General features: G+C 38.7%; 4 protein-coding genes across 4 annotated transcripts; 3 read left to right on the plus strand and 1 right to left on the minus strand.

Moving 5' to 3' along the window:
- Nucleotides 1-965: 965 nt before the first annotated feature.
- On the plus strand, nt 966-2969 carry LOC104444419 (cyclin-U4-1). Its single transcript, XM_010058080.3, has 2 exons — nt 966-1503; nt 2434-2969. The coding sequence occupies exons 1-2, from the start codon at nt 1163-1165 to the stop codon at nt 2699-2701; spliced, it is 609 nt and encodes a 202-aa protein (XP_010056382.1). The 5' UTR covers nt 966-1162; the 3' UTR covers nt 2702-2969.
- Nucleotides 2970-9654: 6685 nt separating this feature from the next.
- On the minus strand, nt 9655-23356 carry LOC104444417. Its single transcript, XM_010058079.3, has 2 exons — nt 23327-23356; nt 9655-10330 (listed from the first exon to the last, which is right to left on the minus strand). The coding sequence occupies exon 2, from the start codon at nt 10307-10309 to the stop codon at nt 9824-9826; it is 486 nt and encodes a 161-aa protein (XP_010056381.1). The 5' UTR covers nt 10310-10330; nt 23327-23356; the 3' UTR covers nt 9655-9823.
- Nucleotides 23357-35096: 11740 nt separating this feature from the next.
- On the plus strand, nt 35097-35736 carry LOC120293708 (ankyrin repeat-containing protein BDA1-like). The gene has a single exon (XM_039313427.1). It carries the CDS (start codon nt 35134-35136, stop codon nt 35734-35736), a length of 603 nt encoding a protein of 200 aa, XP_039169361.1. The 5' UTR covers nt 35097-35133.
- Nucleotides 35737-35919: 183 nt separating this feature from the next.
- On the plus strand, nt 35920-36946 carry LOC120293709 (the record flags this gene model as incomplete). The annotated part of the gene is made up of 1 exon (XM_039313428.1): nt 35920-36946. A coding segment is annotated over one exon (885 nt), but the record flags the coding sequence as incomplete, so codon positions are not given.
- Between the last annotated feature and the right edge of the window lie 35143 nt (nt 36947-72089).

Consider the following 72089-nt stretch of genomic DNA (forward strand, 5'->3'; position numbering starts at 1 on the left):
CCCCTTTATTGGGGGTCATGACACATGCAAAGATCTCCCAGCTTTTGTCATTTCACCCCAAAACAAATGAAAAATGAAAAATAAGAGAAAAATAAAAATAAAAAATTGAAAATTTCATGAGGGTCGTAAGGCAGGAAAAGCAGCCTCTTTACACCAGTGGGTCCCAACATTACGATCGACACCCAACACTCACATGTCGTCACATGATGGGTATTGTGTTTATGCCGCTCTCGTGGCCTAATTTCTCTCAAAGATTAAAAATGTTGGATAAAAATAAATAAATAAATAAATAAATAAATAAGTACATAAATGCTCGCGCTTTATTTTCATCCCATGTTCAGACAATCCTTACAACCCAAAAAAAATAAAAAAAATCGAGCGTATTATCTCGTGTGAGGTCCACCCTTGATTCAAGATAAATTCTTAGCCTAATTTTTAATTTTAGACACCACTAACAAGATATTTTAATTTTAATCAGGTCAAGATCCGTAAGAGATGCGAGATCGATTTGGGATGCAAAATGCGCGAGCCATTATTAAAACTTGAGTGCTGTGAATGGTAAATAATATACTCTTTTTTTTTTTTTTTAATCTCAATCCAGATATTTGTGAGCATAAGATTAAATTTTCTAAGATAGTAAGTCATCTCACGATCTTGTCGTTTTCGCCCCCTCACTCTCTAGTCATTACCCTCTTTTCCAATTTAAAAGTTTGAAAACCCAAAATAAAAAAACAAAAGCAAAAATAAAAAATAAAGAAAACGGCGTGAAAAGCCAGCCATGATTATAAAATATAATTCCAACTCAGACCCCACAAGCGCCCGAGAGTCCAAGTAAACGGCAGCTCAAAACCAAGGGACACGATCGCCATAACGCGCACTTTTCAGGGGTATTTTCGCCAATCCGGCAGATCGCCCCCATTAACTACCGCCTTACCACTTCTGTAAAACCTTATATATAATCTCAATCTCTATCTCTTTCTGTGTCTTTCAAACTAAAAAAAATCAGTTCAAAACAAGAAAAACACGGCACGACACGAGCTTCATGAACACCGCCGGCGAGACGCATCACTAGCGGAAGAACTTCCGGCGGCGGCGGCGGCGGAGACACGGCACGGCACGGCACGGCACGGAAGAGGAGGAGGAGGAGGACGAATTGTTCCCGATGACGGATCTCGAGAGCCCGCACGCGATGCCCCGGCTCATCGCCTTCCTCTCCTCGCTGCTGCAGAAGGCGGCGGAGTCCAACGACCTGGACCGCCAGATCCACCAGCAGCCCCAGAGGATCTCGGTCTTCCACGGCCTGACGCGGCCCGCCATCTCGATCCGGAGCTACCTGGAGCGGATCTTCAAGTACGCCAACTGCAGCCCCTCGTGCTTCGTGGTCGCCTACGTCTACCTCGAGCGGTTCGCGCAGCGGCAGCCGACGCTCCCGCTCAACTCCCTCAACGTCCACCGCCTCCTCATCACCAGCGTCATGGTCGCCGCCAAGTTCTTGGACGACATGTGAGTTGCTTTTGCCGCTGGAATTGGAGTACTGGTGTGAATTCTTGATTTCCAAACGTTTGAAAACCGGTCTGAATTCAGCTCGCATTGCCATTTTCTTTAAATTGAATAGAGTTTTTTTTTCTTTTCCTTTGTTGGAGGGAGTGTGATTTTGCGGATGCTTTGCTGGTTCCGGTTAGCTGTTCAGCTTTCTGTGCAACACCTTTTGAGATAATTCTGTCCATTTAGGAAAGAATAAAAAAGATTCCAAAAGAAAAGAAAAAGAGAGAACTGGAAATAGAAGAAAACCTGGGAGAATCTACTGAATTTTGGAAAACTAATGAATGTTTCATTGATTCTTAGTAGACGATATTAAAAGGGCGTTGCTTTAAGTTGCATTTTCTCTCGAAGTTGTCAAAAAAAAGGGGATGGAAGGAGCAATGTATTTCCTTCTATTGGTACAATGTATCTCATAATTCTTATGTTTTTGAATTTACTAAAAATTACACTTAATTCTTTAGATTATGTAAAATAAATTTTCCATTGACTTTTCAAGCATTGACTTATTGGGATTCTGATTAGGGTAATCGGTTTGGATTTTTTTTTTCTTTTGAAACGATAATTAATTTGAAGCAAATGTATCGTGGATATCCAATTCAAATTTTTTTGGAAAAAAACTGTCATGGAGTACTGATTAAAACCCTATTTGAAATCTAATTATACCATTTCAAGATTTAATGACAAACATGTCAATTTCATGACACCATTGTTGAAAACTACTTATATATTTGGTGACGCGTACCAAAAAAGAAAAGGGAAAACCTCATCCCTTTCATGTTACGCATACACAATTATCATTGCCTAACTAAGAATGACCCTTGATGATTCAGTTACCCCTGACTGACTTCTTTTCCTTCCTTCCTATTTTTTCCATTTTTTTTTTCTTAACAGTTACTACAATAATGCCTACTACGCAAAAGTGGGTGGGATCAGCACGATGGAGATGAACTTCCTGGAAGTGGACTTCCTATTCGGCCTGGGGTTCAACCTCAACGTGACGCCCAGCGCATTCCAAACCTACTGCTCCTATCTGCAGCGCGAGATGATGTTGCAGCAGTGCCCTCTCGGCGCGGTGGAAGACGGCAGGTCGCAGAAGCTCCACCTCATCTGCTTTAACGAAGATGAAGCTTCCCATCAAAAGCAAGAATTAGCTGTCTAGTTCTTTCTCTTTTTTTTCTTTTTTAATTTCTTTTTTTTTTGGGGTGTCAGCAATTAACGTGTTAATTAGACTGTGAGGAGGAAACGCTCTCTGTTTCTTTCTTATTTGGGTTATTTTTTTAGGCCTTTTTTTTCTTTTTTGAGGTTTTCTTTGTTGGTTTTTCGGATATTTCAAAGGACAAATGATTTTGTACAGATCGAAGACTCCTCTTCTTCTTCTTTACAGCCTGGCTAATGAAGTCTTCTTCTTCCATTTCTAAACCCCAGAACTGATGATGTTCATTTTTTTTTTTTGGGTGGAATTTGTTGTTTATTGACTTATTAGACATGCTGATGTTCCTAACTTGCATACGATTTATGTGAGTACCGCATGAGAACCATCGATCCCAAAGATTATGATGCACTAAATTATATGTAATGAATTTTAAAATTATGGAACACAATATATTGCAAATGGGTTTTCAAAGGACGACCATATTTAACATCTAATACAAAATATCACATATTATGTAATGTACTCATTCATCGTCACACTTGATATATCTAGCATTATTCATAATTTTTCCTAGCTTTGGAGGTACTCCACAAAAAAGTGCATATAGATGGCCCCCGATTTGCTGTCTCCTAATAAGAACCCATCTATTATCTGCGCTCGTGAGATGACAGCGCATGGCAATCCATTTTAGCCTAATCCTCGAGTTTCCAAACCTAGAGCAACGTCTCTAGATCCGTCAATTGTGGCTTGTCCATAAACGTGGAATTCAATCGCAAGGCCGAGATCCTGACGGCCATGGAAGAGCCGTGGAGAAGGAAAAATGGCTTCAAGGGCAAAAAAGAAAATCAAAAGGAAAAGACATGGGAGGGCCATAACGGACAAGAGGGAAAGAAGATGGATAGAGATGATTGAGGGAGGTGGAGGAGGGAATAGGTGGTAACTAGGGGTTGGAGGGATTTGAATTAGTTGCAATAAGAAACAAAATTAAAAAACATATATCGCGATGCCACAATGAAGACAATAAATAAGTCCACAATAGGGGACATCAAATCTACATCCATGTTAAGAGTGAATACTTTACTTTGTGATGTTCATAACGATCCGAAAGGAACGGATGTTTGATTTCTCCATGATCATTGCATAAAAAAGGAGGAGTAAATATAAAGTTTTGGAGTTTTTAACTTTTTATATGTTATGATATTTTGTATAGGATTTAAAAAAAAATGATAAAAGAAATACAAAGGATTATTTCCATCCAAAGGATGCGTCTAGGATAAATCATGTAACTGTCACAGAGCTGTCACATGCTTGGAAAGAAATCGGTGAAAAGCCAGACTTGAGTGGCTTATTGGCAAAGTCCTACTCGGTGGTGACAGTTGACAGTGGGGTGTCTGCTTGCCCAAAAAAAAAAAAATTAAAAAGAAAATATTTTTAAAAAACAAATTAGAAAGGGACAAAAGAAGAATATGGTAATTACATTTTGGAGGTATGTTGGGTCGTGGCTATTTGTGGCACTTATTGCGGTTCTTGTTACAACTTGACAGTTGTACTGAATCTCTTGCAGCAGACATGGAACATGTGCAATCATGGGCAACTGAGAGAGAGAGAGAGAGAGAGAGACTGACGTTTTGTCTCTTACAGTGGAGCTAGGTAGTTTCATTTTCTTTATGTTTCAATTTTCTACTGTCCCTTCTTCTCTAATCTGTCGTTAAAAAGATGTTTGCTGACGTACTTACAGCATAATTATCTAATCATGTTTAGCAAAACAACGTAACGACGAAGACTCTATGGGAGTGGTTAGGGATTGAATTAAGACGACAAAACCTTGTATCATCTCTTGGATTTTGGACCACATTCACAAGTAAAACGCGTAGGATATTTTGCCCGCAAATCGATTTATTCTTAATATGTTTGATGGACCTCATTTATTTTCATAACTTATCTAATTAAGGGTATTTGATATTATATTCAACTGACGCAACCATCGAACCTTGCTAAAGTATAATGTGGATAAAGTTTAGTTAATGTGGACAACTTATAGGGACACCTCCATCGAAAATTCAACCCGTGTGAATGTCAAAGTATGAAAAATTAATGTGGGCACCCACATGGTTGTCCATGTTGAAAAGATTATTTATGTTACCCCCAAAAGCCATGTTAACTAGATTTTAGTTTTAGTAGGATTTGAGATCGAAAGAATTATATTAGAAAATTTATGAAAGTGGAAGGACTTGATTAGATAAATTAAAAGAAGAAAAATTTGATTAGACACATCATGAAAGTATGAGGAACCAAAAAAGAAAAAGAAAAAAGCAGCCTAAGTGTTACCACGTAATAGATTGGTATTATCCTTGGAAATCTTTTTAACAGTACTACTTTGATTGAGGCATTTATCTATATGAGAGACAAAGTGTGCTATGGATCTTTGTAAACATTTAGTGGCGTGGCTTATAATTTCGGGACGGTCTCCACTGAGCTATGTGTACAAAATGTGAGAACAACTACTGGGGGGATCTAATAGTTAGTCTATAGCGGGATTTCTATAGAAGGCGTAGCAACAGTTCTACACTTGTAATAGGGCGATATATGTACTCTTAGTGTAACTCGTAGAATTAAGCCTATTTAGAAGATAGTGGATTTGGGTGCATTTAAACCGAACCTCTATAAATCCCATTGGTAACTAATCTTTCCTTAAATATGTAAATTTCCGCAGTTTGTTATTGCTCGTTTACTTTTGCATTGGGGTTGGTTCTACAAAAATAGTTTGTGCTTCCTTGAAAAATCAATTCATTTGCTCACGATTGCTTATTTGGACCTAACAACTAAGATCGGATCAAGTTTTCTTTTTGCATGAAGTTGCTATACTTTTGCGATGAAGATTGAAGGCAGCCATTGTCGGAACAAAGATCCACGGCAATCGTTGTGGGAACTTAGCTTGAACGAAAGCAACTCGATCCCCCCCTTCCCCCTCCGTTGTTTGGTGGTGCTAATTATACATGCTGGAAATGTACGATGGCCATGTTATTTGATTGCTGGAATGCGAACTCTGCAGTCGATTTTGCAATTGGACCCTTTTGTGACAATAAAGGAAGGTGGGTCCTCTGTTTGATTGCTGAAAGTTTCATTAAACGCAAAAGCAAGGCGCGTTCAAAGCTGTGCGCTTGCTCCGCCCGAATTCATCAGGATTTCCGTGTGTAACAACAAAAGAAATATGGGATCGATTGGAGGTCACTAGACCTGTCAAAAAGGGTCTTTGACTCATTTTTTAAACTAGGGATGTTAAATGGATTATAAATGAGTTTAAACATGTTATGAGTATTAAATGAGTTATAAAAGGATTTACAATTTATTTAAGGGATAAGTGCTACGAAAGTTCTAAAACTTGTCAAATTGTTTCAATCAAGTTTTAAAGTTAACGCCGTCGACTTTTTTAATAGAAAATGCTGATGTGTTACTTAAAATTATTATTTTTATTTTCCATGTGGCTTTTTTAATTTTTTAATTTAAATTAGATTTAAAAATTTTAAAAAAGAAAAGTGAAAATTATTTAATAATGGCAGCCTCGCCGAGGGGCCGATGACGGTCGTTGGCCCCTCCAACGATCGCGGCAACGGCGGCGGCGGTGGCGACATCAAGGGAGGATTTGCTTTATCTTCTTCTTCTTCTTTTTTTTTAACAATTTTAAAAAATAAAATTTGTTTTCTTTTTATTTTTTAAATATATTTTAAAAAAAATTGAATGAAAAATAATTAAAAAGCCATCTGAAAAAAGAAAAATTATTTAAAAGGTAACATCAGCATCACGTCAGCATTTTCCATTAAAATAGCTAATTGTGTTAACTTTAGGACTTGATTAAAACAATTTGACAAGTTTTAAAACTTGATTGCATCTTCATGATAAGTTTTAGGATTTCTGCAGCACTTATCCATTTATTTAAATACAACTCATCTCTATCTCTTTATTCATCATTTTTTTCGCTTTCACTCAATCTCACGTTCACTCACGTCGCACTCTTATTTCAGTTTGGATATAATTGTTCATAGATTGAGTTTAATATAGAAGTGTTTTAGTAATATAGGCCTGGTCGGATTAAGTATGGATTGGTATGGGTCAGGTCGATTATGGAGCATTACATTTATATTGCATGAAAATGAGTCAAAATAGGTTAAATGAGTTTACCAATTAGAATCCGACCAGATGCATTTGCTTGACGGGTCTAGAGGTCACTTATCATCTTTTATCATTTTCTTAATTATTGGTTAGTTTGGACAAGAGTTTTTTAGGCTTTATTGGGGTGGACTCTTTTGGATCCGAATGTCGGGATTATTTTCCTCAGCAGACCGGGCTCGAAATAGATGGTGATCGGATTTCGTTGTTAAAGCTCTTTGGATAGCCCAAATGTTTTCGGCTCAAATTAGATGAGCCCACTTGCTGAATCCAAAAATTTAAAACTAAAAGGTAAGAAAAATAGATTTTGAGTCAATAATGCATTGGCTCGTAACTTCATATGGGTCCGCCAGAACAACCAGCTCAAGCAGGAGACCGCTCTAATGGAATGTTTGTTGGCACACATTTATCGGCCAACATAGACGGATTTTCATCTAATCTTTTTGAAAAGTCAATATCATTATCCAATTTGCATATTAATTCATTCATCATACTGTTCCACCTCCTTGTAATTTTTCCAAGATGAACAGCAAAAAAAAGGGGGAAAAAAAGACGAGAAACTAAAGAAGTTTATCACTAGCTAGAAAAATAACATGGTAAATTGCCTAGAGAAGCAAGATATGCTTCAAATTTCCCCTGTTTGTTATTGCTCGTTTACTTTACATTGGGGTCGGTTCTAGAAAAATAGTTTGTGCTTCCTTAAAAAATCGATTCATCTGTTCTTGACTGTTCATTTGGGCCTAACAATTAAAGATCGAAGCAAGTTCTCTTTTCCCATGAAATGGCTATACTCTTGTGATGAAGATCGAAGGTGACCTTTGTTGGAACAAAAATCGATGGCAATCATTGTTGGAACTAGCTTGAACGAAAGCAACTCGATTACCCGTCATCCTCCGTTGTTTGGTGGTGCTTACACATATTGGAAATGTAGGATGCCCATGTCATTTGATTGCAGGAACACGAACTTTTGTTGATTTTGCAAATGTACCCTTTTGTGGCAATAAAGGTGGCTCCTCTAGTACACCCGAAAGTGAAGAGAGTATATGAGGGATGGCAAGAGGAAAAGTTTCATTAAATGCAAAAGCAAGGGGCCATATACACCATGCGCTTGCTTCGCCCAAATTTATGAGAATTTCCTCGTGCGCAACAGCAAAAGAAACATGGGATCGATTGGAGGTCACCCATTAGAATTTTCTCGGTCTGAATGTCGAGATTACTTTCCTCAGCAGACCCAGCCCGAAATAGCCAGTGGATCGGGCCTCGTTTTTAAAGCTCTTTCGATAGCCCAAATTGGACGAGCCCACTTGCTGAATCCAAAAGTTAAAAATTAAAGAGAAAGAAATAGAATTTGAGTCAATAATGCATTGGCTCCCAAATTCATATGGGTACGCCAAAACAACCAACCCAAGCAGGAGATCGCTCAAATGGTATGTTTGTTGGCACACATTTAGCGCTTTAATCCCAATAAGCTGACAGAATGCGTTTTATTTTTATTTTTTATTTTAACATGTTAGTACTTGTATGCCTTAACTCCCAAGTGGAGAGATATATATTATTCCCTCTCCCCTAGGGAATACCTCAGAATTTTTTGTCCCAGAGTTTAGACAGAGCAGCTTATGATTATACTTAGGATTATAATATATTGAGAGGCCCCCAGTCACTATATTTATCATGGCGTGAGAGCTACCTCTACCCCTTATTATTTTATCGTCATCGGGGTATGGGGACACGAGCCTTGGTTGGCTCTCAACCCCTCCTTTCTACGAGCTCAACCACACGGGCTTGTGACTAAAGTGGGGACATGGGCTCAAATCCTTTGGGCTGGGCCTATAGCCAATTCTTTCCCCTCATTTTTTTTTGTCAGTCCTACTCTATGCCTACTCTACACTCACTCTGAGACTTTTGCCTTGTCTCTTGCAGGGCGTGGGAGTCGAAACCCACTTCTGAAACTTACTCATCCCCACCCCATCCTCCCTTGAGAAGGTAAGAGGTAAAACTGCCCTTGAGCCAATGATAGGGCTCTCTGCTCTTGGAAAGGAGGAGTAGTCTAGACTTGAGATCAAATACTCTGAGGATGTTAAAAAATAGGGGGTAGAGGCAACTCCTAGGCTTCAATAAATATAATCGCGAGGGACTTCCTTGTAAGACTCAATGATCTACTATTATATCTGAACTTTGGGACATAAAATTTGGGAGTATTTCCTAGAGGAGGGGCGACCGGTATGTTAAAATGAGGAATACAATCCTGTAAATCCACTAGGGTTACCTCGTAAGTAGGATGGCCCTTGGCAGAGTCTTCAGGCTCTTAGGTTGTGGTGAGGTACAACCTTAACCACTACCAAAGATCCAAAACACACCCTCAAATAGTCCACGGATCAGGCCTCATTGTTAAAGCTCTGAGGATAGCCCAAATGTTTTCGGCCCAAATTAGACGAGCCCACTTACTGAATCCAAACATTAAAGGTTTAAAAGAAAAGGAACTAGAATTTGAGTCAATAATGCAATGGCTCTTAAATTCATATGGACCCGCGGAAACAACCAGCCCAAGCAGGAGATCGCTCAAGTGGAATGTTTGTTGGCACCCATACGTCGGTTGACGGATTTTCATTTAATCTATTTGAAAAGTCAATATCATTATCCGCCTTCCATATTAACTCATTCATACTGTTCCCCTTCCTTCTTGTAATTTTTCCAAGACGAGCAGCGAAAAGAAGAAAAGAAAAACGAGAAATTAAAGAACTTTATCACTAGCAAGCAAAATAACATGTAAAATTGCCCAGAGAAGGAAGACATGCTCCAAATGGATGAATTATATTCCGACAAAATTAAGTTATTCCCTCAAAATCATCGCACTTTGTGCAAGACCCTCAGCGCAAGATGAGGCTGAACATTAAATTACACGAACTAATCCAAAGTAATTAATTAATTGAGACTAATGCACACCTTCTAGTCCATTGATTCCTACTTGGACATTACAAACAGGTAATACTTGCCCATCTGGATCAGCAGCCTCAGCAAGAACGGCACGCAGCCGGTGAAGAGCAGCCACCGGAACTGTTCGTCTGACTTGGGAGTGACGGCAAAAATAGCAGAGCCGTACGTGACGGCCATCGACACGGTGGCCACCACGACCTCGAGGAAGAACGGGAAGCCCCAGGTGAGGGAGATGATGAGGTTGATGGACGATGCGAGCGCGAGCGTGTTGCACACCAGGAACACGTAGAACGGCCCCGTCTGGGAGGCGTAGATGGCCTGGCCCGGGACGCGGCCACTGGAGCTGTCCTGCCAGACGCCGCCGGGGGGGCTGACCCCAGCTTGGAAGGTGACAGCCGCGATGAGGGTGGCAACAACGAGGAGGACGTTGCGGACCTCGGTTGGGGAGTCACGGCCCTCGTGGTTGAACAGCACCGTGAGCAATTTGAGAGGGTTTTCTGGAGGGTTTGCCATTGGAGAGAGAGAGAGAGAGAGGAATTAAAACTACTAATCAAATAAGAAGGTGAATGGTAATGACGTTTTCTTTGGATATTTATAGTGATGCAATGGAGGACCAGTTCATGTATGTACTTTTCTGGTCGTTTTGGTCAGTGGTGGCTGTGACCATAGGAAGAGTCTGGGAAATGCCGGGTCGTGATCCGCACATCCATGCTTCATTGTGATTGGAGGGTTTGTGTGCTCTCAACCTTGTTGAATAATTCCAGTTCCTGGTTCTGGCCTGGTCCCTCTTCTTCCTCCTTTATTACTTTTGTTTATTTGATTTTTTTTTTTTTTTTTGGGGGGGCGGGCTGGAGCCAATCCCAATTGAGGGTTTTATTTTTATCTTTTATTTTTTCCTTCTGGCATCCTATTCTTCAAATATAAACGGGAGCCTTCTTTTGATACAATTCTGGTTGCGTTATAATTATGTTTCGAATTGCTAAAATTTTTGTGCCTGTTGATACATACTTTAATTGTAAAATCTAATAGTTAGATAAGACAGATGCGAATGCTCAGTTACCTATCATACACGTACTCTCTATCAGCATCAAATTTTCGACATAAATTGCTAGTTGTGGTCGTGTTATGATTATGCTACAAATTGCTAAAAATTATGTGCTTTGGTGATACATACTTTAAAACTTTAGAATCTCAAAGTTAAATAAGAATGGATGAGGATCCTTAGCTGCCTATCATAGGGCTGTGCAATTAGTCCCGTTCTACCTTGGAACCGGACTAGACTGTTCATAAAACAGGTCTGGTTTTCGGTTGCAGCAGAAATAGGTTTAATTCCTAGTTCAAATTTTTTTAAATCAGTACTTTGCGGGCAGGTTTTAGATTTTGGGCGTTGAATCTATCCACCAACCCAACCATTCAAGAACCGGCTATAACCTGTTTGGATTATATACTTAAATGAGCTTAACTTTCCTATTGCTTTATATTTCTATTTGTTTTGTATTGATGTGTTAATTTGAGCCATTTTGTTACCCACACTATTTTGCTATAATTACTATTTCTCTTGGTTTTTTTCTTTAAATGAAAAGAAAAAGAAAAAGAAAAAGAAATCGGTTCTCAGGTAGATTATATAATCGAATTAGACAAACAAAGTAGGTTCCAGGTTAATTTAAATACATATAGGATAGGTTTCAAGTTTCGAAAATTGGAAATTGATTTTAATAGGAGATTTACCCATCCTCTTCCCGGTCCTTATTTTGTTTTTCCTTTTTGGTCTCCTCCCTCCCTCCCTCCCCATCACCGCCACCATAGTGCCAACATCACAATTGGCTACCACCAGAGATCGGTGAGGCCTTGTCACTTCTATCGAGACCTGGCATCACCTTTCCAGATGACGCGAGACCCGATGAAAATGGCAAGATTTGGAGGAGGGGCTTCCACAGTTTCATCTGAATACGACGCTCCATTGTGGCTGACGAGCTCGACGCCAGTGCGAGTTCAAGGCAAGGGAGATAGAGCAAAAGCAATGGGGTTAGAGAGATAAAGGTGACAATGTGGGGTTACAAAAGCAATGGGGGTTAGATGACGAAGGGAACGCGGTGGATATGATGGCGGCGGCGGCACTAAGGGGGTGGTCTTTCCCAACGGCGGCGACCAAGTTTGGATTTATTGTATGGGCAAAGGATCTGAGTCCGGCCAAGATAACTTCCTAAAAATTGTCGTGAGTTCCTGTAGTCGCGAGGAGTTCCGTGGCATTCGTCTTCATGACTGTGATTGTTACTGGTAAGTTGTAGCAATGGGTTTGAACCTACTTCAATGAGCATAGAGTTAGGATCCTACTTACATATTTTCTATGTGACATGAATCTTCTGGTTTTGCTGCAGAGTATAACTACACCATCGATATCATCATTGTTCAAAATATATTAAGCCTACCATAGATATCCTATACTACACTTAAACAAATTATATACCATATATTTCTAGCATTCATTGAAAAGTTGACCATATCCATGAAACTGGAAGGAATGAGTGCACTTCAGACAGATATATTCGCTGGTCTTATAACTATTTGAAATATACCACACTATCTATATTGATATGTTATTGAAGAGCAATCATGATAGAACACAAAACGAATTTATTCATGGATTAGCATATACTTTATCCGCGAAATTGGTTGTAAGGTATATGACAATTTCTATAATCTATGCTTGGAAGCTGATCTAAAGCGATGTATTAATATAATACAACATATAAAGAACATCTAATAAGGATTACAAAATTTTGTAGTAATGTGTGAATTCCTACGGAGACCCATGCATAGCACGAGTTGCTGCGCTAGTTAATAGAAGCAACGTGCATGATGAGACTCCTTGATTGCGGGAATGGGAGAGCCTGTGGATCCAATAAAAAGGAAACTCTTTGCGTCAAAACATCGTTGTTTTAGCTCATTCTATCTATCAAGATTGCAAGATAAAAGGGACGAATCTTTTCCTGCTTTCGAATCACAGATGTGAAATTTGTACAAGAAGTAGAAACTTGTAAGAAAGTAAACATAATATTACTGTGATTATTGATATTATGAAAATGAGGTAAAAATATGTTACCCAAGAAATCTATATGATAAACAATATGGTCGTTTGCCAAGAATAAAAAAAATTATCGGTGTTAAAGTATTTCACATCACTTGTTTACGAGTTTATATACTCTTTATATATATATATATATATATATATATATATATATATATATATATATGTATATGTATGTATGTATGTATGTATGTATATATGTATGTATGTATGTATGTATGTATGGCTTCCCTTAACTTATTGGCTTAAGATTTTGAGTTGGAAATTATAACATGATATTAATGCCCCGATTTATTTCACACGTGCAAATTTTCATTAGTCAAAGTTCTACGCGTTGTTTCTAATCCAGCTTGCATGTGAGAGATGTGTTAAATTATATTTGTTTATGGGTTTTATATGCTCCTTATACATATGTGGTCTCTCTCAATTTAGTCAATACGGTCATTTTTTTGAATATAAATTTTTTAAACATATTTCCTCATATAAAAATTACATATGAAAATTTTCCTATTTCCGCCACAAATAAGTAGAGTTAGGTGAAAAACCATTGTCCTTTTTCTTTCTATTTCCAGTGTTTGACTTTCAGGTAGTGAGCTGACCGTACGCATCAGCAAGGTGCTTAGCCTTTGGATTATTATTGTAGGCACTCGTGAAGAGTTGATGAACAGGAAAGCTTGGGCAAAATTATAAAAAGAGTGTTAAATTTATTGTAATAGTGCCAATTCAATAATACTTTTTTTTTAATTCAATCCTAAACTTATTGCATTTATGTTAATTCAGTCCATCTAGCCAATTTTAACCGACTTATGCTGACATGACTTTTTTTAATAGTATTATAATCATTTTTTATTTTTTAATATTTTTTCCTTTTTCCTTTTCTTTCCTTTAATATTTTCCCTTCCACTTAGGGCTGGCGAGGGTCGGGACTCCCTCATTGGCATTGGCATTGGGCAAGGGCATCACGGCCCCTTGCCTAGATTTGGCGAGGGTGGGCAAGGGCCCGCATGCCCTCACTAGATCTTGCTAGGCAGGTGAGGGGCCTTGGCCCTCACTTGTGACTGGCGAGAGTTCGGTTGGTGAGAGTCGTTGGTCCTAAGTGGAGGGAAAAAAAAAATAAAATAAAAGAAAATAAAGCAAAATGTTAGTGCCTTTCGGATATGCTATATTAGCACTATTGCAATTTTTTTTTTTTTGGTTAGTACTATTGCCGGATTTCGTAGATCTTAACAAGTTCTGTCACTATTGCAAAAGGTTTATCATTGAAATAGCCAAAAAAAAAAGGGGTTTATGATTGAATTAGAACATTTATAATAGGTTTATGACTTTTTTAGTAATTCTCTTTGAAAGCTAGTAGTCCAAATCCCGTAGTCGAAAGAAGAAAATTATGATTTTTCAATAACTATTTGGGTTATTTAACTCATAGATGAAACTTCAATATTAAGGATTGGTTTCTTTTATGAAAAATGAATAATTTGGAAAATATTATCTTAAAAATGTCTCCTGGTATTGCTTGAAATAATTAGTCAATAAAAAAAATATTTTCATTATCGACAATAATATTTGTCTAAACATTTTTGTGAACAATGAAAATATTTTTCATTCATCATTCTTATAAGCGATACAAGTAATTGCTCTAGGGAAACGTTTTCCAAATCATTTACGCAAAATAAACAAAAAGAGTGAATCTGAAATTAAATGGCATCCCAACCATCTCACGGTTTGTATTGAATTGCAATTTTAAGAGAAAATGAAGTAAAATACAATAGAAAGATAGTATCTAAAATGACTTTTAATGTTTTTACTTCTTTTCTTAAAATCTTGTAAAACGTCTACTATGACTTTCTCGCTGCGAAGCGCTTGAGATTTTTCAAAATATGTAAATGTTGGCATGTAGGTGATATTATTCTTTTCATAATTTTTTAAAATTTGCAAGATGTATTAAATTTTATTGAGAAAGCAAAAAAGTTATTCTTATTTTTTTCTTAAACAAAAAGGAGTAAACTCTAAAACCACATCAATTGCTGTCAAAACAAGAAAGAATTTAAAAAAAAAAAATTCCGGTCAGATCACTTGAGTGACTTGAATTAATTTTTTTTTGAGTCTCAAGTGCAGTAATAGTTACATTTTTTATGTGCAAAATCATCTGATTAAAAATAATATCAGTGCCATTATCACCATGGCATTATGATGATGTTTTGAGTTTCTAAAAGGAGGCCAAGGGCTAGTCCACTTACCCGCTCTTCCCCTTTCGCTTGGATGGAAAGATTTTAGTGAACATAGAACTTTATTCGCCTTAAAATAAAGTGAAACAGTCTTGAACTAACACTAGTTAAGTAAATCAAACAGCTAATCTGACAGTATTAAGATGACCAAAATCTCGAGAGAGAAATTTTTACCTCAAATATGGAAACTCTTAGCTAGTTTCACTTGTGCTAATGTTGTGATGATGTTTTCTTGGAGATTTATGGTGATACAAAGGAGGACTAGTTCAAATATATACTTTTCTGGTCGTTTTGGTCAGTGATGGCTGTGACCATAGGAAGATTCTGCGAAAGGTTTCGTCGTGGTCCCTCCATGCATGCTTCGTTGTGACTGGGGAGGTCTTGTGTGCTCTCAACCATGTTGACAAATTCCACTTCCTGTTCTGGCCTGGCCCTTTTCTTCCTCTTTTATCTTTTTGTTTATTTGATGGGAGGGACCTTCTGGAGGTAGCGAGTCCAATTATTTGTTGCTCCCAAAACTACATGGTTGAGAGATGAGTCGGCTGCTGAACCTAGAGCCAATTAGATCCTTTGAAATAGAAACGGGAGCGTTCTTTTAATATAGTTATGATTGTGTTATAATTATGTTACAAATTGCTAAAATTTATGTGCTTGGTGATACATAAAACTCCAGGATGTCAAAGTTAAATAAGACTAGATGTGGATCCTCAGCTGCCTATGATAGGGCTATGCAACCGATCCCGTTCTATCTTGAACTGAACCAGACCACCCATATAAATAGGTCTAGTTCCCGATGTTAGTGGAAACAAGTTTGATTCCTGGTTTCAAATTTTTGAAATCGGTGCGGTGCAAGTATTAAACCGACCCACCTACCCACCCATCCAATCACTCAAAAATTGGTTAGAACCTCTTTTCTAAAATTGGAAGAAGATAATTTATTATTTCTAAATTTTAACTTGTCTATTATTATTATATATATTTTTTGTATTAATGTTTTACTTGGAGCCATTTTGTTGCCCATACTATTTTGTCATAATTGCAATTTATCTTAAAGTAAGAAAGAAATTGATTTTTAGGTAAATCCTAAAATCAGACAAGATAAATATGATAGGTTTCAAAGTCGATTCCAAAAATTGGAACCGATTCTTATCCATCCTTTTCCAAGTCTTTTTGTTTCCCTTTTTGGCCCCCACCGCCACCACAACACCAACACCATGATTGGCTACCACTAGATCTCAGCGAGGCCTTGTCGCTTCTATCGAGGTGCCGTCGAGAACTGGCATCACCTTTTGAGATCTCGCAAGACCCGATGAAAATGGCCATATTTGGAGGTGGGGCTTTCGCAAATCTCATCTGAATATGACTCTCCATCGTGGCCAACGAGCTCGCGCCAGCACAAGCTCGAGGCAAGGGAGATAGAGTAAAAGCAAGGGGATTAGAGAGATAAATGTGATTGTGCGGGTTTACAAAAGCACCGGGGGATTACATGAGGAAGGGAACACGATGGAGACGACGGTGGCGGCGGCACTGAGGAGGTGGTCTTTCCCTACGGCGGCGACCAAGTTGGGATTAATTGTATGGGCAAAGGATCCGAGTCGAGCTAAGACAATTTCCTATAAATCATTGTAAGTTCCTCTAGTAGTTGAGAAGTTTTCGTCTTCGTAATTATGATTGTTACATGTTAGAAGCAGTGGGTTCAAACTCATTCCAATGAGGGTATAAGTTTGTATACTACTTATGTATTATCTAAGTGACATTGATCCTCTAGTAATGCCGCAAAGTATAACTATACTGTCGATATCATCATTGTTTGAAATATATTGAGCCTACCATAGTTGTCCTAAACTATAATTAAATCTAATTACATACCATATAGTTGTACCATTCATCGAAAAGTTGACAATATCCATGAAAATGGAAGGAATGAGTACATTTCGCATAGATACATTCGCTGGTCTTATCATTATTTGAAAAATACCACATGATCTAAATTGATATGTTCTAGAATAAAAACCAAATTAAATCTATTAATGGATTCACATATCCTTTATCCACGAACTTATTTGTGAAGTAAATGACTATTTAGAAGAGGTTCGAGATCCTCCAAACTTAGGGATGAATTTTACCAGCTAAAGTTACCGAGTTGGTAGTTTGTTTTACAACAAACTAAAAGATGCATTGTCCCACATCGAAAAGGTGTGAGTATGCATGTAGATGAGATTTATCACTAATCAAGGATCATTATTTTTTATTTAATGAAAAATTCAGGTTTATTTTTATAAAAAAAAATTAACTATAGCGTCTCGTTAAAACAGTGCATTATCAATAAAGGAGTAATAGTTATTTATTATTTATTATTTATTTAATTCCGGTCAACAATGTTATTATTTATTTAATTCCGACTGGCACGTGCCACGCATGTGCGTGGCACGCGTGAGGCACCCCGCACGTGCGTTGCACACGCTTGGGGCCGAAACGGCGCGTGCATCAACAAATTGCTAAAATTTATGTGCTTGGTGATACATATTTCAAAACTCCAAAACGTCAAAGTTGAATAAGAGGAGATGCGGATCCTCGGTTGCATTTAGGATATTTTGCCCACAAATTGATTTATTCTTAATATGTCTTATCAAACCTCATTTACTTTCATAACTTATCTAATCAAGGGTATTTGATATTATATTCAACTGACGTGATCATCAGACCTTGCTAAAGTATAATGTGGATAAAGTTTAGTTAATGTGGACAACTTATATGGACACCTCCGTCGGAAATTCAACCCGTGTGAATGTCAAAGTATGAAAAAATAATGTGGGCACCCACATAGTTGTCCATGTTGAAAAAATTATTTATGTTACCCGCAAAAGCCACGTTAACTAGATTTTAGATTTAGTAGGATTTGAGATCGAAAGAACTAGATTAGAAAATTTATGAAAGTAGAAGGACTTGATTAGATAAATTAAAAGAATTGATTAGACATATCGTGAAAGTATGAGGACAAAAAAAAAAAATGCAACCTAAGTCTTTCCATGTAATACATTGGCATTATCCTTGGAAATCCTTTTAATACTACTACTTTGATTGAGGCATTTATCTATATGGGAGACAAAGTGTGCGATGGATCTTTGTAAACATTTAGTGGCGTGGCTTATAACTTCGGGACGGTCTCCCCTGAGCTATGTGTACAAAATGTGAGAATAACTACCGGTGAATCTAATAGTTAGTCTTTGGCAGAATTTCTATGGAAGGAGTAGCAATGGTTTCTACACTTGTAATCGGGCGATATATGTACTACTAGTGTAACTTGTAGAATTAAGCCTATTTGGGCTATTAGTGGGCTATTAGAGTTAGAAGATAGAGGACTGGGTGCATTTAAATCGAACCTCTATAAATCTCGTTTGTAACTAATCTTTCCTTAAATATGTAAATTTCCGCTGTTTGTTATTGCTCATTTACTTTGCATTGTGGTCGGTTCTACAAAAATAGTTTGTGCTTCCTTGAAAAATCGATTCATCTGCTCATGATTGCTTATTTGGACCTAACAACTTAGATCGGATCAAATTTTCTTTTTCCATGAAGTTGCTATACTTTTGCGATGAAGATCGAAGGCGACCATTGTCGGAACAAAGATCCACGGCAATCATTGTGGGAACTTAGCTTGAACGAAAGCAACTCGATCCCCCCCTCCGTTGTTTGGTGGTGCTAATTATACATGCTGAAAATGTACGATGGCCATGTTATTTGATTGCTGGAATACGAACTTTGCAGTCGATTTTGCAATTGGACCCTTTTGTGACAATAAAGGAAGGTGGGTCCTCTGTTTGATTGCTGAAAGTTTCATTAAACGCAAAAGCAAGGCGCGTTCAAAGCTGTGCGCTTGCTCCGCCCGAATTCATCAGGATTTCCGTGTGTGTTATGGGATCGATTGGAGGTCACTAGACCCGTCAAAAAGGACCTTGACTCATTTTTTATATTATGGATGTTAAATGGGTTATAAATGAGTTTAAACATATTATGCGTATTAAATGAGTTATAAACGGTTTTACAATTTATCTAAATACAACTCATCCTATCTCTTTATTCATTTTTTTTTCGCTTTCACTCGATCTCACGTTCACTCACTTCGCACTCTTATTTCAGTTTGGATATGATTGTTCATAGATTGAGTTAAATACATAAATGTTTTAATAATATAAGCCAGGTCAGATCAAGTACGGATTGACATGGGTCAGGTCGGTTATGAGGCATTACATTTGTATTGCATGAAAATGAGTCAATACAAGTTAAAAGAGTTTACCAACTCAAATCCAACCAGATACATTTGCTTGACAGGTCTAGAGGTCACTTATCATCTTTTATCATGTTTTAATTATTGGTGAGTTTGGACAAGAGTTTTTAGGCTTTATTGGGGTGGACTCTTTTGGATCCGAATGTTGGGATTATTTTCCTCGGCAGACCGGGCTCAAAATAGATGGTGATCGGGTTTCGTTGTTAAAGCTCTTTGGATAGCCCAAATGTTTTCGGCTCAAATTAGATGAGCCAACCTGCTGAATCCAAAAAAAAGAAAGAAAAATAGATTTTGAGTCAATAATGCATTGGCTCCTAAATTCATATGGGTCCGCCAGAACAACCAGCCCAAGCAGGAGACCGCTCTAATGGAATGTTTGTTGGCACACATTTATCGGCCAACATGTACGGATTTTCATCTAATCTTTTTGAAAAGTCAAAATTATTATCCAATTTGCATATTAATTCATTCATCATACTGTTCCACCTCCTTGTAATTTTCCCAAGATGAACAGAAAAAAAAAGGGAAAAAAAAAGACGAGAAATTAAAGAAGTTTATCACTAGCTAGCAAAATAACATGGTAAATTGCCTAGAGAAGCAAGATATGCTTCACATTTCCCCTGTTTGTTATTGTTCGTTTACTTTAAATTGTTAAATTATGTATCGAGTTTAAGCGTATGCGAAAAACGATCTGCTTGGATGAAATTTTCTTTTTATTTGATTGTGAAGATATTTTTATGAAGATAATATTCAAGATTACGCACAAGAAAAGAAATTCAAAATTCTTTTATTGGGTCTTGGATGTCTTCAGTTAATAGAAGGACATTCGTTAGACTCCATGAAGGTTTACAAAAGAGGAAATAAAATAGAAAAAAAAAGGAGCAAAGTTTCTTCTTTATTTACAAAATAAGGTTATCTACATGGGGCCCAAAGTCAAAGTCTTGACTGTGGGCACGCAATATAAAAGGTAAAAGGAAGGTGAAGCCCTTTGCACGTCCACGATCCACTTGAGAGAGGAGCCGCAAATTTTTGAAGCCACGTGAAGCCTTGAAAAGGAACGTGAAAACTTACGTACGTGGACCAAAGACGAATGTTGGAGTTCCTAATTTTGGCATACGTAGAGCATTTCTATTTTAAGCTTGAACGCATGGTGGTTTGTGCAATGAGTTTATGTTCAAGTGAGTTATTTATTTATGAACATTTTGGGTTTGAGATTAAATCTAGATGTGAGAAACACTCGAGCGTGTGAGCGATTGTAAATTTTGATTTTTCGATTATAGTTGATTATTTTGCTGCTGGCTTTTCTCGTGGATATATATCGATATTCGAACCAAACCACGTAAAATTTTTGATGTCCTTATTATTTTTCGTTTATCTCTCTGGAGTTTGTGAGTTGACATAAATTGCAAGATCCTGTTGGTCCCGTGTATATTCGGTTGGTTCTACAAAAATAGTTTGTGCTTCCTTAAAAAATCAATTCATCCGTTCTTGACTGCTCATTTGGGCTTAACAATTAAGATTGAAGCAAGTTCTCTTTTCCCATGAAATGGCTATACTCTTGTGATGAAGATCAAAGGTGACCTTTGTTGGAACATAGATCGATGGCAATCATTGTTGGAACTAGCTTGAACGAAAGCAACTCGATTACCCGTCATCCTCCGTTGTTTGGCGGTGCTTACACATGTTGGAAATGTAGGACGTCCATGTCATTTGATTGCTGGAACACGAATTTTTATTGACTTTGCAAATGTACCCTTTTGTGACAATAAAGGTGGCTCCTCTAGTACACCCGAAAGTGAAGATAGTACATGAGGGATGGCAAGAGGAAAAGTTTCATCAAATGCAAAAGCAAGGGACGATATACACCATGCGCTTGCTCCGCCCGAATTTATGAGAATTTCCTCGTGCGCAACAGCAAAAGGAAAATGGGATCGATCGGAGGTCACCCATTAGAATTTTCTCGGTCTGAATGTCGAGATTACTTTCCTCAGCAGACCCAGCCCCAAATAGCTAGTGGATCGGGCCTTGTTGTTAAAGCTCTTTCGATAGCCCAAATTGGACTAGCCCACTTTGCTGAATCCAAAAGTTAAAAATTAAAGAGGAAGAAATCGAATTTGAGTCAATAATGCATTGGCTCCTAAATTCATATGGGTCCGCCAAAACAACCATCCGAAGCAAGAGATCGCTCAAATGGCATGTTTGTTGGCACACATTTAGTGCTTTAATCCCAATGAGTTGACAGAATGCGTTTTTTTTATATTCTAATGTGTCAGTACCTACATTCCTCAATCTCCAAGTGGAGAGATATATATTCTTTCCCCTTTCATAGGATATATTTTCAAATATTTTGTCCCAAAGTTTAGGCGGAGCAGTTTATGGTTATACTTAGGATTGCGTTATATCAGGAGGCCCCAGTCACTATATTTATCATGGCGTGAGAGCAACCTCTACCCCTTGTTATTTTATCGTCCTTGGAGTATGGGGACACGAATCTTGATTGGCTCTTGACCAATCCTTTCTACTAGCTCAACCACACGGGCTTGTGACTCAAGTGGGGACATGGGCTAGGCCTATAGCCAATTCTTTCCCTCCTGGGTAAGAGGTAAAATTGCCCTCGAGCCAATGACGGGGCTTGGAAAGGAGGAGCCAGGAGTTAGCTAAGACTTGAGTCCCAATACTCCGAGGATGTTAAAAAATGGGGGTAGAGGCAACTCCCAAGCTTCGATAAATATAATCGCTAGGGATTTCCCTATAAGACTCAATGGTCTATTATATATGAACTTTGGGACATAAAATTTGGGAGTATTTCCTAGAAGAGGTGGCAACCAGTATGTTAAAATGAGGTGCAATCTTGGTCAGTCCACTAGGGCTACCTCGCAGGTAGGATGGCCCTTGGTGGAGTCTTCAGGCTCTTAGGTCATGGTGAAGTACAACCTTAACCACTACCAAAGATCCAAGACACACCTTGAAATAGCCCACGGATCAGGCCTCATTGTTAAAGCTCCCTGGATAGCCCAAATGTTTTTGGCCCAAATTAGACGAGCCCACTTGCTGAATCCAAACATTAAAGGTTTAAAAGAAAAGGAACTAGAATTTGAGTCAATAATGCAATGGCTCGTAAATTCATATGGACCCGCGGAAACAACCAGCCCAAGCAGGAGATCGCTCAAGTAGAATGTTTGTTGGCACACATATGTCGGTCAACATTGACGGATTTTCATTTAATCTATTTGAAAAGTCAATATCATTATCCACTTTCCATATTAACAATATATTAACACTTGGAGTGTCAAAACTTGGCACGGAAGGATACTTAAGTGCCAAAATTATAGCAAAATGGATCACTTAAGTGTCACTCCGCCAAAATCCGGCAAAATGTTGACGTGGTGATTGCGATGTGGCTAAACAATACAAAAATGACATCGTTTTGGTGTTGATGTCGTAAAAAATTAATATAAAAATTAATTAAATTTAATTTAAAACTAAACTTACTTAAATTTTTTAAAATAAAATAAAAATATTAAAAAAACTAAAAATTTTAAAAATTTAAAAACTAAACTTATTTAAAACATTTAAAATTAAAATTAAAATATTAAAAAACTAATTTAAAAAAACTAAAAAAATTTTTAATTTTTTTTTTAAAAAAAAGTTGGGGGCCGGGCCCTTCCGACGGTGGCGAGGAGGCGGTGGTGGCAAGGGCTTGGCCCTTAGCCGCCTGCCCCTTTTTTTTAATATTGTTATTTTATTTTAAAATATTTTAAATAAGTTTGGAAGGTGACCAGGGGGTGACCCCATCTTGGAAGGTGACGGCCGCGATGAGGGCGACGACAATGAGGATGACGTTGCGAACCTCAGTTGGGGAGTCACGCCCTCATGGTTCAACAGCATCTTGAGCAATTTGAGAGGGTTTTCTGGAGGGTTTGCCATTGGAGAGAGAGAGAGAGGAATTAAAACTACTAATCTAATAAGAAGGTGAATGGTAATGACGTTTTCTTTGGATATTTATAGTGATGCAATGGTGGACTAGTTCATGTATGTACTTTTCTGGTCGTTTTGGTCAGTCGTGGCTGTGACCATAGGAGGATTCTGGGAAATGTCGGGTCGTGATCCGCACATGCTACTAATCCAATAAGAAGGTGAATGGTAATGACGTTTTCTTTGGAAATTTATAGTGATGCAATGGAGGACTAGTTCATGTATGACTTTCTGATCGTTTTGGTCAGTGTTGGCTGTGACCATAGGAAGATTCTGGGAAATGTCGGGTCGTGATCCGCACATGCATGCTTCATTGTGATTGGAGGGTTTGTGTGCTCTCAACCTCATTGAATATTTCCAGTTCCTGTTCTGGCCTGGCCCCCTCTTCTTCCTCCTTTATTTCTTTTGTTTATTTGATTGTTTTGGGGGGCGGTTATGGTTGCGTTATAATTATGTTTCGAATTGCTAAAATTTTCGAATCTAATAGTTAGATAAGACAGATGCGAATGCTCACTTACCTATTATACGCGTACTCTCTATCACCATCAAATTTTCGACATAAGTTGCTAGTCATGGTTGTGTTATAATTATGCTACAAATTGCTAAAATTTATGTGCTTTGGTGATACATACTTTAAAACTTTGGAATCTCAAAGTTAAATAAGAATGGATGAGAATCCTTAGCTGCCTATCATAGGGTTGTGCAATTAGTCTCGTTCTATCTTGGAATTGGACTAGACTGTCCACAAAACAAGTCCGATTCTCGGTTGCAGCAGAAATAGGTTCATTCCTAGTTCGAAATTTTTTAAATCGGTACTTTGGCTAGTAGATTTTAGATTTTGGGTGTTGAATTTATCTACCAACCCAACCAATCAAGAATCGGCTATAACCTGTTTGGATTATTATACTTAAATGAGCTTAATTTTCCTATTGCTTTATATTTCTGTTTGTTTTGTATTGATGTGTTACTTTGAGCCATTTTTTCTTTTTTGTTTGGTAAGGTTAAAACTTAACTTTGAGCCATTTTGTTGCTCTCACTATTTTGCTATAATTGCTATTTCTCTTGGTTTTTTTTTTTTTTAATGAAAGAAAAAGAAAAAAAAAATAAACCGGTTCCCGGGTAGACTATGGAATTGGACTAGACAAACATGGTAGGTTCCAGGATTAATTTCAACATAGATAGGATAGGTTTTAAGTTCCAAAAATTGAAAATTGATTTTTATAGGAGATTTACCCACCCTCTTCCCCGTCCTTATTTTGTTTTTCCTTTTGGCCTCCTCCCTCCCTCCCTCCCTCCCTCCCCATCACCGCCACCATAGTGCCAACATCACGATTGGCTACCACCAGATATCAGTGAGGCCTTGTTGCTTCTATCGAGACCTGGCATCACCTTTCTAGATGACGCGAGACCCGATGAAATTGGCCAGATTTGGAGGAGAGGCTTCCACAATTTCATCTGAATACGACGCTCCATTGACAGCAGTGCGAGCTCAAGGCAAGGGAGATAGAGTAAAAGCAATGGGGTTAGAGAGATAAAGGTGACAATGTGGGGTTACAAAAGCAATGAGGGTTAGATGACGAAGGGAACACGGTGGAAATGATGGCGACGGCGGCACTAAGGGGGTGGTCTTTCACAACGGCGGCGACCGAGTTGGGATTGATTGTATGGGCAAAGGATCTGAGTCCGGCCATGACAACTTCCTAAAAATTGTCGTGAGTTCCTGTAGTAGCGAGGAGTTCCGTGGCATTCGTCTTCATGACTGTGATTGTTACTGGTAAGTTGTGGCAATGTGTTTGAACTTATTTCAATGAGCATATAGTTAGGATACTACTTACATATTATCTATGTGACATGAATCTTCTGGTTTTTCTGCGGAGTATAACTACACCATCGATATCATCATGTTCGAAATATATTGAGCCTAGCATAGATATCCTATGCTACACTTAAACAAATTATATACCATATATTTCTAGCATTCATTGAAAAGTTGACCATATGCATGAAACTGGAAGGGATGAGTGCACTTCACACAGATATATTCGCTGGTCTTATGACTATTTGAAATATACCACACGATCTATATTGATACGTTATTGAAGAACAATCATGATAGAACACAAAACGAATTTATTCATGGATTAGCGTATACTTTTTCCGTGAAATTGGTTGTAAGGTATATGACTATTTCTATAATCTATGCTTGGAAGCTCATCTAAAGCAATGTATCAATATAATACAACATATAAAGAACATCTAATAAGAATTACAAAATTTTATAGTAATGTGTGAATTCCTACGGAGACCCATGCATAGCACGAGTTGCGGTGCTAGTTAATAGAAGCAACGTGCATAATGAGACTCCTTGATGCGGGAATGGGAGAGCCTGTGGATCCAATAAAAAGGAAACTCTTTGCGTCAAAACATTGTTGTTTTAACTCATTCTATCTATCAAGATTGCAAGATAAAAGGGACGAATGTTTTCCTGCTTTCCAATCACAGATGTGAAATTTGTACAAGAAGTAGAAACTTGTAAGAAAGTAAACATAATATTACTGTGATTATTGTTAATTACACTTCTAATTATGAAAATAAGCTAAAAAATATGTTACCCAAGAAGTCTATATGATAAACAATATGGTCGTTTGCCAAGAATAAAAGAACATTATTGGTGTTAAAGTATTTCACATCACTTGTTTACAAGTTTATATACTCTTTATATATATATGGCTTCCCTTAACTTATTGGCTTAAGATTTCGAGTTGGAAATTATAACATGATATTAATGCCAAGTTTTTGCTTGATTTATTTCACGGGTGCAAATTTTCATTAATCAAGTTCTACGCATTGTTTCTAATCTAGCTTGCATGTGAGAGATGTGCTAAATTATATTTGTTTATGGGTTTTATATGCTCCTTATACATATGTGGTCTCTCTCAATTTAGTCAATATGGTCGTTTTTTGAATTTAACTTTTTTGAACATATTTCCTCATATAAAAATTACATATGGAAATTTTCCTATTTCCGCCACAAATAAGTAGAGTTAGGTGAAAAACCGTCGTCCTTTTTCTTTCTATTTCCAGTGTTTGACTTTCAGGTAGTAAGCTGACCGTTCGCATCAGCAACGTGCTTACCCTTTGGATTATTAATGTAGGCACTCGTGAAGAGTTGATCTTCCCTGATGGTGCAGCTTGTGTTTCCAACTTGGTGTCCCTCCTGCTCTTTTTCTTTTTGTATCTTTTCCTTGTGCGGGCCACATCGTTGTGTGCTTTTCTCCCTTGTCTCCTTTGTTGGCCGCTGTTTTGGCCTTCTTTTGCTACTGTTTTTATTTGCATTGTATCTCTCTCGCAGCTCTTCCCTCGCCTTTTCTCCCCCCGGTCCCCTTCCACTTGTTTGGATTTCCTGTTTTTTTGAGTGTAAGCTGGTCCCGAGGCCCCCTTGCTGTACAGTTGTATAGCTTTTTGTGCAAAAGTCTATATACTTTTTACCTTTTACCAAAAACAAAAAAAAGAGTTGATGAGCAGAAAAGCTTGGGCAAAATTATAAAAAAGTGTTAAATTTATTGTAATGGTGTCAATTCAATAATAAACTTTTTTTTTCCAATTCAGTTCTAAATTTTTTGTATTTATGTCAATTCAGTTCATTAAGTCAATTTTGATCAGTTGATATTGACATGACTTTTTTTAATAGTATTATAATATTTTTAAAATAATTTTCTCCATTTTCCTTTTCTTTTGTTTAATATTTTCCCGTGCACTTAAGGCTAGAGGGTTGGGACACCCTCGCTGTCATCGGCATTGGGCAAGGGCATCATGGCCCCATGCCTATCTGGTGAGGGTGGGTAAGGGGCCGCATGCCTTTGCTAGATCTTGCTAGGCAGGGGAGGGTGCCTCGGCCCTGATCTGTGACCGGCGAGAGTTTGGTTGGCAAGAGTTATAGGTCCTAAGTGGAGGGAAAAAGAAAAGAAAAGAAAATTAAAAAAATGTTAGCACTGGTTGGATGTGCTATATTAGCACTATTGCAAAAAGTTTAGGACTTAAATAGCCAAAAAAGGGGTTTATGATTGGATTAGAACATTTATAATAGGTTTATGACTTTTTTAGTAATTCTCTTGGAAAGCTGGTAGTCCAAATCCCGTAGTCGAAAGAAGAAAATTATGATTTTTCAATAACTATTTGGGTTATTTAACTCATACATGAAACTTCAATATTAAGGATCGTTTCTTTTATGAAAAATGAATAATTTGGAAAATATTTTCTTAAAATTGTCTCATGGTATTGCTTGAAATAATTTGTCAATAAAAAAATATTTTCATTATTGACAATAATTTATATCTAAATATTTTTGTGAACAATGAAAATAATTTTCATTCATTTATTCTTGTAAACAATACAAGTAATTGTTCTAGGAAAACGCTTTTCAAATCATTCACGCAAAATAAACAAAGAGAGTGAATATGAAATTAAATGGCATCTCAACCATCTGACGGTTTGTATTGAATTGCGATTTTTAGAGAAAATGAAGTAAAATACAATAGAAAGATAGTATCTGCGTAATAAGATGACGTTTAATGTTTTTACTTCTTTTCTTAAAATCTTGTAAAACGTCTACTATGACTTTCTCGCTGCGAAGCCTTTGAAATTTTTCAAAATATGTAAATGTTGGCATGTAGGTGATATAACTCTTTTCATATTTTTTTTTTTTTAAATTTGGACGATGTATTAGTTTTTATTGAGAAAGCAAAAAAGTTATTCTTATTTTTTTTCTTAAACAAAAAGGAATAAACTCTAAAACCACATCAATTGCTGTCAAAACAAGAAGGATTTTTTTTTAAAAAAAAAAATTCGGTCAGATCACTTGAGTGACTTGAATTATTATTATTATTTTTTCTTTGAGTCTCAAGTGCAGTAATAGTTACATTTTCTATGTGCAAAATCATCTGATTAAAAAATAATATCAGTGCCATTATCACCATGGCATTATGATGATGTTTTGAGTTTCTAAAAGGAGGCCAAGGGCTAGTCCACTTACCTAAAAATTTTTAGTGAACATAGAACTTTATTCGCCTAAAAAACAAGTGAAACAGTCTCGAACTAACACTAGTTAAGTAAATCAAACACCTAATCTAACAGTATTAAGATGACCGAAATCTCAAGAAAGAAATTTTTACCTCAAATATGGAAACTCTTAGCTAGTTTCACTTGTGCTAATGTTGTGATGATGTTTTCTTGGAGATTTATGGTGATACAAAGGAGGACTTTTTCAAATTCATACTTTTCTGGTCGTTTTGGTCAGTGATGGCCGTGACCATACGAAGATTCTGCGAAATGTTTCGTCGTGGTCCCTCCATGCATGCTTCGTTGTGATTGGGGAGGTCTTGTGTGCTCTCAACCATGTTGACAAATTCCACTTCCTGTTCTGGCCTGGCCCTTTTCTTCCTCTTTTATCTTTTTGTTTATTTGATGGGAGGGACCTTCTGGAGGTAGCGAGTCCAATTATTTGTAGCTCCCAAAACTACCTGGTTGAGAGATGAGTCGGCTGCTGAACCTAGAGCCAATACGATCCTTCGAAATAGAAACGGGAGCGTTCTTTTAATATAGTTATGATTGTGTCATAATTATGTTACAAATTGCTAAAATTTATGTGCTGGGTGATACATATTTTTAAAACTCCGAAATGTCAAAGTTAAATAAGACTAGATGCGAATTCTCAGCTGCCTATGATAGGGCTATGCAATCGGTCCCGTCCTATCTTGGAACTGAACCAGACCACCCATATAAATAGGTCTAGTTCCTGATTTTAGTGGAAACGAGTTCGATTCCTAGTTTCAAAATTTTGAAATTGGTACTATGCAAATAGGTTTCGGGTTCTAGGTATTAAACCGACCCACCTACCCACCCACCCAATCACTCAAAAACTAGTTAGAACCATTTTTCTAAAATTGGAAGAAGATAATTTATTATTCTTAAATGTGTTTAACTTGTCCATTATTATTATATATATTTTTCGTATCAATGTTTTACTTGGAGCCATTTTGTTGCTCATTCTATTTTGCCATAATTGCAATTTATCTTAAAGTAAGAAAGAAACTGATTTTTAGGTAAATTCTAAAATCGGACAAGATAAATATAATATGTTTTAAGGTCAAATCCGGGAACCGATTTTTTTCCACCCTCTTCCACATCTTTTTGTTTTTCCTTTTTGGGCCCCCACTGCCACCACAACACCAACACCAACACCAACTGAAAATCATTCGAGTATGTGAGTAAATATAATTCTGATTTTTTAATATCAATATCAGATCAAATAACGTAGATACCTAATATATTTATTATTTTGTATTTATTTTTCTGATATTTTCAACATTGACTTAATTTATAAGGGCATTTTCGCATTAATATTACAACAAAACCCCTTTCTTTTTCTTTTTCTTTTTTCTTTTCTCTTAATCCTTCCTCTTTTTCTTTCTTTTCCCTTCTTCCTCTCTTTCTTCTTTTCCTTATCCAGAGCAGTTGCTACTTTTTGACTTTTCAACTTTTCTTTCATTTTCACTTTTTGACTTAAAAAAAACCCATATTTTACCTTCGATGGGCGAGTGGCTCTCCTGCACTTTCGGCTTCCGCGAGAACCGTCTTAGATCTCTCTTTTGCCAGCTTTCCTTTCGAGGATGAAGTCATGGGCATTTCTACCGAGGGATGTTCGAGTTCATGGTGAAGTAGCCAAGCCCGATCAAGTAATCAATCAAAATGGTGATCTAACTGGTTACAATAACAATCATTCAATGCCTAATAATCATCTTCACTGAAGTTGGATCACTTTGAAAACGACTTTACCCATTTGAAAGATTGGAAAACTAGGGTCATTTTGTTAATTATTGGATAAACCATCATCTTTGTTCGACACACACCCGCAAAATTCTATAGGTCTATTGGGGAAATATTCAAAATAAAAAATCACGTTGGTAAATTTCTAGCAAGATTAGTAAATTTTACATGATGCTGATAAAAAAAAAGTGATTTATCTAGTGAATTATCAACTCATTAGCATTTATTCGAAGTATTTCGAAGTTATCAACTATTCCAATAAATTACAAACTCCTTATATAGCTTACTGACTTTAGTAAGGGGTCTACGTGAAATTAGATAGGCCTCGGTGCACTTAACTTTCTTGGGTAGTAAAGCTACCAAAAAACAACCTAATTTTTTTTTGACCACTTTGAAGAAAAATTGGCTTTGGCCAAGTTGAGACCTGTCTTGACTTTCAACATTTTGGAAATGCAACTTCCCAGGCTAATGAACTTTTATATTCTTCCTAAATTGCTCCCGCTATTTAAAAAAAGAAGAAGCAAATTCTGGTCCTGCCCTCACTCGGCCCCCTTCATCTTCCATGACTATTGAAGTTCTAGGGTCGCTCGCTGTGGGTCTCCGCCATTAGCTGCCTCCTTGACTTCTATTCCTTGATTGAGTTGCGCTCCCGCAGCTGGTGCTGGTGCTGGTGCTGGTGCTAATGGTGAGCAAATCGTCCTCAACGTCGACGGAAGAAAAGGTTGTGGATGGAGGACTAGATGGTCGGGGACGAATGAAGTGGCTTCGATGTGGTGGGGATAAGTACACTATCAGTGTCAAAACTTGTGTACGGCGCTCACTTTGGTGCCAAAAGTTTCCGTCGGATCATTTAAATGCTAAATCGGAGGAAAAACGATCACTTTTGTGCCATCGGTGAAAAATTCTAGCCAAAATGATTACGTGGCTCTTTAAAAAAAAAAAAAATCGATAGGGCCTTTAAATGACGTTGTTTTCGGTCCTCCTTAAGAAAACAACGCCGTTTTGCCATCCTACATGGATGGCTTCATGGAAACGACGCTGTTTAGCTCACATGGGGATTGAAATTAGGGTTTCCACCGCTCGACCATCGTCGTTCGCCCGCCGTCGCTCGGCCACCGTCGCTCAGCCACCATTGTAGTTGCTCGATCAGGTTAGCGAGGAGAGACTGAGATTGTTTCTCGAGCGCAATAAGTTGTAGGAAAATTCGAAGGCCAGGGTGGAGGAGGAGGAGGAAGAAGATGGGTCGAAGGTACCGTTGGTGCGCTGTTGCTGCTGGTGCGTTGCTGGTGTCACTGCTGGTGTGTTGCCGGTGCTGCTGCTAGTGCCGTGTTGGTGCTGTTGTTGATGTGGGTTTTCGAGGAAGAAGAAGATACACAGACGAGCCTTCCGAATTTAGGGATTAGGATTTCAAAGTTGGGGGAAAGATGCCAAACGGCGTCGTTTTGGTATTTAGATGCTGACTCAACTCTCCGACGAGCCACGTCGGCTTCAAAAATTAATAAGAAAAGGCCACGTCAGATTTCCGGCCAATTTCGTCGGCGTTGGCACTTAAATGATCGTTTTTCAAAATTTTTTACACTTAAGTAATCCGACAGAAACTTTTAGTACTAAAGTGAGCGCCGTACATAACTTTTGGCACTAATAGTGTACTTATCCAATGTGGTGAGCATGGCCAACAACGGGCCGTTCTATCCGCCATTAGAGAAAGAGAGAGAGATGTTTTCCGATTCAGTCGCAAACCTTCGTCCGTTCCTTTGGTCCCTCATCTCCAAGGATTCCGTGGGAAGTTGTTTCTTTGTTTTCAATTGAAAATATTCCAACAATGAACTTCGGGATTTCGCGGATTCTGGATCCTGGCTTGCTCTGCTTCGGTTTGTTCGTTTGGGAAAATTTTGGCTATGTGCAGTGAAGAAGAAAGAAGGAAAGGACAAGCTTAAAAGAGATACGAGTTTTTTCATTCTTCTTTTTTCTGGTCGGAGTAAAAGGGATAGAATCTACTTCACAAGATTTCATGACTTTGGACGGAGGTTGCACCGCCTGGAGATTGCATTTGTTGGGACTTTCAGAGAAAAGTTTAAAGAAAACCACGAAGGATTTTATGACTCCATTTATTTCATTAAAAAATAAATTATTTATAAAAAAATTTCGCAAATTAATGCTTTTGTTACTTAAAATAATTAGTTAATTGATAATATTCTCATTATCTATGACAATTCATATGTAAAAATTTTCATACTTCGTAAATGATACAAGTACTCATCTTTTAGAAAATAATTTTCAAATCATTCATTTTTTGTGAAATAAACGAAGTCTAAATTAAAGTAGTTTTTTTCTTAAATGTAAATTATAAGTTAAAAATCCATTATAAAGTTACTTTGGATTAAATAGTATTTGGAAAAAACATTCTTGCAATTGGCTTTTCTTTCTTCTATTAAAAAGAGAAAAAAATTCAAATCCTCTAACAAAGCCGGCCATGGAGATTTGGCATCGACAACTATTGTTTGAAATCACACGACTTCAAGTGGCCCCTAACAACTCTCAACAAGGATTGCTTAGGGTCGCGCAACATAAAGGGCCGCCCGGGCAAATGCAACCCCAAGTGATAATCTCTTAGTTTGCGCAACCTCACTGACTACTCACAACTAGATCTAGCCTCATCGGTCCACTTCACAAAGGGAAGATGACGAACAATTATAAATTTGAGTAAAGTCGAAAAATTTTAAAAATTAGTGAGGGTAATGCTGGAAAAAAATTGCTGAACTTGGATGACGGGAAAGACGAACACTTTCGGCCTCCTTCGAGGCGGTTTCTGAAAAATCCTTTCCCAGACATACAAAATTTGGCCAATGGGCGTTGGGCCAAGTGGCGGGACGGTCCCTTCGTCAACGGTGGTGGGCCCCGCCAGGAGGTCAGCAGTGGCGGCCTGGGGTCGCTGCGATTGAGGGTCAGGATTCGCCATGTTCACTAGCGGACGTGCGAAACTGAGTACTCGCAAACCACCCCCCACAATTTGAAAATTAAGCGCATAACCTCACCGAATCCAAAGGGCAAACGTGTCCTTTCAGACTAAAGGGCGTCCCCCCCCTTTTGCTTACCTTACTTTGTTATGATGCTTTAGCGGCTGGTTGTGCTGTTTGTAACTTTTCCCCGTTATGTTAATATTACTCATCCTTTCGACCAAAAAAAAAAAAAAAAAAAACATCCTTATTTTTTCATTCTAGGCTTTCCGTCGTTTGGACGCTCCAATGGCCAACATATCCAACCCCGGATTTTTCTTTTTTCCTTTGGCAAAATCCAACTCCAAATCAAAATGCCGTTTTAAAATCGCAAGAACCACCATCATCATCATCTTCCATCGAGAGAAGGGGAAGCTTTGATACCAATTGTTGGAATATAATATGTAAAAACGACAGAATTTTACAATTTACGTCAATATACAAATTTCAGAAAAATAAACTAAAAATAATAAGGACACAAAAAATTTACGTGATTCGGTCCGAGTATTGATACCTACATCTATGGGGAGAGTCAGTAACACATAATTCATTATAATCGGAAAATCAAAGTTTACAATAGCTTAAACGCTAGAGTGTTTCTCACACCTAAATTTAAACCCAAAAACTCAAAATATTTATAAATAAATAAGTAAATTCACTATACAAAAACCACTACATGTTCAACCTCAAAACAAAATGCTGAAAACCAGAACTCCTTTTCTTGATCACATGGGTGGCTCCTCTTCAACTTGACTTTGTGTGGGTCCTATTTTCTCGTAGGGCTTTAGCCGCTCCTCGTAGGGTTTCAGCAGCATGCAGCACACCTCGTGGAGAGATCTATATGTGCCCAAGGTCAAAAGTTTGACCTGGACCACCAACTTTTTGGCTCTACGTGCAAAGACTCCTTTCTTTTATTTCCATCAGCTAAAAAAAACCCATTGTGGAGGCAAGTGACGTCATCCTAGGGTCATGACTAGGACGTAATAGTTTTAGCCTACCAAGACCACGGCATTGACTTCACTCCAGCCGCCGGGAGACATTAGATTCCAGCCGCCGGGAGACATTAGATGGCATTGACTTCACTCCGGCCGCCGGGAGACATTAGATACTTTGCCCTCTTGAGATAAAACAAAACACCAGACCCCAAGAAAAGAAAATAAGATAAGACAAAACGACATAGAAAGGAGCTTCGAAAGGTGCCGTTTCATTTCACAACCCTAGGACAATAAAATTGCCCTTCATTAAAAATGAAGTACTAAAGTCCCTATTCTGTATATTTCCCCGTTCTACTAATGACGAAATGAGAAATTTTTTCTACTGAATTTTCTGTTATTTAGCTGGCACGGAGAGTGGTGGGGACGGAAGAGCAAGCGGAGCGGGAGGCCGAGAGGTAATTTCTTTCGGACAAAAAATGCCCCTGTCCATGGCGTGGACAATGGCATGTGAGACGCAAGTAGTCGTCGTCCGGCGAACATCTGTGTCGCCAGCAAGATTTGGGGCGTTCAATTGAGACGAAATCACCAAATTATGGAGATTAATTTCAGGCTAAGACCGATCTCAGAGGTGCTTATGCCACACTCTTGAGGAGGGTTTTCGAGATGTTCTCTCTTCTTGATTTCCGATGTATTTAAAAAGCCATTTTATGACCAAAATAAGTAACTTTCAGCCACAAACCTGTGCCGCACGATTTCAATGCTGGCGTTCCTTTAATTCGTGGTCCTATTGGTTGGACTTGTGCTTTGATATTGTCATTATTCTACTGAAAAGCTAAGTTATCACAAGTGGTACAATGGAACCTTGCTGTTGCTAGTCTTATTTCATCATTTAACAATGAGCTTCTTGATGCTCGGAAAACTCTATAAAATGGGTCGATATAATTGAACAGATATCCAAGCCCAAAGGCGTCCCAGAAAGAGAGAGAGGCCATTATTAGTTCCGATCAAATGGAGCGAAGAATGTTAGAAGCAGCTCGGAAGGGCAATGTCCATGAGCTGGAAGACTTGATCAGCAGCAATGAGCTCATCCTCGAGGAGATGGATCTTGAAGGAGCCGGTCACACGCCGCTGCATGTCGCCTGTGTGGCTGGCCATTTAGATTTTGTCCGAGAGCTCCTAAAGCATATGCCGAAGCTAGCGGAAAAGGTGAACGCTGATGGTTTCAGCCCGCTGCACATCGCGGCGGCTCGAGGTGATGTCGAGATTGTGAGGGAGCTCTTGACAGTGAAACCACACCTGTGCACCGTGAAGGGACGGGAGAGAAAAATCGCTTTGCATTATGCCACCACGAACGGGAAGGCCGATGTCATGAAGGTATTGCTCGCCGCTTCGCCTGAGTCTGTTGAAGACACGACTGCCCGAGAGGAGACCGCGCTTCACCTCGCTGTGAAGAACAACCGGTTCGACGCAGTGGTTGTGTTGGTGGACCATCTGAAGCAACACAAGAAGGAGCAGGTGATCAACTGGAAGGACCACAAAGGCAACACTACCTTGCATCTTGCTGCTGCTGGCAAAAATTTCGAGGCAAGTTTCGCAATTCCCTTATTTTAACGCGCTTTTCTTTGTGCATTACTTCAGTGGGTGTTGATTTGGTGTCCCTACCATATTCAAAGATCTTCTAGGCAAAGGAATTTATTGAACCGGGTCTATTTTGATCATCACTGGAATAAAGGATTTCTCATCTATGCTTGAAGTCTTTCCGTATTATCTTAACGCTTAGAAAATGGAAAATAATTGCAGGTGGTGAACTTCCTGCTTTGTAAGCATGCTGTGGAGTCTGAGGTCGTGGAGGTGAACGCCTTGAACGACAGTGGGTTGACGCCTCTAGACGTCTCAACTCCCTCGCAAAGGGAAGCAGGAGATAGAGAGATCAGAGAAATCCTCATTCGAGCAGGAGCCAAACACGGAAGAGGAAGATCAAACTCACCCGCATCAAGCCCAGTCCCGGCAGACGATAACGATTTCGGGGGAGGTAACAGTCATCAAGCAGCTGGGGAGGAACCAGTCAAAGATGCTCTTCAGTCATCACCACGTTCGCAATTGAAGAATTCAAATGCGGAAAAGGAGTCGTTTGGCGACATCCGTAATGCCCTGTTAGTAGTCGCCGCGCTCATTGCGAGCGCAACCTACCAATCTGTGCTTCAGCCACCAAAGATAATAGAAGTCGACAACGAAAAATTAGTTATTTCCGGGAAATCCATGACTGGTGCAGGCTTGGTGTACGCTCTCTTCTTGGGCGGCAACACACTAGGATTCATGGTATCGGTCCAGATGATCATTTGCCTCACCAGATTTGTCCCCAACCACGCTAGGCTGCCGCTAAAGCTGCCGCTTAGGCTATCCCTAGTCGCCATGATTCTAACTTATTTTTGCTTCACGTTATCCCTGCTGCTCACGACAATGGGTGAAAGGACTCCAGCCCAGAAAGCTCTACGCATGATGCCGCTAATGATATCATTCGTTCTTCTGCTAATGCAGCAGTGGCTGGCATGCGCTATAGATTATTTCTTGGAACGACTTGTTGGATTGCACTTTCTAGGTGATATGTACCGGCTAGAGGACAAGGACTTAGAGAATAAGGACTTAGAGAAGAAAGGCAAACGTAAGGGTTGTAAATGATGATGGTATCTCTCTTTCCTTGAGGTTGAGCTAAGACATGCAAGACTTTAGCAGTATGGTATTGCAGTTTGTTCGTCGAGGTCGGGCATTAGATTGATGTCCTCAGATTCTTTGTAGTTGATTGTGTGATGTTTGCAAGTTATCCGCCGTATTGTACTCCCTAATAAAGCGTGTTGTGGGCTTATACCCAGTTTTGTAAATTCGTGGATAGTGGTCAAGATTTTGAGACATGGTCGCGCAAGTTCCGTCCTCAGTACTAATTTGTTCTTTGCTTCTTCAGATGGATCGGTCGTGAAGTTAAACATCTTTGTGAGGTTGAGAAAGAATTTCTATGCTAGAGCGAGGAAATAGAAAAAAAAAAAAGAACATAACGGAGGAGGCAAAGAAGGAAGAAGAAGAAAAAGAACAAAAGCAAAAAGAAAGAACAAAGGTTTTTCTTTTAAAAATATCTAATTGAGCTTAAATTTCACGTCACCGATGACGGTTTGAGGGAGAGAAGTGCATATGGAATTGGCACAATGAACTTTAACGGCAACATTGGACAGAGAATAACGGGGGCTGGATTTTGATAAAAGTGAAAGCCGATAATTTTTATAAAAAAAAAAAAAAAAAACTCAAGATAGAATTAGGATCCAATTAAAATTCGATGCTTTTTAAGTGAATTGGAGCATTAGAATAAGGATACTAATAAACTTATAAACAAAAGCATTCAATTGGAGCTTTTTGGACATCAAAAGAAATAAATACTCTGTCTCTATAATATAAAATTAAAAATAATCTCACGTCACAATAGCATATGAAATTTTTTTTGTAATGATTTTTTTCCTCACTAAAAATGAATTACTAAAGTCCCTATAATTGTGTCGCCAAAAAAAAAGTCCCTATAATCGTCCTACTGATTAAAAAAAAAGAAATTTCTTCTATTGAATTATCTATTACTAGAATGTGATAAAATTAGGATTTGCCAACTTTATAAGGTCAAGATCAATGACACCATAGGACGAAAAGATATATGGTGTCCCAACACCTATTTGATGCGATAGAAGAAAAATATTATAAAGGACAATAATTCTGCCTAGCTAATATTTAAGAATTTGGAGTTAGAAATTATCGCAAAAAGCCTAATGTCGTTTTCTTCTCGTGCTCCATATGAAATTTCACTTTTTTTTTTTGTTTTTCTATTTTCAATACTTTGTTGTATCTTCTTCATCCGATTTCCATGCGTGAGGGGTTTTTAAGTTATCTAATACAATCTACCATTGAGGCATTTGACCTAGCGATAAATAGGTTAGTTGTTTTTCCCTAAATCATGGGTTCGACTATGAATAAAATATTAGCTTGTGATGCGTGACTGTAGCATATGTTGTGCGGAAAGACTTTTTAATCGTTAGCATCTTGGTGGGGTTTAGGTCACAGACGGGATAGAATAATTATTGATCAATGCGAACGTTAAATAAGCCACAAAGGGTGATCATCTGAAGAGGTCACAGAGGCAATTGGCCAGGGCATTGACTTTATTTCCACGGAAAAGAGTTAAAGAGAAAAAACATTGCCTTTATAACATATGAGGTCAGCCAACGAGAAACGCGAGCGTATGTTACAAAATAATGGTCCAGTTCCTTCAAAAGCATTCCTTTAAAAGCACAAACTTTAAATGGGATCTTACCCTCTTAGAGTTTTCATCCAATATTGCCGCTAAAGGTCCTCGTATCAATTTCATGTGTGCATGTCTCTCTCCCTTCATATGTCATTGGCAATGTGAAATTTCAATTCAATTCAATATTTCCTTAATAATGAAAGAACTTGATTTTTTTTTTTTTTTTATATTTCCTTATTTTCTTTTCCTCATCCGACGTTCCTTGCAACCTCCATTAATGGAGGTGGAGCTGCTCATGCTCAAATTTGTAAGTCTTAACTCTCTGCTTTGCCTTCTATCTCAGCTCCTAATTAATCTCACCAGCTGATTTCTTAGTTTCACATGGCACAAGACTTTGGATATTTGTCCAAAAAATCATAAACTTATGGTACGACAGTCAGTTCAATCCTAAACATTTTTAATTATGCCAATTTAGTCTTAAGTATTTTGAATAATTTCCATTTTATTCCTAAATCTATTATTTGGATAATTGGTCGGAAAGACTGCAATGACAAATCGTCAAAAAGTTTAGGGTTAAATTGACAAATTGTCAAATGGTATAAGACTATATTGACACAATTAAAAACTTTATGACTAAATTGACAAATTGTTAAAAGGTTTAAAATTAAATCGGTACAATTAAAAAGTTTTTGACTAAATTGGTTACCGTGCAATAAGTTTAGGACTTTTCAGATAATTTTTCCTAGGACAATGAGCCACGATGATAACAGATCTAAACGTGCCTTTTGTGAATAGAAAAGTCAAAAGCCATAGCGTTAAGTTACATTTTCCCTCTACTCATCGACAACTAAAGTGAGTTTAGCTTCACTTACCACATCTATTCCACATCTCTCCAACAAGTTCCTACGGTCTCTATAATCATAATGCGGATGCATAAGTGCGCGCTCTTAATCATGAAAGGGAAAGATCAAATATTTGATGGGGCAGCACTGAACTTCAGACTTTGAGCAAGAACGGCAGCACGGATGACCTTGTGTATCACATGGACCACTTGACTCTCTCAGAGATGCATCTAGTAGATTCTGTATATCTCTCTTGATTATGCAAATTTCACATAATTCTCCATATTTCTTAAGATTGTGTATATATTGCATTTGATTACTCATATCCTTAATTGATTGTAGATAAATATTGTGATATCTTGTTAACTTGGTTAGTCATCTTCTATAGCCTATAAATAGACTAATATAGTCTTCATTATGGAACATGCAGAAATAACAGATTTCCTTCCTCCGCATTTTCTTAATGTGGTATTAGAGCCAAATCATGCTTTAAATTTATTTCACATGAATGGCTTCACGTGCCATTCTTAATCCAACTTTTCACATGCCATTCTTAATCCAGCTTGCACATGAGAGAGGATACTAAAGTATTTTACAATACTAATTTATGAGTTTTATACTCTCTTCATATACATGTGATCTCCCACCATGTATTGATATAGGCTTTTGAGTAAGAAAGTTTCTTCTGTGGTATCAAAGCAAATGGATCATTGTGGGAAAAGATTGTTCATCTAGGTCATATTTCATGCGGACCCAGATTGATCATCAAGCTCATGCCCCTACTCATCGATGTTCAATATCTTGTTCACATGGCCTCTCTCAGCCACAGCTTCATCGGGCCTCATCCATCGCCACCAAGACCTCCGATGCCGCGCCACGACCTCCAGCAACCCTCCATGATGATTGGCAGTTGTTGAAAAAATCTCCTGCGAGTTCGGCAGAGACCTTATTTTTTGTTCCAATTTTTCAAGCTTCAAGAAGGCATTATCATTGGCCACCACGTTCACTCAGCTATCCTCGAAGCTTTATAGACCAAATCCGCTCGGAGCAATGACAAAACAAGCCCAAGCTTTCCATAGAACCACTGTTGCTGAGAAGGTTTAGATCGTTTCTTCCACTCTGCCCTATGGTCCACCTCCATTAATGGAGGTTGCCACCCGCGATTGAGGCCGGCAACCTCAAATTTGGGGTCATGCAACTCAAATTGGAGGTCACGTGATTCCACTCCGAGGTTGTGAAAATCTGATTTGAGCTCGATGTCCTCTATTAATGGAGTACGCAAGGAACTAAGAAGGAGAAAGAAAGAAAAAGGAAAAATGAGATGGGAAAATTTATCGTTGACCAAGGTGAATGCTACACGTACTAAGAAATGTTTATCAAATGATCTGGCAATTTGTGGCGTATCCGTGTCATCAAGTATTTGTACAATAAGCTAGAATGATACGAAGGCAAAGGGAAAGAATCAACAGTAACGATTTCGGACAAGTAGCACATTAATTGTCGCATCCCTTGCCAGGCTTGGTCCCTCTCTTCGTAATAAAGCTATATGTTCAACGCTTGCCTCACAAACAAATTGAGCCAGTTATATTCGTTGGAAGGGCAATCTAAGATAATCATATCAAAGTCATTCAACATAGCGTTCACTGAACCTTTTTGAGATGTTTAGGTTCTCATCGGACACCGTATAAAAGATTACGGCTTTTGACAAATTTTTCCAACTAGGTCACTTAATAGAGGATTAGTACACAAAGGCTATGTTGGGAATAACGGATCCCCGAAAACGCGGATTCGACACTGAATCGAACCCCTAAATCAACGCGGAAGATAAGCCCGGGAAAACAACACGCATCACCGATCCTAAAGCACACCACGGATTCGAGCGTACCTTTTTAGCCACAGATTAAACACTAATGCCAATGGAGGAAGAGAAATTACGTCCTGTTCGATCCGAGGGAACAAAATCCTTCGAGTGCTTCACTGTTCTTGCTTTGAAAAAACGAGAGAGAGAGAGGGTGCGTAGAGAGAAAAACGTACGTCTTTTTCTTTTAAACAAAACGGTGTGTTTTTCTCTCTCTCTCCTCCCTTTTATATCTCTCTCCTTCCACGGGCCTTATTCCCGTGGGTCGGGCTTCCTGGGCCCAACTTGGGCGGACGGGCCTTAAGCCCAATACTAATAAAGCCTTCATCTCCCACTCGCACATGGTGGGCCGAACATGATTCTCTTTACCTCTTTTCAACATTCATACCGGTGAATAATCCGTGCGACCAGCATACTTTGAGAGCTCGTTACTATACATCTGTTAGGAATATATAGTAGCTCATAATGGGCGTCACACTCCGAGTAGACTTAGTATGCAGTACCCTAGATTGATCGATCACATTTTATATCTCTCTTGATCTCTTTTAAACATGATATATATATTGTGTTCACAATTATAATTATCACAAAGACAGTCATAATTGGTCGACCAGTGAATACAAAACTATAATGTGATTCTCCAAAATCGATCTTCCTCTTTCCTTCAAACTCTCAATTTCAGTTCAGCTTGCTTTTCTAGAAATGCCCCATTAGATCGAATCAACTCATGACCATTGGCAACATCCTAAGATAGCAAACACTAAATAGAAACCTTGAGAATAAGTAAAAGTCATAAGGGCACTAAAATTGAGGAACTCTTTTCCTCAAGAGTCTCACACGTCATAAAAGTTGAGATCAAACTTTTTGCCACTCTTATTGGTCGGCTCATGCATACGTAATATGAAATACGTATTACGGTATCAACTCCTTTCCCATGGAGCGTATGTCTACAACTTTCAATACCGTACAGATGATAGTTCAGACATACCCAATGTCTAACTTGAGTTTACGTATCTACTCATTTACAAAATTCATCAGAACTCACATCTGGCATCTTAGACAAATAAAGTAAAATATGTGGGGTATTTTACTTTCGGACATTATGAGTATTATGTCATCATCTTAACACTTAGTTAAGGCGACATGCGTATTTTAAGCTTGAGCTCTCGATTATCACCTAGATAATAAGCTTAAAAACAGTCTCATCTCTATTTATCACACAGTAAATAGAGGCGATTACCCGTGTGAGTGGGCTAATCTTTTATCTGTCCGACATACTTCCTCAACTTATAATAATACACTGAGTATTAAGATGCATAAAAATCATACAAAGATTCATAGGCATTAATAATGAAACAACACTAGTTCATAAATGTGAACAACTCGGGAAATTACAATCCAAAGACATCGGACTCTACGCAATCCTAGAGATTTTACATGACTACAAAACACATCTCTAGGTATTGGTTTTGTCATAGGATCTGCTACCATTCTATGCGTAGATATGTACTGTAAGTTCACATCCTTTCGTGCAACCATATCTTTTACAAAGTTATACTTTGTATCTATATGTTTGGTCTTGCCATGATACTTTGGATCTTTGGTGTATGCTATAGCTGCTTGGCTATCACAGTTAACCAATAATTGATTTGCAGCTTTCTCAATAACACCTAAATGATTCAAGAATCTCTTAAGCCAAACTGCTTCTTGTACTGCTGCTGATAATGCCACGAACTCAGCTTCCATCGTGGATAAGGCTATGCAGGTTTGCTTCTTACTACTCCATGTTATGGCGCCATTGCTCAGTAAGAAAACAAATCTTGAGGTAGATTTCATTTCATCTAAATCTCCTCCCTAATCAGCATCTGAATAGCCTTCAAGTCGCAGATCATTTCCTTGATAATTCAACTTGTAATCAGCAGTTCCCTTCAGATACCTCAGTACTCTCTTAACAGCCTTCCAATGTGCTGGACATGGATTGGATTGGTATCTGCTCACCATTCCAACTGCAAAACATATGTCGGGTCTTGTACACATCATAGCGTACATCAAGCTCCCAACAACACTTGTATAAGGAACATGTTTCATTTGTTCCTTCTCTTGTGGAGTCATTGGATACAGTTTATGGCTCAATCCTTCACCTTTTGCAATAGGAGTATCTATAGGTTTACAATCTTGCATACGAAATCGTTCAAGAACTTATTTATATAGGTTTCTTGCAAAAGAGACAATGATCTCTTCGAACGATCTCTTGAAATCTTAACTCCAAGAATGTATGCAGCCTCACCCATGTCATTCATCTCAAAGTTGGAAGACAACCAACTCTTGACAGTCTTAACAAACTCCATATTGCTTCCGGCAATTAGTATATCATCAACATATAATGATATGATCACAAATTGATCCTTGGATCTTTTGATATATACACAATGATCCTCATCAATCATTGTAAAATCATATGCCATTATGGCATTATGAAAACGTATATACCATTGTCTTGATGACTGCTTAAGATCATATATCGACCTCAAAAGTCGACATACTTTTTCTTCTTGGCCTTTCACTATGAAACCAGCAGGTTGTTCCATATATATTTCTTCATTTAATTCTTCATTGAGGAAAGCAGTCTTTACATCCATTTGATGTAACTCAAGATCCAGACTAGCCACTATTGCCAGAATAATGCGAATCGAGGTAAATCTCACTACAGGAGAAAACGTATATTCATAATCAATTCCTTCCTGTTGATTATACCCCTTCGCCACAAGGCGAGCCTTATGCCTTTCAATCAAGCCATCAGCCTTTCGCTTTATTTTGAGAACCCATTTGTTCCCAATAGCTCTGCGTCCTTTTGGGATCAACCAGTTCCCGCACTTGGTTTGATTTCATCGACTCCATTTCCTCTTCCATTGCATTAATCCATTTTTCCTTACTAGGGCAATTCAGAGCCTCATTTATATTTCTTGGCTCATCCTCATCTTGTGGAGCAACCATAAAAGTTTCCCTTTCAATGTCAAAACGTCGACGGGGAATACTTTGGCGACTTGTTCGCCGTATGGGAGATTGTACACTTAGCACATCATCCCCCATCATGCTCCCACTTGGATTAGGTAATGATGATGTTGTCTCATCATGTGGTTGCAATTGAGAATTAGTTGAATTCAATTCATCACTTCTCATATTACTCCTACTTGGACGAACTCCACTAACATCATTATCTTGATCCAAGGTCTCAAATAGGGAACGATCTTCCCCTATTTCACCCTTCTTAGGAAATTCATCCTCTAGGAATGTGACATCTCGTGATTCAAACTCAGTTATTCTCCCACTTTCCTGCTCACCTATGAACACATATCCTTTCGAGTGTTCAGAGTACCTTATGAAAATACTCTTCTTTCCTCTGGGACCCAATTTCCCAAATTTGTGAGAGGACTCATGTGTATAGGCAGCACAACCCCATGGCTTAAGAAAACTTAAGTCCGGTTTTCTACTTGTCCATAACTCATATGGAGTGGAAGTAACTGATTTGGAAGGCACACGGTTAACTATATAGGCAGCAGTTAACAACGCATCACTCCAAAAGGTAATAGGTAAGTTAGCATGCGCCATCATGGACTTAACCATTTCTAGTAGGGTTCTGTTTCTTCTCTTCGCAACATCATTTTGTTGAGGAGTATATGGAATAGACAACTGTCTTTCTATTCCTCTTTCATCACATAATTTTCTGAACTCATCAGATAAATATTCTCGACCTCGATTGGATCTCAATGCTTTTATTTTATTGTCTAATTGATTCTCTACCAAGTTCATAAACCTTTTAAAACAACTTATTGCTTCATATTTATGAGAAATCAAATAGACATATCCGAATCGAGTATAATTATCAATAAAAGTGATGAAATAAACAACCCCATGCCTTCCTTTCACATTCATTGGACCACAGACATCAGAATGGATTAAATGCAGAGGAAACTCAGCTCTTTTTCCTTTTCCAAATGGTTTCCTTGTCGTTTTCGCTTCTAGGCAATGCTTACATATGGACAAATCGATTTTTTCAATATTGCCCAACAAGCCCTCTTTGGCTAGTCTATTCATACGTTGTTGGCCAATGTGACCAAGTCTAGCATGCCACACATTCACATCATTATCATATTTATTGGGAGACGTGAGAAGGGAATAACAAACATTAGCATTAACATAATCACTATCTAATACAATAAAACCATCCAGAAAATAACCACAACCATAGTAATTTGTATCCAAAAACAAATTCACACCTCTACTATAGAAGTTCATATTAAAACCTAATTTAACCAACACTAATACAGACACTAAATTCTGATGAATCTCCGGAGCATACAATACATCATGAAGGAACAAAGTGCGTCCATCACGCATATTCAGTTGGCATGTGTCAATTCCTTTCACTTCAGCTCTGGAGTTGTTTCCCACATAGATCCACTTAGTTCCAGTTGGTACTCGTCGAAATTCCACGAAGGATCCTCTATCCTTCGCTACATGGTCCGTCGCTCCTGAATCCACAGTCCACAAAGGATTAGATTCAGTTAAGAACACAGAACTCGACACAAAAGCAAAGTTCTGAAAAGTACAAGGGGTGCATACCTTCTTTGGCTCACGACAGTTGTGAGCATAGTGACCCTTCTTGTCACAGTTGTAGCATTTCACCATTGCAAGCTTTTTCATGCGGGGACGCTTCCCTCTTTCATGTTGGTTAAACTTGGGTTTCTTCCAACGAAGGACCCGCTTCTTCCTTGCCTTTTCCCTTGTCAAACCAGTTAGGGCGCTTGCGCTTGGAGCTCAAGCTCCATTTGAGCTAGAACTAGCATGATAGAGTTCAGCATCCGGCTTAGCCGCCAACAGGCGGTCCTCTTCCAGCTCAAGATGACGCATTGCATCCTCAAAGGTTTTGATATTTTCATTGTGAGTCAGGTGCACCTTCATGTGCTCCCAACTTTGAGGCAAGGAACGAATCACTGCTTGCACCTGCTGCTCATCTGTGAGGACATGGCCAGCATCTTTCAGCTTAGTTATCATGTTTGACATCTTTCTAAGATGTTGCTTCATGGTCTGACCATGAGGCTTCTTATAAGAGTCAAACCTGATAGTGAGCTGCCTCAGTCTAGTCACCGAAGTATGACCAAATCTAGCTGCCAATGCCTCCCACATTTCCTTGGCATTGTCAAAACGTCAAAACTCTCGCATGACGTCATTTTCCATGCTGCTCAGCAACGTGATGCGAGCTAGAGAGTTCTTTCTTTTCCACGCAAAAAAAGCTTCTTTGTCTCTTTTGTGCTATGCAGTGGTTCCCTCTTTAGGTTTTACCATGGTCAGGTTAAGAGCCTCAAGTGCTTCTTGCTCTTCCAGCACATACTGGATTTTCATTTGCCAAATTTCATAGTTGTCACCATTGAGCTTTTCACCTTTGTTCAGCTCGGCAACTATGCTCTTTGTGGCTGAAGCCATTGATTTGAACAAATCAGACAAATATGCACGAATTATTAATGCCTATCATTTATGCATCCCTATTTACATAGACCCATCATATTAATGAATAATTTCAAGTAAGGCTTCAGAATCAAAATGTCACTATGTTTCCAATCATCCTCCAAAATCCTAACTTAAAACTATCATCAATATAATTGTCTTATGCAAAATCAATTCTATGAAGCCACAAAAACTTCTAAAACTACCTACAGCAACCAGCAATAATAGAAAGCAACATATAATAGACATCCAATAAAACAATAATGCTTTCAATTAACACAATTAGGTAGTAATCATTACATAATATGTCCACAAATCACACTTAACATATATCAGCCAATACAACTAACACCAAGTCAGCACATGAACTGGGAAAGATCCTCTTTTGTTCAATTTCTTAATCTTTTCCCTTGAAACAATACAATAATATTCATTTACAAAATCCATCACAATTTTCTTATAGGAAGCAGCTCCGTTGACATCCCATATGCGATTCAACACATCTTGCCATTCAGGTGGAAGAGTGTTTATGAAAAATCGCACCATCTCTGACTGTGACATAGGACGACCATTCCATATGACCTATTGAATCTTCTCGTTGACTTCAAGGACATGATCAATTAAGTCACCTCTCTCCCATCGATGATCAGTCAGCTCAGCTATCAACTTAGACAGCCTATCATTTTGTTCATCGGTAATTACGCGAATAGGTGTGCGCAACCTCAGGGGAGGCATTGTTCCTGCAACAAATGCAGAACAAATAAGGGATCACATTATAATCCACATAGACTTAATTGAAAAAGAAACACATTCTTTTCCTCTTTTTTTTTTTTTTGGTCAACGGTCAACGGTTAACGGTGGTCAACGGTCGTCGGACCGGTCGGGCCGGCTCGGGTGAACCGACGGCACGTGCCGCGCGCGTGCGCGGGATGACGTCGGGCGGATGTCGGCCCGGCCGGCACACGCCGCGCACGTGCTGGGTCTCCGCGGTCGGGTCGGGTCGGGTCGCCGGCCAATGGCCGCCCCGGCGAAACGTCGTTGTGCTGACGTCATCGATGACGTCACCCCAGCGGTTATTGACCGTTGGGTGACGTCATGATGATGTTAGCACGCGTCGGTCCGCGGACCGGCGCGTGCCGGTTCGCCGGCCGGCGATGCGCACGCGTCGGTTCGCCGACCAGCGCGTGTGCCGCACGCGCTGGGCGAGCTAGCGCTTCCGGGCGCGTCGCGCCCACACGCAGTGGCTTTTGGCCGCGCGTGTGCGGCGTTGCTCGGTGGCGCACGACGTATCTCCAGACTCGTCTCGACATCGCCTTTCTCCCCATGTGTTCAGAAAATGATTTCGACTTATGAAAACTCAGAAAAATGGCCGAACAACGCTCGGGTGTCGGGATTTCTCACCCCGATCCGTACGGCGGAATTGCTTTTGCGAAAAATCAATAAAAAATCGTCAAACAAGTCTGGAAAACGTGAACTAGGGCTCTGATAGCAATGTTGGGAATAACGGATCCCCGAAAACGCAGATTCGACACTGAATCGAACCCCTAAATCAACGCGGAAGATAAGCCCAGGAAAACAACACGCATCACCGATCCTAAAGCACACCACGGATTTGAGCATACCTTTTTAGCCACAGATTAAACACCAATGCCAATGGAGGAAGAGAAATTACGTCCTGTTCGATCCAAGGGAACAAAATCCTTCGAGCGCTTCACTGTTCTTGCTTTGAAAAAACGAGAGAGAGAGAGAGGGTGCGTAGAGAGAAAAACGTACGTCTTTTTCTTTTAAACAAAACGGTGTGTTTTTCTCTCTCTCTCCTCCCTTTTATACCTCTCTCCTTCCACGGGCCTTATTCCCGTGGGTCGGGCTTCCTGGGCCCAACTTGGGCGGACGGGCCTTAAGCCCAATACTAATAAAGCCTTCAGGCTACAATGGAACGGTGGCATAAGCATAATACCGCTTTAAATGTTTCGCATCTTTGCAGAGATATTTATGGAATCGCACAAGGTTCCAACGAGATATGATTTTAAAAATTCTTAAATTGGATGGGTGTAGCATTGCAATGCAAGATATACGCTCGAATTTTATGTTTGAGATAATAGATATATTTGGAGATTTCTCTTAATTGATTATGATTTGATGTAATTGATATTTCGCTATTTTAGATAATTAGCCTCTAAATCTTACAAATAGGTTCATGGAATATTACATTTTTTTGTCACTATAATTCTCGACTTGGTTTTGGAGCCATTCTTTTCTAAGGAAGCGTCCATTCAGTCTAACGACAGTTGCATTGGCTGCGTCACTTTGATTTCACCCTCAATTCTGCAGTTGATCGAGACTCTTCCGCTGCTAATTTTAGATAATAGACATCACTATCAGGATCTTGAAAATTTGTTGTCCAAGAATGCCAGAATCCTCTCTACGCACTGCCACATCTCGGATCCAAGAAGCCCCCATTGTTCTGTGCTGATTTGGCACCTTCCATCGAGTATTTCGAAAAACCAAGACCCACCCACACGCCACCATCCTCTACGAGTTTAACCTAAAACTATCAAGAACGAAGATTGGATTCTGTAGCACACGCCACTACCCCGGCGAACCACCAAGCCCAAGCCTTTAGGAGTTATTTCATCCATTTCCGTTGCTCATATTCACCAACCACCACCACCATCAGCCTTTTGAAGCTTTGGTGAGTCGACTCAACTCAACCACATCGCCTTCAGATGCAAAACGTGCCTTGACATGCCACATTCGCTCTCTACGCGTGAAATCCATGCACCTGCTGTCACCTAAACGCTCCCATGCGGCTGACGTAATTTGCAACATCAGTTTGCCAATCCGACCCATTTAACTTCATTGCCCGGATAGGTTCAATCGAATTTCAAACCTCTTTGTCCCTTTTTAGATCAGTTCGGTTCTATTTAGGCCTGTTCATACCGGTTTGTCCGTATTGCAACCGGTTCAATGTTATTTCCAACTAGTTCAATCCTATTCCCAACCGGTTTGATGTTATTTCTGATCGATTTGATGCTATTCTGATTGAATCAAGCACTTTTAGGCCAATTGTTGGCCATCTAAAATCGATTCCCTAGGGGAGTTTGAAATTATGAGTTCGTTTTTGACCTTATATGCTCCAAATCAGTTCTTGAGGTACTAGTTTCTTCACATCTTTTTTTGGTTTAATCTGTTGTGTTGAAATTGGTATAGTGCTTATTATGGACATATTAGAAGTTTTGATGTCCAATTATTATCTAGTATGACCTAAACAACTTACAAGGATGGTTAATCAACCCCAAAATTAAGGTCTACATGTAAGCTCATCTGCCACTACAGCTAGTGTAAAGACTTCTCCTAATAGATTTTTTGTCACTCTTTCATTAGAGGATCTTCATTTCATTCTTGGAGAGTTTGGTACTTCTAGCTTCTCTGTTCCTTCTATTATGTCTATCTCTTCAAGTACTTCTAATTCGTGGTATTTTGACTCTGTCTGCTACAATCATATGACTTCAAATTTTGATTTTATTAGGACAATTGTGTGAACTTGGCTTTGATGTCTACTTCTCTTCTCATGATTTTTATGTATAGGATCCACAAATGGAACAAACTATTGAGACAGGCCATAGAGTGGGATGCCTATTTAAGCTTGTTTCCTTGAATATTCTCAACTCATTTGCTGGTTGTGCAGCCACAATGTCATACGAAACTTGGCATTCTCAATTTGGTCATGCTTTATCCTCTAGATTAAAATCATTAATTCCAAATGGTCATTTAGCTTCTATTGATAATAATCATTTTGATTTTCTGCCTTGCCAATTGGGAAAACATCATGCCTTGCCTTTGATTTTAGTGAATTTGTCTCTCTTATTCCTTTTGATCTTATTCACTTTGATATTTGGGGCCATCTCCAACTTTCACTATGGTTTTACCTTATGAAAAATCGCTCGGAATTTACTCATATCACCGTGATTTTGTTGCCATGATAAAAACGCAATTTTATGAAGATATCAATATTTTTCGTATTGATAATACCATAAAATTTAGAGAAATGAAATTTATGAGAAATTCTCCCCCAAAATGGTACTATTGTTCATCATTCTTGTCCACGAACTTCCCGAGAAAATGACCGAGCAAAACGTAAACATAAGCATATTTTACTATTGTATAATTATTAACTGTATTTCATCACCTATAATAGGTAACAGTTCTTATTATGAGCGCTTGCATGGTAGTGTCCCTAATTATAGTTTTATTCAAGTCTTTGCTAGTGCTTGTTTTGTACTTCTCTCACATGAATGCACAAAGTTAGAGCCTCGTGCTCATTTATGTTGCTTCCTTAGGTATGACATTGAGCACAAAGGTTATAGATGTTGGGATCCTATATCTAATTGTCTTTGTGTGTATCGTCACGTTAAATTTTGGGAACCTAAGATGTTCCCTCTCTTCATCCCTTCAAGTCATCGTCTCATGTTCCTTTCTTCACTAATACTTTAGCGGGCTTATTTCCTAAAGATCCCACAGCTCCCTCCACTTGTGAATCCTCCTCTCTAGAACTGCCTCCTCCTGCTTCTTATTATATTCTTGATGCAAGTTCTACTAGTGAGACCACCTCGGTAGCTTCTTACTTGCTGCACCATCCATGGATTCTCCAACGGTTGAAATTCTATCATCCTTTGTCTATCGTTCCAGCAGAGTAAGTCAACCTTCTACTCGACTTCATAATTACAGTTGTTACTCTACTTTTACTTCCCTTTCTGAACTTGCACATATAGAAAAGCTAGCATTTATCCTCTTGGCAGCAAGTAATTACAAATGAGTTATAGGCCTTAGACAAAGCTCATACATGGGATTTGGTTAATTTGCATCCCGATAAGTCTGTTATAGGTTGTAAATGGGTATGTAAGATTAAAATAAAGGAAGACAGCACTATGGATCATTAAAAAGCTTGACTAGTGATGAATGGCTTTACTTAAGAATACAAAGTTGACTATTAAGAGACTTTTGCTCCTATTGCACACCTTACTTTTGTTTGTGGTCTTCTTGCTGTTACTACAGTTAAGCGCTGTCTCTGCAAGAAATTTATATTGTGCTTTCTCTTGGATATACTCATTGTTCCAACAAAATGTGTCGGTTGCACAAAACATTATATGGCTTGAAACAGGCTTCCCATGCATGGTATCACAAATTTAGCTCTATTGTGTAATCTCTCGGCTTCAAATCTAGTCCCTATGATAATTCTCTTTTTGGTCGATGCACATTTCGTGGATATATTATGCTATTCTTATATGTAGATCGCATGGTTATTATTGGCAATGATCATATTAACACTTCAAGCAATATCTCAGTTAACAATTTGAAATGAAAGATCTAGGATGACTTAGCTACTTTTAGTTACTTTTTAGGCTTGAAGGTTCACTCAAATTCCTCTGATTGTTATCTTTTACAAGCCAAATATGCCACAAATCCTATTTGTCGAGTCAAACTCATTGACAACAAGATCACTACAGCTCTTATTGAGACCAATGCTAAAGATGGGGCTCCTCTTTTGAATCCTTCATTCTTCTGACAGCTTGTCAGCCATTTTATATATCTTACTGTTACTCAACTTGACATTGCCCATGTTGTCTATATTGTTAGTCAGTACATAACCGCGCGCCACATGATACATTTTGCTATAGTACTTCAAATTCTTCGCAACATCAAGGGTACGTTATTTCATGGCCTTCACTATTCTTCTCAATCTATGTTGGACTTGACAACTTATTCTGATGCTGACTAAGTGGGGACCGTCAAGATTGTCACTCCACTACAAGCTAATATTTCTCTTTGGGCACCTCGCTTATCTCACGTGTTGCAAGAAGCAAACTATTGTTGCTTGATCTAGTACAAGAAACTTAATATTGAGCTCCTGTTGATACGACATCAAAGTTACTATGGTTGCGATGGCTACTAGAAGACATGAGATTATGTCAACACAATGGAACAGTCATTCATTGCGACAACCAAACCGCTATTTCAAATAGCACATAGTGATGTTTTCCACAAATGAACCAAGCACATTAAAATAGATTGTCATTTCATTCGATCTCATGTTCTTTGTGGCATTGTTTGACTCATCTCTACTTCATCCACTAAACAAACAACTGATGTCTTTAGCAAGACACATTTGCCTAGGCGTTTTCTAGATCTTTTCTCCAAACTCAAGTTGACCTTTTTCAAATCATCTTGAGTTTGAGGGGGGGATGTTAGAGATATAGATATATTTAGGAGATTTCTCATGATTGATTCTAATTTGATACGATTGATATTTTGCTACTTTAGATATTTAACCTCTAAAGCCTATAAATAGGCTAATGTATTCTTCATTAGTAATGTCCAAAATATTACATTTTACTTCACTACAATTCTCAAATTTTCAATGAGAAAAATGGTAGAGATCCAATGCAAAAGCAAAACAAGGATATGAAGTTCACACATTTGGTCAACCGATGATTTTGGGCAAGGATGGCTTCATGGGGCATCGCCTGTGTGAGGGTTGGTGCCTACGAGGCTAGGCGTCAGCCACTCTCATAGGCCATCGGAAAGAGGAGGAAAAAAAAAAGAGAGGAAAAAATATAAAAAACATAAAAATTAGAAAATTATATATATTATTAAAAATGTCCACATCAGCGTCAACTATGCTAAGTAGACCGATCAACATCCACACTAGCAATATCCAGTCCAAATTAGTCGAAAAGACTGAATTGGCTTCATGTCAAAAGATTTAGGACTACATTGACATAATTAAAATATTTATAACTAAATTAGCACCAATGTAATAAGCTTAGAACTTTTATGACCGTTATTTAAGCTACCCTCTAAGTTGCTTGGAGTTCCTACAATGTTGAAGTTCACTTGTACTACCTCATCGAGCTACTTTAAGCGAAAAGAATGTTGGGAGCTTGCATTTACGTTCATCTCTCATGCTAAACTCAAGCTTAAGCTCCAAAAAGTTTGAAAATTCAATTTCGAGCTTCTCTCTTGTCAAACTTAGGTTTAGGTTCATTCCACACACTAAACTTAGTTTTAAGCTCATACTCCATGTCGGACCACACATTGGGTTCACTTTCGATTCCCCATAACATGCTTCATGTAAATGGGTTAGTATTATGTGCTAATATTATCTAAATGTGATGCAATGCAATGTAGAGGGAAAAAAATAGAAATGTGCAAAGCTGATATTTTTGTTTAGGGATGGTTGACACCTAAATTTTAGCTATCTATTTAAGGTTTATTTGTATAGAAAATTAAGGATTGATTTTTAACCCCTAAATAAAAATAATTTTAATTTAACTGTGTAACATATAGATTTTAAAAGCATTTGCATTAATAGTGATAGCATTAATTAAAAAATTTTAAATTAAAAATTTTGAAAAGAAAAATATTTTTAAGAAAAAAATTAAAATATTATTATTATTATTATTTTTTTATTTGAAAATGGCGCAACTGGACTGGGTCGAACGGCCTAGCCTTCTATTTTTTCCCTCCTTTTCCGGGCTCGGCCCACGCGCCCTTATCGTCCTCCCTCTCGGGGTGTGCGGAAAAGGGAAGGAGTCGAAGGACGTACGCCGCGAGCATAGGGAACAGGACAGAGGGTAGTGCGTCGACCGGGAGCTGGTGGTCGGGGCTATGTTGGCAGCGGCTGCTGGCATCGCAGAAGTCATGCGCGCCTGCCGGTGGCCTTCAAAAGAGGAAGAGAACATTGGCTGAAAAAAAAGAAGGAGGAGCGTTCTGAGGGCTGAGGAAGGAGACACCAAAAATCTTTGTTTTTCTCTAAGAAGGGACAAACCCACCGTTCGTTCGCCGCTGTTCATTGGCGGTCGCCGTCCCTGACCTCGGTGGAGTCAACTGAAACCAGGTAATCTCTGCTCTATGTTGCTCGATTTTGACAAGGTTTAGAGTACTCAACTTAGCCAATGAACTCTCTAGGAAATAATACAGAACCGAGATCGAATTTGTGACGGTTTGTGCCGATACACTGTTTAGACTGAGCATAGCACCAAATCCGATTCTGAACCCATATTCAAAAACGCACGCTACCTGTTCGATGATTTGTGCATTAGACGTCTTGAATCTGGCTTCGCATAATCGGATGCTCGAAGGTGTTTTGATCTGTAGCGATTCATGCTTGTTGCACCCATTGCTGTGTCGGATATTGACTCCATGTTTTCCCCTTTCGTTTTATGCCACGCTGTCGCGATTTTCGGCACCGGTTGTCCACGGGCACACGAGTTTGGAGCCACTATTCACAACCTCCGTCGCCGGCCATGCCCACGGCATGACGCTGCTAAGTCAGTTCATTCTTCACTGCTTTAGCATGTTTTAGGCTTTTTTACGCTGTTTTGTGCGATTTTCAAGCTCGAAATTTCCTCATCGGAATAGCTCGATCATGGCCGGAGCGGTGGCTGACCGGGGGTATTTGGTGACGGTAGGCGACGTCAGGTGGTGACGTCGAACCGATAGAGATTCGGGCGTGAACTTGTGCAGTAAAGTTTCAGTCGAATTCTGCTGGATTTAAAAAGGGCGCTTCGGGTGAGGGACATCGCTCGAGAAGGGGACGTCGTGAAGAAGATGGGAAGAAATAAAAGAATAAAAAAGGAAATTAGAAAAAAAAATCAGAAAAGAAACAAAAAAATTGGGATCAAGTGGCTGGGTTAAAGACTTGTGGGCTGGATGAACTTCAGGTCTAAATGGGCTTGAGCGTTGACATGGGCTCAGTGGGTCTAATGAGGCTTCGGAGTAGGTTTATTTCATTGCGGGCTGGGCTTAGTTTCGTATTCATTTTATTTTGGGTTTCGCCGGACTGGACTCAGCGATTGAGCCCCGTACATTATATTATGTTATATCTTTTAAAAAAATTATAAAAACATAAAAAAATAAAAAATAAAAATAAAAATAGAAAAATAGAAAATGCTTGGGAATATGTCTTCATGAAATTTTTTAGTTTTAGCATTAGATTTATTTTAGTTTCATTTGATTAATATACATCTAGCTTAGCCCTAGTGGAATTTTCAAAAAAATAAAATAAAATAAATAAACTTCATTTGAACCTACCTCATGGGCATGGTGTCGTGGGGCATGACCATATATATTCTCTGCTCGACTTGTATCGGGTTTTGCTTTTCGTATTTACTTTAAGGCCATTTCAATATTTTGGTGTTTACTTATCGTACAGTTTTTCAATAAATTGGTTGTATATCACTTTCCTAGCATAGATTAGGATTAGTTTAGACTTTGATGAAAATAAACCTTGCAAGAACATTTGTATGATCATTTGGCAACTTTGATGTCCTTAGGTCTATAATTGATAATTAAGACCATGTGACCATTTAGATAACAACCTTCCAAGTACCACTAGCGTAATACTTATAATATACTTATTATCTCTAACATAGATGTTGATTGCTTGCGTATTCTTCTACGTACCACAAATAGATTTATATACTCTCCTCTCCCTTTTTTTTTTCTTCTCCATGAAATTCTCTCTCATTGATACCGATAAATGCAGGACACTGCAGATAAATATGACATACTTTGTGGCATTGATATACTCCACACTTGAAATGCCATATCTCTTCTAAATTATCATATCTTCCTTCACCCTCTTTCATATCTTCCCACTGGGAAGATGGCATGAATATATTGCTTCGTACAAGTGTGAATAGAACAACTAGAGTACGTAGTTTTCCCATGGAGATATTAACGGGCGACAAAAAGAAGTGTTAAGAATGAGAGGACACACGAATCCATGTCGCAATCAGTAGCTAGAATTCTTGCGAACTATAGTTGATTTTGATGTTTGATATAGAATATCGAATAATAATAGGGTCTCCACGCTTTATTAATTCATACTTGGCTGCCCGACAAAAAAGAAGTAGTTCGCCTTTGAAGAAAGCAAAAAGAAAATCGGAATGTAAGGAAGAATTACCGTATTAAACATTGCAATTAGTTCCTCTAGGACGAACAACAATAATGATAAACTTGCGGAAGTCGTAGCTAAGTCCTCGTTTTATGGTTTATTATTTCTTTCTCACCTTGAAACACGAGGATTGACTCCATGTAGGTTTGAAAGGACGAGTTCTTGTCGTGACCTCATTATCGGGCGCCCTCTTTCACGCAGACATGTGCGGAGGTTAATGGCTCGCTAAGTACTAGGCTTAGCTTGAACTCTCCCAAGCTCACCAATTCATGACTTATGGTTTGAGTTTTTAACCTATATGTTAATTTCAGATAAGAGTCACCACTAATCGATTTGAAAATGGAGGTTTTAAGCCAAATCAAGTCAATCATTCATGATCAATCAAGAACACTCAAGTATGGCAAATCAACATCTAAATCCATCGATCTAACATATAAGCATAGCATATTAACCTAAAATTGAATCCTAGCCCCAACTAGTTAATGTGGTCTTGCTTCACAGGGTTTGAAATCGAGAAGGATACCTTTGATGCGTTTTTTTGTTGATTTTGATGACAATCGATCGTAACAAATTGCCAAAACATGTTCAAACTCCAACGATCAAATCTGGACGACAAGAACCACCTCCAAGAAGTGGCGGAACCGTCAGTTTGAGGCTTAAACTAGATTCGATCCAATCAGATCGACCTTCATGCGTTGATGAGGAAAGTCCGAACTGATCAGAGTTGTTCTGATGGCCAGCCTTCTTGATCTCGACCACATCTTGGTCGAGGATGAGTCTAAGGCTTGATCGGCTCAGATCCGGTGGTTGAGAAGTCACCACTGGCCACCAAATTTGCCAAAAGACATCACCTGTCCAATAATGGACCGGTTCGGCGATGATTCAAGCTTTCCTTGATCGCAAAACCTCCGATTAGAACCAAACCAGCTCTTAAACACTTGAAAAAGGCCGAGCAGGGAGAGATGATTGCTGATGAGGCTAGATCATCGCCGATTAGGGCTAGAACCGGCGGCAAAGAAGCCTGTCGGAGAGAGATCTTGTCGGACTAAACTAGAGAGAGAAAGAGAGATATGGATTGGGCGGGAATCATGCAAAATAAGCCCCCCTAAAAAATGGAGGGAAAATGGGCTTATATACTACTCTTACAACATGTAATTTCATTTGTCAGTTCAATCCAATAGCTAAAATTTGATTTTGAATGTTGCATCATGATCTCGAGTTGTCGGATGATCAATTTAGTGAGTTTAATTTGCAAAAACCCGAGCCAAAATCGAGAATTACATCAAAATGTCTAATTATGGGTCAAATTACAATTTGATGAAATTTCGAGAACCAATCTGCAAAATTTTGAGAAATTGAAGGTGCTGAAGTAAAATTGACATTGAAAGGATTCCAGAATCGGTCACTAGATGTTAGAAACTAGCCAACAAAAGGCTAAACTGGCCATCCCTGCTGGCAGCCGATTAGACCGACTCACTTCGATTGATCGATTTGGTCGGTTCTGGCTATTTCATTCACTTGGGACCCCTGAGGGTTCAAAATTTATGCAATGATTAAATTGAAGAGAAAATTTACCCTATTTAAGAATAAATTAGCCAATGGAGATTCAATTAAGCTAATCAAATCTTATGTATGTCATTTATGGGTCTTTTATTGACCTAATTGAATGATTATTGTGAAAGACAATGGGTCGAAACCATAAGTACTTTGAATTTATCCTAAAGGGCTAAAATGATCAAATTTGCAATTCAATGGGAAAAATTGCAAATTGATTGAAATTGAGTTCAATTAGTGCCATAATTGTCTTATATAATTAACCACCAATGTGTAATATCACTTATCGTGTCCGAATTGGCCTCGAATTGAAATACTTGAGTTTATGCCAAAAAAGAATCTAGATTTAATATTGAAATTGAAGTTAAATTTAGGAAATTAAACTATAATCATGAATGGGTCAACTCAAATTTTGTCAATTAAAGCTTAATTGTTTGATTTTCTTATACTTGGAAAAGTTTATGAACATAAATCTCAAAAGCCACAACGTTAAGTTACCTTTCTTTTCTATATCAACAACCTAAGTGATTTTAGCTTCACTAACCACATGTATTCCATATCTCTCCAACAAGTTCCTTCGGTACCTATAAACATAATGTGGATGCATAAGTGTAGGCTCTTGATGATGAAAGGAAAAGATCAAATGTTCAGCCAGGCAGCACTAAACTTCAGACTCTGAGCAGGAACAGTAGTATGAATGACTTTGTGTATCACATTCGCCCCTCGTCCCTCTTTCCACTTGAATTAGTTCGAGATGTATCTAGGAGATTTTGTGTATCTCTCTTGATTCTACAAATCACTTTTGATTCTCTATATCTCTCAGGATTTTATATATATCTCATTTGATTACTCAGAGCCTTTATTGATTCTACTTTATTGTAAATCAATATTATAATATCATGTTAATTTAGTCATCTTCTATAGCCTAAAAATAGACTAATATAGTCTTTTTTATGTGGGTTATACAAAAATAACACAATTCGTTGCTTTGCTTATTCTTAATATGGTATAGAGCCAAGTATTGCCTTAATTTATTTTGCATATCTTCATGTGCGATTCTTAATCTAACTTGGACATGAGAGGGGATACTAAAATATTTTACAATATTTATCTGTGAGTTTTATACTTTCTTTATTTACATATGATCTCTCACCTCGCGTTGATATAGGCTTTTTTGGGTAAGAAACTTGCTTACGAGGTATCAAAGCAGACGGATCATTGTAAGAAAAGATTGATCATCTACGAAACCTAGATTGATCATCAAGCTCATACTCCTCGTCAATGTTCATCATCTTCTTCACATGGTCTCTCTCGGCCACAGCTTAATTGGGCCCCACCCATCGCCGCCAAGACTTCCAATGCCACGCCGCGACCTCCAACAACCCCCACAAGATGGTTGGTAGTTGTAAAAAAAAATTTCCTATGAGCCAGGCCGAGACCCTTATTTCTTGTTCCAATTTTTCAAGCTTAAAGAAGGCATTTTTGTCGGTCACCACCTTCATTCAGCTATCCTCGAAGCTTTATAGACCCAACCCACTCCCGAGCTATGACAAAACGAGCCCAAGCTTTCCATGCCGCTGAGAAGGTTCAGATCGTTTCTTCCACTCCGTGCCTTACGGTCCACTTCTATCAATGGAGGTTGCCACCAGCGATTGAGGCACGCGACTTAAATTTGAGGTCATTCAACTTGAATCGGAGGTCATAGGACTCCACTCCCAGGTTGCGCAACTCTGACCTGAGCTTGAGCAGCTCTATTAATGGAGTTCGCAAGGAATGAAGAAGAAGAAAGAAAGAAGTAGGGAAAAATTTATTGTCGACCAAGGGCAATGCTACACATACTACGAAATGTTTACTAAATGACCTAGCAATCTGTGGCGTATGTCATGTCATCAAGTATCTGTACGATAAGCAAGAATGATACGAAGAAAAAGGGAAAGAAATTTACAATAATAGGGTTTACAAAAAAAATCAAGGACGATTCCTCAGCTATTAGTAAATATTGATAGCTAGGGACCACGCGTAGTATCCACACTCAGCAAACTATTGTCGACCCGTCCGAACAATTTCAAGTACAGGAATATTTAGATTTTAGGGGAAAAGTTATGTGAATAGGGATAAGACATATGTAGTATGTCATAAGTTGCTTTTCAACTCATTTCTCAAGTCATTGACATTGCATTGACATGTAAATAATTAGAATCAATGCTAGAAAGGCTTTCCCTCCCTTTTCTATAAGTTATAATCCATTGCGGTATTGGGATTAGTTAACATGCACATTAGGTACTTTGACACTCAATATATGTTTATAGTTTAGTTCATCATAAAAATCCATTACGGTATTAGGATTAGTAGATGTTTTGTCGGTCTCGGCCGGGGTTTCAGATTTAGAGTGGGCATGCCCGATATGTTCAGGCCAGGCAAACTTCATAAAATCCTGGTCCGTGCACACCCCCACTACAAATCATGTAGGCTAATATCTCTTCCAAACTATTAATTGTGTGGATGCCACCGTACATCCCATATGATCTACGAGGAAAAATGCTAAAAAAGTTCTAGACATTTTGCATTTGTGTCAATTTAGTTCTAAACATTTTTTTGGGTGTCAATTAAGTTCTAAACATTTTTATGTTGTGTCAATTTAGTCATTTCCGACCAATTTTAGCCGAATTTTGCTGACTAGATACTGGTCGATTGACATGGCCTGATCGGTGCTAACATGAACAACTTTTAATAATATTTCAATTTTTTTTATTTTGATTTTTTTTCTTTTTCCCTTCTCCTCATTCTTCCTCCAGCTGATCGCTAGACCTCGGTGATCGCTAAAGGCGACGGACCTCGGCAATTGACCACAAGCGATGGCTGGCGAGGTCAAGGTCGACCTCACCGGCCACCTCGCCGGTGGCCGCGAGGCTCGCCCTTGTCGGATCTGGTGAGGGTCGAGCCTTGCCAGCCATGGGCGAGGCTCAACCCTCACCGCCCAACGTGAGATTGCCCTCATGGCCACTTTGGCGAGGTGGCCGGTGAGGTCGACCTCAACCTCACTGGCCGTCGCCTTTGGCCGATCGTCAAGGTCTAGCGATCAGCTAGAGGGAGAAGGAGGAGAAAGAGGAGAAGGAAAAAGAAAAAGAAAAAAGAAAAAAAAAAAAAAAAAAAAAAAGTAGAAAAATAAAAAGAAAAAGAAAAAAAAAAAAATTCAAAAAAATTAAAATATTATTAAAAGTTGTCAACGCCAACGCTGATCAGGCCACGTTAGCCGGCTGGTGTCTAATTAGCGAAATCCAACCAAAATTGGTTAGAAATGGCTGAATTGGCATAACGTAAATATGTTTATGACTTAATTGATACCAAAAAAAGGTTTGTGACTAAATTGGCATAAATACAAAAAGTTTAGAACTTTTTTAACACTTTTCCCTGATCAATGGCCCAAATGGCTTGATCTTCATTCGATGGGTCAAATGACAATCAAGTGATTGAACTACCAGAACGTCTTTGTACAAACTACAAAAAAAAAGTTAGCAATCTTTGTCATTTCATGTCTAAAGTTCATTGTCCATAGGCGCCCGGTATTCCTTTGTAGATAATATTGATTTGCTCAACTGTAATGACATTGAACCTTTTGAAATGTTTTGATTTTTATTGTAGCTCCTGCAAAACGATTACCAGTTTTGGCGTATTTCCCCAACTTTGCCATTGAATAGCCAAAAATGAGGATTACGCCGATGAAGGGTAATATGGACTGGTGGCATAAGCATAAAGTCCCTCATCTTTTGATAATTATTTATCCAGCAATTGGTTCCAACGAGATTTGATTTTAAGAATCCTTAAATTGGATGTGCGTGGCATTACACAATGCAAGGAATTTGCCCAAATTTTTTATTAAGGAAAAAAGAAGAAGATAGAAATCTAATCAAAAAATAAATGTGGATAAGAAGTTGACCCGTTTGGTCAACCAATAATAAAGTTTGACCGAGATTGGATAGACTTCATTTGTTTTATGAAAGATATTTTGAGCAAACATTTTCTTTGTTTTTCAGCGTTTGGATTGCTTAGAAAGATAAGTTAACTAGAATTTGTTTCGTGATCAATGGAAAATTTATACTGAAATTCAGAAAATTGATTATTTCTTTAAAAAATTGAAAATAACTTTTCAAAATATAACTATATATCAACGCTTGAATTTAAAAATTTATGCTCGGGTATAGAACACTAAAACTCAATCCCAAGGCTCTAGCTTCCAAGATCGGGTGCCCAAGCTTGTGTCTGCCTATGCCCATGCTTGGGTCCCCGTGCCTAAGATTGAGTCCCCAACACCCATGCTAGGTCTCCAATGCCAAGCCTAGGACTATTGAGACCTTGACACCAGTATAGACATCAAATCAAATGCAAGTATAATCATGCTATATCGCTCCTTAAATGTGTAAGAATTAAGATATGGGGTCCCAAAGCAGTTCATCAATTTATATAAAGTGGCTCGTTAATTTGGTGCTTCGAACTAAAATGGAATTTGACAATTCAAGTCCCGGCTTGAAGAAGTCACGGTAGGATTCATACAGTGGCATGTGACAACATGCTAGGCTCATGACTGTGACGTAAGAATCACGGGCTTCAAAGACCAAGACTTCCATCGATGGAAGAGATATTATTGCCGGACCAGTCGATAGCGCCCCGCGCTTGTCAGACCTCGGAGGGGACCGATGTATCCTTAAGAAACAAAACGGATGAGTTTCACGTTACGGAAGTCGGTGAAACTTAGCTCGTGAATTAATCGTTTTGCCCACAAAAGATGGTGCTTTGTTTTGAACTTCGTCAACAATATGGAAAGGTATTTTCATAGGTGCCGTTCATTCAAGAACTTTTAGGACTATGAAATTAAATTTCACTGAAATAATGAACTACTGAAGTTCCTATAATCTATGCCTTTTTTATATTAAAAAAATCATTCTACTAATAAATGAAATAAGAAATTCCCTTTATTAAATTTTCTAATATGTAGTTGCGGCTGACGAAGTGGAGCGGGAGGAGCCTTGGAGACATTTTATTTCGAACAAGAATGCCCCCAATCTGAGAGTACCGTGAGAAAATGCCCCACTTCAAAGGGTTTTTTTTAAAATTTCCCGCATTTTGATTTGTGATATTCAAAAAACCATTTTATGACAAATAACATGCCTCAAAGAAGAAATAATGACATAAATGGTTCATAAACTTTAATTTAGTGTGCAATATAGCCTTTGAACTTTTAAACTTTTAATTTGTTCAATTTTTATATATTCTATTTCATACCTGAATTATTTAAAAATATTTAATATCATCTTTCCATTAATTTAAGTTCAATGTCAACATTGAACATTTTCACATAGTCTAAGAACTCAATTGGACATGTACCAAAATTTTAGGGATCATATTAAATAAATTAAAAATTTATAGATCATATTATACATTGGATTGAAGTTAAAAGATTATTTGGATCAATTTTCCTTATAAAAAGAAGAAGACAATATCATTCTTAGAAGTTAGTTGGGGGATTACAAGTGGTAATGTGCATAGAATTTTGGCATTGCTAGTTGGTCTCTAGTGTATATAACATCCATGCCTATTTACACAGCCTCAGCCCACGACTTTTTTTTTTATCTGCTTGTGTCAGAGATACTTGCTTCAATTGGCATGCTGGACAATTTATTTGCCACTGTTCTTAACTACCACCGGACTTCACCTGGGAGCTTCTAGATAACCGTAAATTAGAGAGAAATATAGGGGAAACTCTATACAATAGATCAATAAGTCGACAGATTTCTAAGTCCAAAGGGCATCCCAAGAAGAGAGAGAGAGAGAGACCATTATCAGTTCCGATCAAATGGAGCGAAGGTTGTTTGAAGCAGCTAGAGGGGCCATATCGATGAGCTGCAAGACTTGATCAGCACTCAGCAGCAATGAGCAAATCCTCAAGGAGATGGCTCTCGAAGGAGCGGTTACACGCTGCTGCACGTCGCTTGTGTGGCCGGCCGTTTGGATGTCGTCGGAGAGCTCCTAAAGCATATGCCGAAGCTCACGGAAAAAGTGAACACGGGTGGTTTCAGCCCGCTGCACATTGCGACAGCTCAAGGTGGAGTTGAGATCGCAAGGAAGTTCGAGAGTAGGTACACACTTGTGCTCCGTGAAGGGACAGGAGAGAAGAATTTCTTCGCATTATGCCCGCATAAATGGGGAGCTCGATGTCATGAAGTTGTTGCTCTGTGCTTCGCCTGAATCCATCGAAGAGTCAACGCCTCGCCTCGCCGTAAAGAACAACCAGCTTGACGCGGTGGTTGTGTTGGTGGAGCATCTGAAGTAGCACAAGAAGGAGCAGGTGATCAATTGGAAGGACCATAAAGGCAATCCTGCCTTGCATCTCTCTGCCGTCAGCAAGTTTTGAGGCAAGTCTCTCGATTCCCTTATTTTATCGCACTTTTCTTTGTGCATCACTTCAGTGAGGGTGTTGTTTTGGTGTCCCTACCATATGCGAAGATCTTCTAGGCAAAGGAATTTGTTGAATCGGGTCTGTTTTGATCATCACTGGCATAAAGGATGTCTTGTCCATGTCTGAAGTCTTTACGTATTATCTTAATGTCTGGAAAATGGAAAATGAGTTCCAGGTGGTTAACTTCCTGCTCAGTGGGTACGCTATGGTGTCCAAGGTCGTGGAGGTGAATGCCTTGAACGATAGTGGGTTGACGCCCCTAGATGTCTCGACTCTCTCGCGAAGGGGAGCAAGAGATAGAGAGATCAGAGAAATTCTCGCAGGAGCTGGAGCCAAACAGGGAAGAGGAAGATCAAACTTGCCCGCATCAAGACCAGTCTCGGTGGATGACAACGATATTGAGGGAGGTAACAGTCAACAATCTAATGGGAAATCGGTTATAGAGGCTCCTCAATTATTATCAGTTTCCCTATCAAAAACTTTGAATGAAGAAAAAGAGTCGTCAGCTGACATACGTAACGTCTTGCTGGTTCCCCGCGCTCATCGCGAGCACAACCTACCAATCTTTGCCGTAGCCTCTAAAAATGATAGAAGTTGACCAGACTAAACCAAATGACAATATTTCAGGGGAATTCGTGACTGAAACTTATGGTGCGGGCTTGGTGTACACTCTCTTCCTGGGAGACAACACGTTAGGATTCGTGGTGTCGGTCCAGATGATCATTTACCTCACCAGAGATATCCGCGACAGCCACAACCTGTCGTTGAAGCTACCGCTTAGGCTATCCCTGGTCACAATGGTTCTAACTTACTTTTGCTTCACGTTATCCTTGCCGTTCATGACAATGGGTAACAAAAGTCTATCCAGAAAGCTCTGCGCCCAGCGCCCCTCAAAATATCATTCGTTCTTCTACTGATGCAAGTGGTTGGTGGCAGCTATAGATTTTTTCATGGATCGGCTTTTTCGATTGGACCTCTTAGGTAATATGTACTGTCTAAAGTTATAAGGACTTAAGTCGCGGTTGGTAATAATGATGGTATTTCTTGTTCCTTGAGATTGAGCTAAGACATGCAAGCCTTTAGCAGTGTTTGTTCGTCGAGGTCAGATGTTAGATTCATGCCCTTAGATTCTATGGAGTTGGTTGTGTGATGTCTACAAGTGTTTTGCTGTATCATATTTCCCTGATAAAATGTCTTGTGAGTTTATATCACATTTGTAACTTCACCAACAGCGATCTAGATTTTGTGATGTGGTTTCGCAAGTTCTATTCCCAGTAGTCATTTGGTCTCTGCTTCTTCAGATGGATTGGCCACGAAGAGAACGTCTTTGTGAGGATGAGAATGTATTTCTTTGTTAGAGCAGGTGGAAGAATTAATGGAGGTTGAGCAAGGAAATAGAAAAAAGAACACAATGGAGGTGGCAAAGGAGGAAGAAGAAAAAGAACATAAAGGAAATAGAAAGAACAAAGGTTTTTCTTTCAAAAATATCTAATTTAGCTTAAATTCTACATCATCAGTGACACGTGGAGAGAGAGAAAGATGTGCATATGGAATTGACACTGTTGGAGAAAACTCCTTTACTATTTTGAAGTTGACAAAACATTTTCAAAAAGTCTAGTTTGAAGACTTCTAGACTCTAGTGACAAAGTCTGAAGACTACTAGACTTTAGGTTCAAAGTCTGCCCGTACTGGCAATTTCTAGACTAAAGAATGAAGACTTATCTAGATGCGAGATTATCTTTATTTCTTCAATGATTTGATTGGTATGGCTTACGGATAACCTTATGGCTAGATATAGCACCTATATGATTTACTATCTTTATTGAATATAATTATGATAATCAAATATTTTGGAAGGCAAGCAAATTTGGAATGTTCTATTCATAGAAACCAAGATCTTGATTGTATGGGCGAATATGATTGATGAGCTTTCATAACAAATCTTCAAACAACTTAAGATCTCATTATTTGATTCTATCTAACGGGTAGATAGGAGGAATTCTTTTGGAAAGTGCCAACGATTGTGATGGCATGAAAGAGTATTTACGGCGGAATTTCTAGTTGTTCGAAAGTGTGCGTGAAAGAAAAATTTAAAAGTTTGAAACTTCTTAGTTCCTTGCTATTTCATTCACTGAACTCGAAGTTGTTTATAAAAGAGAGAAACTCATGGTGTGACTCTGTGAGAGATTAGTAGAGACTCTTCACTATGAAGTTGAGATCATCAAGTTGTAAAATCTCTTTTGAATTCTTAGTGGAATCCAGCTAGTAGGCTGTCAGCTCGAGAGAGTGAACGTAAACTTGATATAAGCCGAACCACTATAAACCTTGTGTTATTATTCTCTTCCTTTAACTCCTTTATTTTTATTAGAAGTTTTATTTATCTGTTCAAGTTTAAAATTGTTAAAGTCCGAATTAATCTGTGTTTTTCTAAAGGCAATTATTTCTATCTTATTCACCCCTCTCTAGGTGTCGTTACTAGCCTTTTCAATTGGTCATTTTATTGAAGTGTTTTTACTTTCGAGCTAAAGATCTATGGCTAGTATTTTGGCTCTAGGTTTGGTTAAAGGTCAAAGCAACACTAGACCTCCTTATTTTTATGGAAATGAATACAATGTGTGGTGTCGCGACCCGATCTCGCCGCCCCTCGAAAATGTCCAAGGTGGGAAAAGGTCGGGTTTAGGGGTACTTGATCACGGGAGTTCTCTCCCGAGATCGCGAGCTCTCCCAAGCTCGTACCCCACGTGACAACGGGTTTATTTATGCAGTCTAGTTGTTTATAACAACCTAAAAAAATAGACAGGAGTCGCCACTAGCCTCATTTTGGGGGTCGGCTAGAAACCCAATCGAGGGTCGGGAGTGTTCCCTCGATTCCTACGTAACCGGATATCTAGGTTCGGGGACTTGGGTTACGCTAATATTGCTATTAGCGCCCTTTCGGTACCTAAAAAGTATGTTGTGTTTTTCTTAACATGTCCATGCATTTCTTTTTATATTTTCAGGATCGTCAATTCTATACTAAATGATCATGCGTGGTGGATTATTTTCATTCTATTCTATTCCTAAGAAATGAAAGGAAAACAAATAATGAAAATGAAATTGCAAGACATGGAAGTAAACAATCAAGAAAAGCAGTTAATCCTAATCATGTAATTCTAAAAATAAAAAATAAAAGAGAAAACAATTGGGAAAGAAAGAAAACCCGCAACTCGTCGGGTTTTATACAATGCATAAGACCCGAGACATATGTCGGGAAAACAAATAGTACATGACAACGGTCGGAGTGGACATCGACCTCCACCATCTTCACGCTTTATCCATGTTGAGGATCCTATTCTAAACCTAATCTAAGAAACAAGGATCCCTTGCCTCATCTTATATGACTAAGACAACGCATAGAAATCATTATTATAACGAATAGACATAGGCATCAGACATGAACATGAATCCAGCAAATTCAAGTCACAAACAGGACAAAATACAATGCATGTTTAAAGGTTCATAAGACCACCTAGACAATGTAAAAAAATGTGAAACTTGCACATGACATAAGGTTGAATGCGAAAAAGGCTTGGGTAAACATTTAACCCTAAATCAGAATGCCAAGAAGTCACACAAGTCATTAACATTGCAAAGTGACTTGGAACTAAGAATGTCATGCTTGACAAATTTCAATTGCAATTAGCCAAATGGATGCATAATATTCACATCAAATGAGATTCAAATATGATATGCCATGCATTAATGCGAAACTTGTAACACGTGTTTCAAATGTCAAGAAGACAATGAGGCACAAGTTTCATGTAGACAACTTCGTCAAAAGATCATCATAGAAATCATAGCACAAATGAAAATCAGTCTAATCTATCTTCTGAATTTTCAGAATCCAACATTGATATGGTAACATTCATTAGGCAGGGCAAACGATAGTCAAATTGCACTTATAATATGTCTATGGAAAGCTTGAGAAGTCTCCTATGAATCCTTGGAAGGTCACGAACACAATTGAAATCATTTTCTAGCTCAAACAAAGAGATTTAGCAAAGAGGTCAGATCAGTAACGGAAACAACCGCACAGACCAGAACAATTTTCCAGATTCTGGAGTAGACTTTTAAAGAAGATTTCATGTGACTAATGATATCGGATCAGAGTGTATTATAGCTCGTTGGAAAGCTAGTCGAACCATCTTCAGCTCTCATGAAGGAATCAAAGACAAAAAGCCATAGCAGCCAGCTCGTATCAGGTCATTTGCACAAAAGGTCATCCGAAACAGAGAACCAATCAGAACAGCAAAATTTCAAACAAGGTCAGGGATATTCTAGACATGCTCGACCTGGGTAAATGATCTTCAATTATCATGAAATTTTTATTTGATATAGATTGGAACCTAATGAACAACTTTCATTTAGGCATCAACTTTAGAATCTAATCACAAAAAATCATGTGAAAATGATAAACAACACAGGTCATTAAAGGCATGAAAACATAACACTTAATCATTTACAAACTGTAGCTCCGTTTTTAACAATTGTTGAATCTAGTAAATGCTGACCAAATCCAAGAACTCATGGCATCCATTACAAAATATCAAGAGGGAAGCAGAATCTATTCAGACATACCCTTGCAACACATTTTCTGCACCCCGTGCCTTATGTTTCTACATTATGAACACTGTTGCAATAGTTGAGAATGAATAGTTCTAGTCTAGATGGAATCCATGAAGTGAATATGACATGACAGATTAAACAGAATCCCATAGAACCATATCCCATTTAGAGGCCCACATATAGTCAACGCAATTCAAACATCAAAGACATGATTAACTATAACATTGCAAATTCAAGAATGCAGCACGTACCAACGAGTAACAACACATTCAGTCATCAAATCTGTTTCAGATATGGTCTTAGCTAGCCTAAAGTCTCCAATTTTAAGGTTACAATTTGCATTCAGAAACAAGTTGCTTGGCTTCGATCGACACAAGACTCACATCGACAATCTCGGATCATCACTCAAAGACAGCAAAAGAAACAACACATTCAGATTATATCGGCATCAAGTTTTAAACAAGCAAAAATGAAGACGATGAAGTAACTGATCAGGACATAAGGATCATCAATGGTAAAACCTAATCGATGTAAAGCACCCACTGATCAATCACACCAGGATTTCATTGACACAGGCTTCACACAAGCATCAATATGGAATCACACCCCATTTCTCTTAGCGACTATTGCTAGTATAAACGGGGGATCAACTGCCGTTGAAGAAGCTATACCAACCTTGAATGAATCGGCAAATGATCAAAGACCGTCACTGCCATCAACACTATCTAGGCCCTAAACTCCAAGCCCCTCGATCAGCTGTTCCAGCAAGTCAAATCCGATGCGCAAGACAGAGGCACGCAAGACAGAGCTGAGAGAAAACGTTCGAGGTTAAAGGATCGAACGGGAGAGAGAAATCAGGGGCCAAAACCCTAACGGATTGAGAGAGAGGGAAAGAGAGCTCACCGATCTGGTGAGCTCGATCCAGAGATTCGGTTTCGATGAACCTCTCGCACTGCGAACCGAGGATGATCCGCCGAACCAGATTTGCCGCCGTCGTCGCTGCGGCTATCGTCGGCTTCGGATCGAGTTAAATCTAGCAAGCAAAGAACCAGATCCGGCAAGCGAGAACCGAGAGAGGGAGGTCCGCCGAGAAAGAATCGATCCGGTGGAGCTGGGAACCCGGCGGCGTCGTCATCGTCGCTGTCACCGCCGCTAATCGGCTTCGGATCTAAGTCCCTCACCTCGAGCTCCTTCGCTGGCGGTTACTCTATTTTCTAGGGTTTTAGGGAAGTGCAGAGGAGGAGGTCGAGATTCAGAGAGCGAGAGTCCGAGAGAGTCTGTCAGAGAGAGAATCCGTGAGAGCCCGTGAGAGAGAGAATACGCCCCATAGAGAGATCATGATGGATAGAGAGCGGGAGAAAGAGAATCCATTCTAAAAATGCCCCCGATCCCCTTTTCTATTTTTTTTTTCTTTTATTTTTCTTTTTCTCTCCTTTTTCCTTTTTTCGTTTTCCTTTTTTTTTTTTTTCTCTTTTCATTTCATTTCATTTTTTCTTCTTGTTTTGTTTTGTTTTCTTTTTTGTTTTCTTCTTTTTTTTTCTTTTTGTTTTCTTTTTATTTTTATTTTTTCTTGGCACTTTATTTTTTTATATTTTTGCAAAATGGATAATTAAAATGTTAACAAAAAATTTCAGGTGTCAACATGTGGAAAAACAAGATGAAGGTGTTCCTAAGATCGAAAGATCCGCTGTAATGATGTAATAGAAAAAAGGATCAATCCCAAAGCTACATCAACCTCAGAAAGAGGAAAGGAAGTTGCAGATACTAGCGAAATGACACAAATAATTAACCAAAAAACAAGCTCTTGATGCGAAAGCTATATACTCTTTATATTGTGCCTTATCTTCTACTGAGTATAACCGAATTTCTTCCTGTGAAACAACCAAAGAAGTTTGAGATAGACTGCACATTACCTATAAAGGAACTGATCGAGTAAAAGAAACAAAAATCAACATTCTACTCGGACAGTATGAAGCCTTCAAGATGAAGCCTAGAGAATCAATCACTGATATGTTTAGTCGTTTCACTGAAATTGTGAATGGATTAGCATATCAAGGACAACCAATCTCAGGACCAATGATGTCACGCCCCGAACCTCGAGCCCGCCAACATCCCACCATGGTCATGCAAATGCGACATTCCCAGGTAATGTCGCCGACCCCATTCATTTATTATTACGCAAGCGTAACCTATTATAAAACCCCTGACAATAAAATACGGGATAGAAAAGCAGGAAACAATTTCACAACCAATCACTTACACAAACCAACGGAGTTACAGACGAAGGCCTACAACCAAAAGTCTACAAAAGACCGGCTCTTAAAAAGGAACTGTCCTACGACCTACAAATCGGACACGCTCTCCAATCCTTATGGCTTCACCTCTGCAACTCCTCAAGGCCAACCAAAGCTATCGCGCTCCGTCCACCAGGGGACCCGAAATGGTTATTCAATAACCACCGAGACAATGTCTCAGCAAGTTCAACCCCCTAAACCCTTATTAGAAAGAAAATACGCCCCCAGTGGTCTAGCCACACAGCACGAAGACTTACCTCGCCTTCTTGCCTTCCTGCGCAGTTAGTACAATTCATATCACTCAAGCACCAGTAATGATAAGAATGTAAGCCATCGAACACAATCAATTTCACTTAATTTCACAATCACAAGCATTCCATGTCATCATTATCCACTGCCACACAAGAGTACAGCCTATTCGATGGTCGGCTATCTACTAATATTACAGCATTTCTAAAAGAATAAAGGTCCAGTCGGTCTCGCCACTACTGCGACCATGCCACGTCGTTCTATCGATAGCATTTCTAGAAAAATAAAGGTCCAGTCGGTCTCGCCACTACTGCGACCATGCCACGTCGTTCTATCGACAGCATTTCTAGAAAAATAAAGGTCCAGTCG

The sequence above is a fragment of the Eucalyptus grandis genome, chromosome 5 (genome assembly GCF_016545825.1).
Source record: "Eucalyptus grandis isolate ANBG69807.140 chromosome 5, ASM1654582v1, whole genome shotgun sequence".
NCBI lineage: Eukaryota > Viridiplantae > Streptophyta > Magnoliopsida > Myrtales > Myrtaceae > Eucalyptus > Eucalyptus grandis.

Bases quoted from the DNA above. Each gene is read 5' to 3' on its own strand.
- LOC104444419 (XM_010058080.3), top strand. From the start codon at position 1,163: ATGACGGATCTCGAGAGCCCGCACGCGATGCCCCGGCTCATCGCCTTC. The intron at 1,504-2,433 runs GTGAGTTGCTTT...TTTTCTTAACAG, and splicing joins GCCAAGTTCTTGGACGACAT to TTACTACAATAATGCCTACT.
- LOC104444417 (XM_010058079.3), bottom strand. From the start codon at position 10,309: ATGGCAAACCCTCCAGAAAACCCTCTCAAATTGCTCACGGTGCTGTTC.
- LOC120293708 (XM_039313427.1), top strand. From the start codon at position 35,134: ATGGAGCGAAGAATGTTAGAAGCAGCTCGGAAGGGCAATGTCCATGAG.